The sequence below is a fragment of the Falco rusticolus genome, chromosome 13 (genome assembly GCF_015220075.1).
Source record: "Falco rusticolus isolate bFalRus1 chromosome 13, bFalRus1.pri, whole genome shotgun sequence".
In the NCBI taxonomy this organism is placed as follows: Eukaryota; Metazoa; Chordata; class Aves; order Falconiformes; family Falconidae; genus Falco; species Falco rusticolus.
In genome coordinates this window covers 29251498-29323586 of record NC_051199.1, presented here as the reverse complement: position 1 = coordinate 29323586, position 72089 = coordinate 29251498, and the positions used below count along the sequence as shown (strand labels likewise).

The following is a 72089-nucleotide window of genomic DNA, read 5'->3' as shown; positions in this document are numbered from 1 at the left end:
AGTTTTCTTGGTTTTCCTCACAGAAGCTAAATTCACACATCCTTTCCACAGAACATGTAGACTGATGGCCTTCTTGCTTTACACTGACATTTTCTTTAGAACACACAGTCAGTTACCCAATAACTTCCAAACAAGCCTGCTCTTAACAATCCAGACATGTGGCATCTGCCGCCCAAGTTATATCACCGAGCTTCTAATCTCTCTCTGTTCTGCTGCAACAGCTGCTCATGCTGAGATTTGTCTTCTCAAAACGTTTTTATTCTCCACAATAATCTAAATCCTTGCACCAACTAGAAAATGAAAGTGGCATACAATACAATATGCAAGTTTTTAAGCTGATCACATGAAACCTAGAACATTCCTTGCAAAGAGAAGTGATTGACAGGATGCAATTTAAGACACTAACTTTCACCTTCAGTGCTGCAAGGAGTCAAGGAGACAGCTGTGGGAACATTTATCTTGCCAAACAACATCACTGTGTCCACAACCAGAGGCAACAAGTGGTGAAGTTTCTCAGCTGCAAACTTTTTCACAGCGTACCCTCTACCACTTGCATCAGGTTTACATAATTCTCAGTCTACCAGTGAGCCAATCTGCTAATATTTCCAGCAAAGTGAACAGCCCAGGCACTTACAGGATAGATGGAAAACTAAAGAACTGATCTTAATCCATTTTGTTACTAACTGGCTGGTGTGAAAATTGAAGGGGTGTTCTGTACTAAAGCTGATCATACTTAACACTGATCATGAGACCTATGAGTATACCTTGTAAAGGTGAGTTCCATGAACAATTATAACCACGTTATTTCTGAATCTGTAGAGTTCTAAGGATCACTGAGAAATTAAAGACCTTAAAGTAACATCATTAGCAGTACCACATTTTCTGAACTCGAAGATCACGATATGTGACCAAAAGAAGCAGTTCAGCATTAAACATTGCCTCTGTGAGGCTTCAAATACATGACATGGAGGGAAAATCCACATATATTAGGGAAAAAAAGGAACATAACTTTTTTTAAAAAATACTACCAGCCACCCAAACTGTTTGTTATTAATTTTGCATGCATACTGCTCCAAAGTGCGTGACAAATTTAATTCATTACATCGTATGTCCTGCCACAAAAGTATTTCTCCCTATTACGTATACATAGAAATCACAAATACTATAAATTATATGTAACTTTGGGTAGAAGTTTACTCACAGGGATTTTTGTGCAACGTGCAGATGTCTTCCTTGTGTAAGCATTAACAAAATGGCTAACATGTTAATACAATACAGTAAATGGGGCAGGTGCGCCATTTGCAAAGACTCAAGCACGAAAATCAAGGAAGATTTACTAGAAAAAGAAACAACAAAAGCATGTGAAGAATAGCTCTTCTGGCAAGATTGTTGAGGTGAGATGACAACCAATCATCAAGAAAAGGTAAGAAGGGAAGAAGTTTATTTCTGAAGATGACAACAGTACCCAGTACCACCAGACAAAAGCACACAAATGAAAAAGTTCAAAGCCAGCCTTTCTGAGCACTACACTGAACTGGCAACCAGACAGAACTGCTTACTCACTAACAGACTAGGTCAGGGGTCCTCAAACTTTTTAAGCAGGGGGCCAGCACACGGATGAAGTGGCAGGCAGTCATCTGCGGCTGCTTGGTTTCCCCCCCCAACCCCTGGGGGGGGGGGGGGGGGGGGCACGGGGGGGTTCTGTAAATATGGGGGGCCAGATTGAGGACCCTGGGGGGGCCATATCCGGCCCGCGGGCCATAGTTTAAGGACCCCTAAACTAGGTTGTTGGGTATTTTCTTTTAAAAATCACAGCTCAGGTAGCTGTACACATGCCAGCTGGGCTTCAGCTTTCATAACAGACCCTCCAGTTGCACTCCTGAAACGGCTTGTTGAAGCTAGGCATTCGTTAATATCCCAAGGTCATCTCACAGACAGCGTGTAACTAAAACCACAGTCTCTCTCACACAGGTGAAACTATCTGGATCGATTATGGAATATAAGACTGACACATAGCACTCACGCATACCAAGAGACTATACGTAGTCTGGTCACTACACCACATGAGCCTGATGCATGGTAGCTTAGTATTGGCTAGAGAAAAAACCCCACCTCAATCTGTGGAAATGGCGTCTGCAGTTGTCTGCCTCAGACTTCATAATCTCACCAAGATAAATGCCTGGCTAGTAAGAGTCATATGTTCATGCAGTTGGAATTATGGTCCATGCTATTATGTCACCCATTGTGTTAATAACAGGACATGGATTGAAATGCCTGAACTTCCAGCAATGAAAGCCTGAGTAGTTATAGTGCGAGTCAAATGGCTAAGAACCACTAACCAGAGTTGGTACAGGAGAAACAGTGCAGTTAAGAGGACACAGCTGGAGTATACACACAGCCTTCCAGCTTGGGGGTGGGGGGTGAAGAATGGAAAAAAGAAATGTTCATCTTTAAGTACAAGTATTTCTTCAGCTCCATTTAGCAGTCACCTAGTGTGCAAGCAGCATATATGGGTATTTAGTAGTTAGAAATAACTAAAAATACCAAAACTGCTTCTGTGAGCATTCAGATGGTCTTGTCACTGCTTAAAATAGCTAAGTATGCTACTGACTAGTCAAGAATCAGAAACATCTTCCCTATTACATAGGCACAACAGAAACCAAGTTATATTTTCTCTCAGTGAGCTGTTTCAGACACCCTTGTTTGAGTCTTGCTCAAGATCACCCTTATTTTGCCTCTCAAGCACTGACAAACTCAAACTATTCTGAAGAAAAACATGAGGCAAGTGTTAGAAGCCTGCAGACATTTCTGTTTCAGATTTCAAAGTGTTCAACCTTAAGAGTTTCACTGATAGTATGTGGGAGAGTGGGAACAGAGAATGCTAGCCTTCAAGAAAAGGCTTTATGAGACAAATGCATTAATTTCCACACAGAAACCAGTAGGGATTAGGTCTTCCATTCACTTTGCCAGTAAACTCCCAACTCCTCCATACCCGAGCAAGCCTGCCTTACTGCAGTCCAGGTGAGAGGTGACGTAAGTTGTGGCCGTGACAGGAAGGACAAACCTCATCTCTGACACAACCTCTGACGTGCACCCCAAAGTCCTATCAGTCACAGGCAATCAGATACAAAAACTTTTGTGAACTTTACAACTAGGGATGAAGATGTTACAGTTGTCTGGTTTGTCAGTAGCTACTGACTTGAAATCAACAGTCCTTCAATACAGTCAACAGCCCAATCTCCTCAAAGGAGTTGGCAATTTCTACCATTAAAGCACTGAGTTCCTTCCTGCACTATGAACTACAGTTCCCTAAAGTGACCAGAAAGGAAAGAGCTTTCACTCACTGTACATGCTGCCCAGCTTCCTTAGTCACAAACTTTGTCTGAAACCAATGTACTCTTTGCAGAATAATCATTAGGACATGAACCTACCTCAACAACTGAGCAGAGCAGTTAAGACTGTGAACTAGGGCTCCTGCTTCTAATGACACAAATAGACTGATCCAAATATCACCGACACAAGAGTGGGAGAAGCAGAGGATTAGTAATTGCAACTTAAAACTGCCCTCAGTGTAGGGAGAACACTGGGTGTATGGCAGCCAAAAACTGTAGTCTGGATCTTTCTCCCAGGAACCACAAAACGCCCCAGGAAGATCCATCTAGAAAAAGAGGCTGCTGTGTCTTTTTGTTTGGTTTTCATGTGACAAAAGTCATAGCGGTAATATCAAGTTTGACCATCAGATATTGAGAAAAGGTGGATTACCATGAACAGTGTGCAATACGCAGGACAATTATAAACAAGCTGCTGTGGCATCTTCAATATAAATGCCAAACAAACCAAGTAATAAACACACAAAATGGTAACAGCTGGGAGTGCAAGACTTACTCTGCAACGCCCAAAAGAACATGAGGCACGGAAGGGACAATGAGGTCATACTCCTTACACTAGACTGTACACTGTGAGGGGAGAGGGGGGGAAGTCAGAAAAGGAGCTACATAAAATCTCAGAAAGCCTGAACAAATTAGAAATGCTATTGTGTGGCTGAATGAACACTTAGACAAAAGCTGTCCCAGTAGAGATACTCCACAGAAACTTAAGCACTGGCTCCTCTTACAGCCTTGTAATGTTGGGAGATAATGCAGCCACAAGAATCATTGGAGAACTTAAGTGCTGCCTCAGCACTATCTTTTTGGGTTTTTTAAGAGTTATTGCTTGCACTAAGAACAGTTTCAAATTGTTTGGCACCTCCCCCTGGTTTGATATAATTCAAGTATCTGCAAAAAAACTTTCTGCAACCCTAGACCGAATGTCATCAGCTTTACAAGGTGTAATTTTTTAGATGGAAACTGAATACTACAGAAAAACGTAATACTGCTATGTATCAAAATGAATAAAGCTCCTAATGGAGTTCTCTGAAGAAGAATTCTATATTTGGCCTGTCAAGAGTCACAATGATCTGCAGTTGTCATCTTAAGGGTAAACTGTCTGCCATGTTCCACTGAGAGGTAATCTGAAAATGATGGAAGGGCATCAGAGGAAATTCTGACTTTCTGTAACAGTGTCAAATATATCTCATTTGCTTTAAGATTTCAAATAATTTTTTAAGCCTGACTGATTTTTCTGAAATCTCTGCATTCCATACCAGTAGGCAACATTATCTGCAAACTGTGGGTTTTACTCTGTGACTTCTTCAGGTTTCTGAATTCTGATACTCAACAGATCATTAAGATTTTCACATATTGGCCACATAAAGCCACTGTGACAGTGAGAGTATCAATGCTTCAATGCTCTGATCTTTCACTAAGATTGACATGAAAAAGTTTCAAATCCACTTTAAGGAGCTGCTAAAAAAGTAACAGCCAGAAGATCTCATTATTTGAGGCTTACTTCTTATTATTTACTCTCCTGTCAACATCAATTATATTTAATCCTTGGAGACAATTTGGAACTCATACATTTTTAAACACATACTGCCCCCCAACCTCAATTTGTGACTGCTCGTTTGTGTTCCTACATACATGGGAACCAACACAATATGCTGTAACAAAGGTTACTGAGACCACAGGGAGACAGAAGCATTTTATTTCTTCAGGAGATGTTTGACTGAGTGCTGTGGATGCCTGACAGTTTTCTATTTTCTGTGTGGCTTGAAGCCTGTTATCAGAGCAAGCACAGTCCTGCTCATTCATAAAGGGGATTTGGAATTCTTTGATGGATGCCAATACTGGCTATCATGCCTTGGATTTATTTTCTGTGTGCACTGTCATGCACTAGTATTTTGCTTAATTTCTGTGTAATACAGTATTTCTTTCTTTCCCCCATGGTGTCCTAAAATAACACTTTTTATTACCAATCCCTAACTGTCACTCTGGGCAAAAATGTGTATGGAAAATTATTACGTTGGGAACATGCATTTAAATGGTTGCCAAAAGTGCACAATTTTAAAATAGTAAGAGCAAAAGCAAAGTACTGTGGCTTTTGGCCAGAATAAATTTTCACTCCAAAAACTTATTTAATATACACAATAATTTCCCCAAAGAAATCATGCTGTTCTTGTTTATGGGATGGATCTCTTCTGAGCACTGGCACAAAATTTAAGTTTAACTGACATGAAGCATAATTTAGCTTGAGTTCTCTTGATTAGGCATCCATTGGCAGCTTCTCTTGAACTATGAGGAGTAACAATTAACTTCAGATAGACATGAAATCTAAATTACAGCTGCTAAACTTAAGAACAGCAAAGAGAAGATTTTCTTATAATAAGATGTATTCAAATTACATACATGGCACCTTTAATTTAGGAAAGTGGGCTCATTAGGAATGGGAGAGATGTGGATAGATTATGAAGTTTAGTATTTCTTTATATTCCTCAAACGTGATCATGAGCAACACAAGATTGTACTTTGTTTTCTCTTGAAGTTTACACATAGAAAATCTTAAACAGCTTCTCAACTGTGTATGCATCTCCTCTATAGACACAACTTAACTCATGTTCCACTGGGCCTATTTTCTATCCTAAATCTTCCAGAAATTACTCACTCATCTCCTGGAGAGGAGACCAGGAGCTGTGCTTGAAACTTCAACACAGTAACACCTGATAATACAAGTAGCTTGGCACATGGGCCTATAGCTATGAGAAAATGCCTGGCTTTTTTATTTGCAATCTAGATAGTACAAGTCACAGACATCAGTGAGAGAGACAGATGCCAATACATCAATACACTGATACAAAATTCTTGAAACAAAGCAGTCTGTCTGTTTAAGTGAAACCACTTGCAAAACATCTTTTCATTAGGAAACACTTATTCATTCTTATTCTGAGTGTAATTGCTACCTGACATATTGTTTCCCTAGTTGTTTACTTTCCCGCCCACCTGCCCTAACATGGTTGAGCTCAACCCGAAAGTGCTAAAAAAACTCATGCTGAAACACAGCCTTGCTCGATTTTCCTGTTTTCAAGGTCTTGCTCAACTGATAGAAACTAAACAGAAAGTTTCCTAGACATACTCCCCCCACATAGACTCTGTAAACTCCCCCCAAAAACTTAGATCAAAGCAAATCACATTTAACTGGACAGATGTTATCTTCCAGCATACCCTGATGTAGCTCACCAAACAACCCAACTCTCCCCCTTTTGAGCACACCATCTTTCTCTCTTTTAAGTACGTTCAGATGTACCTGTTTCATCTCAGGAGGCACAGCTGACATTCTCAACTCTCCCAAACCTCCTGCGGCTGCACAGCAGGATTGCTTCTACATTCATCACCAGGATAGCACAGCTGAGAAAACTTCCCTTACTATCATGAACTGGCCTATCTCCCTATCACATTTCTTCTTTGTAGAAGACACCAAGCAGTGAATTACCTTGAAAAGTTATTAGTGTAGCTGTATCAGGACATCATCATTCCACATTTGCTGCTTTATATGCTTGGCTGTGTCCAGCTGCAGCCTTCATTACTACAAAAGCAGTTTCAAAAGTATGCTGTTTTCTTTGCCAAGTATATCAAAAGCACCAAATAGTTGAGTACTGCAGAGGGCGAGATCTGAAGTCACTTTATCTATTAAAAACCTCAATTTATTGATACTGCTAAGGTGGTCTGTATTAAGCATATAGCAAAAAGCAAAGAAAAAGTGTTACTTATCACCCATGTGAGACAGTACTGATATACTGGATGGTATTCAAACATATGTGAGTATAACCTTAGAAGGAGAAAGAATGGAAACTCTCACGTTAGATTTCCAAATCAGCGATTATTTTGCTTTGTTTAGTTTCTTAATGTTCCACCTCTATGATGAGCAACTTCACTCTACTTAGTAACAACAATAAGGGGTTTTGAAAAATATTCTCGTCATCTAGTGGAAGCTGCAATACAGAAATCACAGTTTACATATTTGTTTTAAAATATGTGAAGCAGAACAGCTCTCAGGATTCCCTCCATCTTGCTGAGGGATTACCTGCCAGACTAGAGTAATGCTTTCTCAGGAAGAACCTGACATAAACCTTGTCTGTTTTTTAAACACCACCACAGATTGTTCCCTGAACAAAATGAAATATGCATAAATGAACATCAAGTAAGATGTGTTGAGACAGATCCAAAGCCCAGAATCAAAAGACACGTGGGAGCCACCCTATGAGAGCAGGATCTCCAATGAATGAGCAGGCATGACCACGGGACAGAGAAAGCCACTCTGCTTTTCTGAAGTGGAAGGACCCTGCCTTCCACCCAGCTCAGTGGGAGCTGCAGACACCAGCATCTCTTTAATGTTGAGCAGAACAATAGTGCAGAGCACTAGAGAGAAGGAAAATTTATGTTTATGTGCTCGTCCTGCTCTGTGAGGGTTCTTGAACTGTCTGCTTTTTTGCAGGTAACAGGACAAATCTACTTCATCATCGAACTGCAAGAGAAGACTATGACAGTATTTTAACAGTCATGTCTATAGCATGCAAAAAAAAAAAAATCACTAAACCCCCATCTCATTAATTCATCAAGGGACTTCATGTAAGTAACAGGTAATTTCTCCGTTTGTATTAGTTGACTTGAGACTCAGCTTTTAAGTCTTGGACTTCTGATTGGGGAGCTGCATGGCACATCTCCTGTCCCAAACCACTCTTGCTGCTTAAAAATTTATTAGAATTTTATTCTGCAAGCAAGTTCTTACATTTATGCAACTATGCCAGATATGCTTTGAGTATATGCCTTTAATGGGCTTTATCCCACCCAGACAGGCTTTGAATTAATTATTCAAATTAATGGGTATAGGGTCTGTTTCCCAGTCTTCCTTCTTCTAACATTAAGTGACTTACAATTTTACCACACAAGTATGTCCTTTAACAGTCATATTATTGGGACCGTGCTCCATGTTTCAGAGCATCCGTTTAATCACAGGCATTGCTCTTGGACAGTTTCAAATATCCTCCATTTATATTGAGACAATGACACTTCACTATTCCCTCACATGCAGTCAACTCACATTCAGTCATATCATTTCAGCAGGTCACATGGGAAATGTATTAAACTAAACAAAAATCCCTACTAATAATGGCAGCTGACTGATAAAGAGCCAGTATGTTCCTAGGGCCCTAATTACACCCATTTTCTGGTGCAATAAAGGGGAGGAAAGAATTTATAAGATAGACTAGATTTTTTCCAAAAGAATCTAAGTGATTTATGAATTCAAGTTCTAATGGAAAGCAGGTGGGACTCATACTATAAATGGCTCCAGCTCTAGCAAATAGAAATGTTCATTGAACACATCCTGTCAGGTAACCACAGAAAATTCTTCTTTAGAAAATAAAAAAATCCAGAAACATTGAGGTTTTTTGGCAGAGGATAATTCTAGCATGTAAAATTGCATTATTTTAAATAGCACCAAGAAACAAATAGTAGAAACGTATGCTATGTTAGAAACTTCTACAACATTTCAAACATTCTTTTACTGCTACTTTTTACTGTAAAAAAAGCAAACAGCCCAAGTGAGAATAACTTGGGAAAACACAGTAGTATTGCAGAAATGCTCACAGGCAGAAAGAGAATCAGACAGGTTTTTAGAAGTGTCATGCTGACTATGAAGGAAACATATTGAAACCCACTATGAATAAAATTTTCAAACTTATACATTTTCTTCCAGTGACTTCAAGGATACCTCCTGCCCACTTACTTAAATGTTTGGCAGCTTAGCTTGCCTTTCTGTGTCCAGTGTTCATTATACAGGGCCTTTGCAGAATTTCACAAAAGCTAGAATGGAGAAAGGCTCAAAGATAACAATGACTATTTCCAAAAATGTACAAGCTTCCATTTGCTTCCATTTTCTATCTTACTTTGGCTATCACTCAGGAAGACTATTAGTATTTAAAAGAGAAATGTGCCGGGACCTCCTTTTAACACAGTATTTTTAAGTTATTCCTGAGACATCAGCTGATTAGCCTCAGGGAAGTCACGATTTCACAGCAGGGTATTAATGCATTTTTCCATTAAAGTAGATACACACAAACAAAGCAAGTCACAGCCTAACAAAAAGAATAGTACAATCACATTTCTAACTAAAGCATATACTATGACATTTTCTATGTGATTTTATTCAGCTACAATAAATGCAATAAACATAATCATTAACTTTCTTTTAGCAAAACCTATTCATGGAAAGCCAGTAGTGTCATCTTCTCAGGTGTTTATTTAATCAAGCTGTATCTTCTTACACAAGCAACAGAACTCTTTAATTTTAGGAAATAGTCCAGCAGGGTAAACTTAAAACTTCAGAACTTTTGAAATTTCAGAACTTCTAAATCTTTTCAGCTTCAGCTGTGACTGTGCATGGGACAGACACAGCTCAAAGAAGAGGAACAATAACACTGAACTATACGTGTTCCTGAGTCTTACCAACATAGAGAAATACTAGTTGCACATATCTGTACTTCCCTCTTTATTTTTCTAAGATTTCTGTGTATCTCAGCTCAAACATGAACTTCAGGTGAACTCTTACTTTATTAAAGGCTGATACAGAAGACTAATAATTATTATGCTGGAAAACCTTACTGTGCTTCACCACCACAAGATGAAACAGTCACTTGTCAAAGCCTTTAAAATAACTAAAGCTGTCAACTCCAAATTAATCTTAAGAAAGCAATGAAAATATTAACTGGAGAGCAGCTGATTCAAATTTCTAATCTCCTAAAATGCTGCAAGCAAAAATGGTTAATTTTTAGATCCCAAACAAATCTGGATTATTCCCTCTAATCCCCATTAAATCATTTGGAAGATAATGAAAAACAATTTTGTTTTAATCATTATTAGCAAAAACATCTGAGAAATCTTATCCTTTAATCTCCACATAACTGAAATATTAAGATGACTTGATTAGCAATGATTTCACTACACCTGACAAAAATCATGTGTCTTTCCAGCTTAAATATGATGGCAATAGGGAAGATGTAGCCAATGTCACCATTATTATAGAATGTTTCAATGTCTACCTGAAGGCTAGCAAGGTTTTTCCAGTGAGTACCAGCTAAGAAAACCCAACAAAACCAAAACCCAAAATAGATTACGTTAACACACATTTAAGTCTTGTCTCACACACACTTGAAATCTTAATTTTAGTCTACCTAGTTGATCTTATAAAAGATATAGTACATTTTCACTTACTGTCCCAGCAGAATCAATTATCTTTAACAGTCAGCTTCTTAAGAAACCAGTATCTACATCAGACAAAGTCTAAAAAAACCCCAAACCCACCTATAAGATAAAAGGTAAAATACCTTTTCTTCATCATCACCATCTCATATCAAGATGATTATTCAAGATACCTACTGTTAAGCTATCCAATATATAGAAGGATGTTTCAGTAGTGTTTCAGAGCATATGGTAGATAAAACCTGGGAAAAGGTGGGAATAAATATTTACAAATATTCTCATTCTTGTGAATTTTAGTTTGGCTCCGCCATCTTTATCAGATCAGAATATTATTTACATAGTAAAAGCAAATTCCTATCTGCAAACAAAAACTAATAATCAGGGCAATAATGTACGCTGAGGACAAATAATTTCTGTCTCTTGTGGAAACAAATGTAACTTACAAACATTAGAGCATCAGTCAGTGAAAAAACATGAATAATGTCACATGGCATATCACATGGTTTGAACTGATCTTCCCAAACATAAAGTAGCAGCTGAAAATGATGCATAAGTAAAGAGTATTTACCTAAAAGTGTCAAGAAAAGCTTGAATAAAATAGAAGTTAAAAGACAGCTCACCGTGAAGGAATTATATACTGTAAATGGGAACAGATGAAATCTCACAATGTGAAAAAAGTTTATTTATTTAACATTTCAAATTTAAAAATACACAGGGCAAGGCTAACTCAGTGTAAATACACACCAGGCAAACACACTGCACTAGGTTCTTAAGATGGTCAAGATCAGATGAACGCAGAGATGCTGCAAATTCATTTTTCTTCTCTCACTAAGCTAAACACACCTTACTACAACACACAGCCAAACAAGTTGAGAGATGAACAGGAGAGTCACAACTCAGAGGTACTGTTCTGTAAAACCAGAAGTCTGAACTACATAGTTCAAGTGAAAGATGCATTTTACACTACTGGGTACCAAAAAAAACCCCAAACCAATTAAGCACCAAATAAGTGTACTGCCTATGTTGAAAGATTAACATGGTTCTTACCCCGGTTTTATTACTACTATCAATGCTCTAAGTTCCATTTGGAACAAATTCACAAATGAACTATCCTTCCTTTGCTGCCTGGGGAGGTTGCATAGGACACTCCCAAACAGCAAATGTAGATCTCTACTAGGAGAGCTTTTCAACATTGGTGCTTGGTTGGGCTCACCCACAGAAAGAATGGACTTCTGGTAAAGATACACCATCCCTGTATCAAATGAAAGAAGGGAAGACTAAATAGAGAAAACTATTTTTAAACTGCAGAAAGGTTCAGAATGCCGTAAAACCATACGCACAGAATAAGGAGAAACAAAGTGAAACAAGCTAGCTATACAATTAGAAAGAACTTGTGTTATAAGCACTACTTTGCACCATTTGCTCACATAAATCAACAATAGCTTTGACAAAAATTCTTCTTTGAAGTATGAAACCAAAGAAAAGAATTTTATTAGTTATGAGCATTTCTGAATGTTCTTCAGAGGAAGTCTTGCTGGAGTACAGGCCAAACTAACTATAACAATATTTTAAAACAAGAAAAACTTAAAGGCCTATGAAAACATGTGGAAATTACATAAACACATTCTTGTATTTCATATGAATTTTCACGAAATAAATACTACAATTTCCAATCCTCAGAAATGAAGAATGGATGTCAGAATTTTCACATAAAGAAATTTAAACAAGTGTATTTTCTAGATTTTCACACACGGAAAGAAGCAAGAATTGCCACACACCTAAAGTAAGTTAAGTATTATTATCCCTTATAAAAGTAACTGCCAGATTTTGTTCTTATTAATGTTTAGTTTTCACTATGCACAGGAAGAACCTCTGCTTGGCAAATGCAGATACAGTATCTACCATCATCACCACCATCACTGAAGAAACACAGACCTAAAATAGTTAAGCTGTTTCTCCATGTCTGCACCGTAAGTCTGTGGCAGCCCGCAACATAATGCAAAAGCATCTGCACAACTTGTGTGTGATTGTCTCTACCAGCTCGCAGCGACTCCAGTTACCAACCTCACACTGCAAAGCAGGGGCTGTGGCAGAAGCAGCCTCAAGGCTTCCCCTGAACTCCTTCAACAGTTACAATTGTGTCTCACCGGAGTTACTTGGGCCTTGTCATGGCGCAGTGCTGAGTGCCATGCTTCCATTACCAATGCTCACTAGTTTCTCTCGCTCATGCTACACTGGGCATCCTTCATCATCAGATACAGCACTTTCATTTGCTGTTCATTGTTTGTTCTTGGGCAGGGAAGGAATATATTTAACTGGTCCACAAACCAGAAGTCTATTTTAATTTTTACATGGCATTCCCTGGGGTTATCTCCCTGAGCGAGAGAACAACACCACACTTCTGGAACGGGCTTGGTGCTTCAGCCAGATTCTCTCTTCTCACTTCCGCCTGAGTCACTCTCTGATCCCCCAGGCTTCTCCACAGCTGGGTGTCAGATTATTTTGGCTGGGAGTTGTACTTGCACAGTTGGTACCACCTGCTGTAAATTCTTCAGTCCTTGTTATCTCTGCAGCAGCCCTTGGCCTTTCAAAAGCTAATTCAGTGAAGAAAGAGGAAGGGACAGTTTGTGCTTGATGTTTAAACTGCAAATTTGTTTTCCAGAAACTCTTCTGATTGATAGTTTTGATTGTATTTTAAGAAATCACAGCATGACACAAACTTCTGCTGTTATCATTTAAAGAAGGCCAAACTATGCTGTTGAGCTGGATGATCCATGGTAGAGTGTAACGCCAAAGCCCACAACAGAATTACTTTATCTGCAGGTGACAAAGCTACTCTGACATTGTGTAAATAAGAGAATAAAAGTTTGCTGTACCACTTTATGTAGATAAAAACCAAGCTATTAGGCACAAAGACTCTAGTATTTTTCTGTTTATCCCACTAACTCACAACCGTCAGCATTTTTAGAAACACGTGTTTTTAGTACCGAGGATACCATCAGTCAAGTAATGGAGGAGGTAACAGAAATAATAGTTGTAGTGGCTACAGAAACAGCTGAATTTATATTCCTGTATTTAAAACTCACTGTAGCTTCAAGACTTGAACATTCTAAAGGAATTAATTGATTTAACATCAACAAGTGCCTTTGGATTGCTGCAATCAGGAGATATCTGTATGGATCCAAACTCACCTGAGAAATGCTGATATACATTACAATTAAATGAAAATCTGAATGTAAGCCTAGAGCCAAATTTCACAAGTCAACCCCCCACTGCTAATCCAAAAATAGATCTGAACAGGTCAAACAAAGTTCTACACTCACTTTGCTGTACAGGTAAGTGAACTAATTTTTATTGCTGCGTGGTCTTTTTACAGGGCAGTCATTGAACAAAGAGAAGAAAGCTAATTATGTTTTGGGTATCTTTAACCTGGAAGAAAAAAACTGCAGTTTTGTGCTACTATGAGAAAACTGACCATTTGTTTTTTGCCTTTGCCTTACCCTCCGTCCTGCCCAAGATAAAAGCTTAATCCAAAGCACTGAGACATGGAGTAGGGGGAGGAAAGTATTTTTAGGTTGTATGTATTTTGCCCTTCCTCTCTGGAAAGAAAACAACAACAGAAGTTCATACTTGTTCTCAATTATGGGTAAGAATAAACCAGGACTTCATAAGAAAATAACCTGGCATTTAACAGACACAGTCTGATCTCCCCAAAAGATACAGAAAAATGTAATGCCACAGAGCCTTATAAATGGGTAACAGGTAGGACGGAAGAAAGCAAATACTTCATGATATTTTTTAAACACTATTATGTATTCAAAGATCAAGAAGCAGCAACAGTAATATATACCTACAGTATGATGCACACATAGTGCCTAGTTAATGTGTATTTTAGTATTCATGTCTTACCAAATACGTAAATATACATTCTCACAGAAAAGACACATTACATGGTTTAAGCCAGCCATATGTTACCAAGATGATTTTGAAAGTCGATTTCTGCACCTTAAATTAGAAAATATGCCAAACTTTCTCTGCAAAATAAGCATTATTCTACTTCTCATCTCTCATTTTTATGTGCATTTAGAAACGCCCTAGTTCAAAACCTTTCCCTGCCTGATTCAGTGGTGTCTTTAAAACTTCTTAAGGAATTTAATAGGGCTGGAAACTCTTAGTAGGCTACTAAATCCCCCTATAAATCCGGGCAAATTCCCAGACTGCCCATTCTCACAGGGATACATGGCCTAATTACAAATCCATTAAACACTGTGAGTTCAAGGGTCTGCTTTAACCCTGAAATTATTTGATCCACCTTACACTAATAGCTTCAGTGAAACAGAGAAGAGTAAAAAAGGACAAAGCCAAGAGAAAAATAAAGTGAAATGAGGATCAGAGGGTAGGCAAACTAATAACATGAGAAAAGTAAATGGCAATTGAAAAAGATTGAACAGTAAGAGATAAAGGGGAAGACTTTCAGCTAAGGGGAAAAAAGAATACTGTTTGCATTGTGTAAGCTATCTCTCAGCCAAGCATAAGTAAATTAAGAAAAGATGTTAAGATGGTGATATCATGCCACCTCTCCAGGTAACAAAGGTATGGGACCAGCTTTGTTTCTGCTGTGCAGCAGGGGCCACAGCCCACCACTGCAGGTTAGTAGGCATCACTGTAAAACTCCATCTGGCAGAGGCGTGATGATGCCTTTTAAGCTCAACATAGAGCAGGTATTTGCTTTTATTATACAGGCTTAATTTCATGTATGCTTAGACATCTGCAACTGTGCTTTATGCAAGTCCTCACTGAGACAATCAACAGATTTATTTTCCCATTTTCAGATTCACAAAGAAACTTTGCCCTTTCACATTTTAAGGTAGAAAAACTAAGGTAAACATTTAGGAAAAACTACTTGTTTTCTCTCCCAGATCTGCTAGTCAATGTGACCTAAGGAGGACAATCTGGAACAGGACAACTCTCACTGTGTTCTGACAGTCAAGGGGTTTTCTTCCTCCCCATTTTCTATATAGTACTCACATTATGCAAGCCTTGTACTTTGTAATTCAGGATTACATAAAGACCAAAAAGAGACATTTAAGTCATAGACTTTGTTCAAATTATCTCATTGTCCAGGGACATGGAGCCAGCTAATCTGTGATGCTGAAACAGAACTTTTCTTGTAGACTATTTGCTTATGTCATTTGGATGGTGAAAAGAAAATCTGATCTCGGATGCAAGCAGCAAGAAAAATGTGACTATCAATTTGCCACTGTGCCAGGCAACATGATACTACTTACAGTTTTGGTAAGCTGTGGCTGATTGTTTTCCAGTGACCTACATGTTAATTATGTATATTTTTAATCTGTCATCCTAAATTTAGATATTTCTCTGCTCTCATTTTGAGTACCTTCCAGCCTTGACTGTAACTGCACTCAGCACTCACAGCAAATATGGCCTTTAGTGTTTAGCATGTTTATTAGGCTTGCAGTACATCAATGGCTTTTGTTTTAACAGAACATGACAATAAAAAGAATCACACCCTTCGGCGCAACATAACCTGATTAGTGGCTGTACCAGTCTGACATTTTTCCAACATACTGATAAAACGCATACTTTAGGATCTGTTCTTCAAAGAGTTTTGTCTCTCCTGATAAAGGCCGCCTCATCTATTAACAACCTAATGTGGTCAGCACACAATACAGACGTCCAGTATTTTGGCAGAATGCTATCTTATATATAACTCCCACGCAGCACTGCTATGTCCTACTATTTATAGTTAGTTGATGATTTCTTTTATATTCTGAACAATAATTCAAAGTGTTGTGGGACAGGATGCTTAGATTTGTGTATCTGGTCTCCAAACACATCCAGACAACTATCACACTAGAAGAAGAGTGGACCTTGAAGAGGCAACTCATACAAGAGCTCTTCTGCGTGCAAGTTGGCACACTCAGTTCTGAAAGACCATTTACACTATATGGCACAGGAGTCATCAGCTTCTGTAGCACACTATATTGAAGCACCCACATTAGAAGAGCTCAGGTAAGACTTACACCAGGGGTCCTCAAACTTTTTAAACAGGGGGCCAGCGCGTGGAATAAGTGGCAGGCAGTCATCTGCGGCTGCTTGGTTTCCCCCCCCAACCCCTGGTGGGAGGGGATGGGGGGGGTCTGTAAATACGGGGGGCCGGATTGAGGACCCTGGGGGGCCGTATCCGGCTCGCGGGCTGTAGTTTGAGGACCCCTGACTTACACAGTATCGCTCGCAATCTCTTAACACCGAGTGCAAGGCTAATTATTGCCTGGTCACTTCAGACCACACTCAGAATCTGTTGCTATGAAAAAAAATTAATCCATCTTCCTCAAGTACCACGGGTAAACTTTCTTCGCCCATCAGTGCATTTAGCTATAGCTTTATGCGGTGGTTCTGATGCAAAACAGTTTCAGCCAGTGCCAATCCAGTACCTGGGTAAGTTATTCTGTGACCACAGTTACCACAACAGGGACATTTCTGCAGGCATGTACCTTTGCAAAGTGGTATCAGGGCTTGGAGAGAGGACTTCGGATGGACAGCAATACTTCCTGAACTTCATGCAAGTCATGTCACCTTCCTGACACTATGTTTGAAGCTTTGTCTCACTGTCCAGGGAAAGACAGACACATTTTGCCTAGAGCAAGTTGCCTGTGCCATCTGGAGGCTGTTCCAGATCTGGGGCCAGGTGGCAAGGCATTTGACAAATCAGGTGATAGCACACAGCTGCTGACTCCCATAATCTGTTTCTCCATACCATTCCTGCTTCCTCTCTGATAACTCTCTGAGAGCTCTTTAATGGAATGGATCATCTAAGAGACCCTTTTTTTTCCCCACAGAAGTTCAGCAAAGCACGACTTTTAATCTACACTTCCACCTCTACAAAGAAGCTTTGCTTCAAGGTCTGTATAAGAAAAGGCACACACGTATCGATGGCAGCAGAAGTTTCACTACCACACAAATAAAAATACTGGATATACTTAAAGGAAAACCAACCAACCCAACAAAAAGATCAGTCCTTCACAGCCATTTCTTTGCAATAAAGATGTCATGGCACGAAATCTATGAAAAACAGCAGACAAATTAGTACAAAACGTTCTCAGTTTGTTAATCTCCTTTGAATTTGACTTATAATTTATTTTGTGCTTCAAGATGCCTCTTAGACACTGTGAAAAGGCAGTTTGCAAGTAAACAGTAAAGGCTTCTCCTCTTGATTTTTTCTGCTAGAATGTTTTTCCACTACATGAAAAGGTTTCTTCTTTCATTACTTCTAGAAAAGCTCCTATGGATTCATATGCATTTTGTCCATTCTAAACAAAGAAAAAAATGAAAACCTCAAAACTATTCTCTCAGCAACTGGAGAAATAAGTTACTTTTATTCATCAAGCATGGTTTATATTTGCTTTACTCCAAATATTGCTACTCTTCAGGAAAAGGTCCTTCAAGATGCTTTCACCATTCTTAGTTCTGTAGATAATTTAGATACTCCACTGGACCTTTCCAACCATTCAATGCCCCGTTACAGCAAACAAACAAAAAAAAGACTAAACATTCTGATACTTGACAATGAAAAGAAAGGAAAGGTTACTGTATTGTTGAGAAAATGTGCAATATTAAGTTCATTATCTTATAAAGAAAAGGCAAGACAGAGTAAGACTGCAATTCTGCTACCCTTAGGGCTGACACAGCCCGGAGTAGCTTCAGAACATTTTGTACTCTGTAATGGTCTACCTATCTTTTCAGCTGATAACCAACCCCCTCCTCCCCAGCTGCCATATTCCACATGACGTATTCTGCCATAGTCTCTACTTTCCCTAGAATTCCAATAATCAAAGCGTACCACAAGAATATTTGCTGCAGAACTCTAGGCTACTCTATACTCTCAGACTATGCTATCATCATAACACTAGGACAAGGGGCAGGCTTTTGATTTGCTGCTGCTAGTCCACTCCATATTTTGGGTATTTCTGTTTTTATTTATATCACTACTACATTGTTTCTCCCATCAATTAAAGCACCAGGTAATACCCTTACTAGATGCCATTTTTGTAAACTTTATCATGTACTTCACTAAATAATAGAATGGAATAAGAAAATTGAATGTTTTAAGTGAAAAGTTGCATGAGGCTGCATGTTGTAAATTTAAAGTAGCTAAAGCCTGCTGCTACCATGACCTTCAGAAAACAACTAGCTTCTACCTTAAATTTCTTAACTATTAATACTGAGAATTTAAATTTGCAATGACTGGTTATTGCATTACCACACAATACATATTCTACCCTTGCTTGCATGGCGGAGATGTCAGACACACAAGATAAATCAGGACAAGTACTCTCATGGACACCGAGTCAGTTTTACTCCTTGCATTAGTGTTTATACCAACACTGGTGGCTCTGCAACACACTCACTTTGAGCCTTGGAGGAAACAAAACAGCCCTCTCTTTTGTATTTCAGTAGAAGTAATTATTTCCACAAATCTGCTCAGAATTATGTACCCTCCGTCAACAACTGGCCAGGCCCTTTCATAAGCTCATTACATGGGTTCCAGTCTTAAAGTCCTCTGCACAACTGAGTAAAATTGGTCAAATAACAATTCCTGGACAGCCAAACCTGTAAACTATCAAATGGACCCAAAAACCTGTGCTCCTTTATTTCTTGTTAACTTTAATTATCTTGTAGATACACCAGACATTACAATTCAAACAGCGCAGCAGTCCAACATAATATTAGCTTAATCTCATTATTTAGCAGCATCTAGCTGCCATCATTTAGCCAGGCTAAATACAGAGCAAGCACATGCTTGACAAGTTCCAACTGCAAAATATTCTCCACATCGATGGCCCCCACAATCTCCTTACCTGTGGCTCACTCTGGGTAGTGCTGCTACTCTCTGGTATTTCCCTTACAAAAGTAACTCCAAAACACCCACCACCACCATCCAACCACCTCTGCACGGGCCTGTCCTAGCATATCGCTCCTCTCACCAGCCACAAGGCTCTCTGGCAGTAACAAGCTCCGTATTAAAGGCAAATAGGAAATTACAAACCCCAAGGCCTAAGAACAATAAAGATGATGACAACACTAACAGAACACAAGAAAAGTTTAGGCTTTTGAGATGGCATCAGCAGCTGACTTCTCCGAAAGAGAAATACATACGTTTAAATGTGAACTAGGTTGTCAGGAAAAAACAAATGAAGAACCATTTGCCTGAGTCATGGTAATGGCAGCAATGCCACCACGCCTGCTGAGGCACCACGGCCTCGCCCTCCGGGAGCTCACCCCAGGGGCTCTGGTCCGAGGCCCCGCCAGGCCACTGAGGGATGAGCCGCAGACCCCTCACCGGGGCATGGCCGCTTCTCCAAAGGGGCAGAATTCACCACAGGAGCAACAGCCACCATGTCAGCTGCGGGCCGCCGCTCGCCCACCTCAGCCCGCCCTTCCCGTCCGGCGCGCGCCCCCTGGCGGCTGCCACTCCGCCCCGCGCTTTCCAGAAAGTTCTGGCGCGGCGCGGGCTGAGGCCTCTGGCCTCCCCTCACAGCTGCTGTGGCGCGGCCCGCCTCGTCCTGCGGCCCTGGCGCCGGCAGCTGAGCGGCTGGGACAGGCTGCCCGCCTGCCAGGCAGGCGCTGCTGGGTGAGGGGGCCAGGCCCTGACAGCTACTTGGAAACACGGTGGGCTGTTAACTCCTTCCATTTCGTGTGTCCCTAGTAGTTTCTGCGCCAAGTTGTTGCTGGAGTAAAGGCCTCGCTGTGCTCGTTCTCATTTCATTCTGGAACGCTGTGGGTTTATAGTTAACTGGAAAAGTGTGATTAAGCTTTGCATAGGCATATTTGCACTGTGCAGGAAACCTTGTAATTCACCAGAATCCTGTCTCTGTTTCTGTATTTACATTACTATCGACCTTTATGTTGTTTGTGTACATCACATGCAGTTTTACCTCACTTTGGGTTTTGCCCATTTCTTTCACAAAACCTGCCCACCATTTTCTCCGTAGCTGCCAGCATGGCTGCAGGGCAATTCAGGACCCCAGAAAGCCTGTTAGCCAGTGTTAACTGAAGCATTGTGTGTGGCATTTAGGCAAGCTCCAAAACAGCCGGGGGGGGGGGGGGGGGGGGGGGGGGGGGGGGGGGGGGTTGGGGAAAAGGAAAATGCAGCTTTTCAGCCAAGCATTTTATCAGGCTTGCAAACACCTGCAAATCAGTTACACTATGAAGACTGTTGACTAACAAAAACAAAGCTTTGTAATACAATACAAATAGACCTGAATAATTTAGGCACTGAAGCAAGTATTTTGAGACCTAGGTTGTTTACTTTCCTGAATAAGAAATTACCCAGACTTGGATTCATTATAAACCTACTGAGGAAAAAAACCCACAAATGAGTAAACAGTGTGTTAGATACTATGATCGAAACTCTCTCACAATCCAACCGCACCGAATGTGCACAGGGCCAAGGAGGAAAGGCAGGCGATTTTCCATTTTCTTCTTCTGCCTATGACATAGGGCTTAACAGGGAGAAGACATTGGTAGGATTAAGATGGGCAGTCAAAATCACACAAGCAGGGTTAATGTTGGCAGCTGTTTGTTTCTTGAACGTTGACTTTGCTACCTCGAGAAAGTGAGCTTTCCCAAAAGGAAATGCAAGTATCATCAACATTGTTTCATAGTAATGTACATGACTCCTGATTTCCTAAATGTCATCCAGAGACCATATTGAGAATAAGGTCTTACTGTTGTCAGTTTGGACTAACTGGAGAAAACAGAATGAGTAACTGGCTTTCCTTCACTTGATGAAGAATTTCAGTTGAGCTATTGTGACGCAGTTTAGTTTTTCTGAAGACTGGGCAGTGCATCCATTTTTATATGTTGTTCCAAACTATCTGTGGGCACAGTTTTTGCAGAAGCATACTTCCCAGGCCACTGATTTTTAAGAAACAGTAGTCCTGTCTCCTCTCAAATTAGTATTGAACAGAAACCTTTATTTTTCAAGGATACTGATTTAAGGACAATGTGCTCTTTCATTAACTCCTTTTTCATTATCTGACTCTGTAAATCACATGCCGAGTTTTATTTGGTTCTATAAATTTACCATGTATTTGTTTCAACCTTGTCGTTGTCCATAAGAAGTCCAGAGTATTATTGGTGGTAGTGCCAGATCCCATTACACGCACCCCCGAAGGATGAACCTGCAAACTCTTAATCCTGCTGTCTTTTCTCACTGAAAGTAGTAAGATTACTTGAGTGTAAGACAACTTGAGAAGATTGTAAGGACGGCCTATTTATTCCAATCTCTAAATGCGAGGGTTTCATTATTTTTTTTCAGTTCTGGGCTGAACCTTATGTTGCTGGTTTACTTTTTTGTTTCTTATCTCAGCGTTGTGAAATTACAGTACTAGAAAGATGAAGGTGAATAAGGTGAATAAAAGGACAGCAAATACTTAAGTGTTTGACAGGAATCAGTACAAGCTGTAATCTGCTTTTTGGTTCATGTTGGCATTGGGTGTACACCTTAGCAATCTAGGGCATTTCCAATTAACGAAATGAAGCTATAGGTCTCTTATTATCCCTAAAAATACAGGACATAAAAATGACCAAATACACTATTGATCTCACCTAGGAATGTGTAGAAGTTGTTCATATGTGGAACCTGAGGGTCAGTGAAAGAATGAACTTCATGTGTATAGGACCTACTGAAACCCTCTGTTCAGCTGAGGTGCGCTGGGCTGGGTAGCAGAACAGCACCGCGTCCCCGTCACACCTCCGCGTGGGCTGAGAGCTGTGAGCAGCAGGCAGCAGGACAGCCATCCTGTGGCAGCGGTGGGGCTGTGCTGACCACAGAGCATTCCAGCTATAGCATGGGCCTAATTATAGAATCATTTCGGTTGGAAAAGACCCGGAAGATCATTAAGTCCAACTGTTAACCCAGCACTGCCAAGCCCATCACTAAACCGTGTTTTCCCTAAGTTCCACCTCTACATGTCTGCTAAATACCTCCAGGGATGGTGACTCAATGACTTCCTTGGGCAGCCTGTTCCAACGCTTGACCACCCTTTTGGTGAAGAATTGTTTCCTAATACCCAATCTAAACCTCCCCTGGCACAATTTGAGGCCATTTCGTCTTTTCCTGTTGCTTGTAACTTGGGAAAAGCAACTGACCCCCACCTCACTGTTGTCTCCTGCTACAAACCTTGCTTCTCTGATTGTCCACAGGAGCATTGATAATAGGTCTTTGCTTATTCTTAGGCAGCATATTACACTATTGACTTGATGGGAGCTTTCCCTAAGTAAGGTCCAAACAGGAATCTCAGCATTTGACTCACAGATCACACCTCTTGCAGCCTGTGTATATAAAAATGTCAAACCCCTATTTCCAACCATAAAGTTGTACAAGAGCAGTAGCTCTCACATTGCCTGTTGGGTATGTTAGCCCTCTTCAGACTATTTACAGATTTCCAGTCAGGTTTCTCCCTTTTTCTCTCTCTCTTTGTGTTGAATTAGGCAGTTACACTTTTTTGGTTCACCAACAAATTTTGAAACAAGTCCTTTTTTGCCACTTCAGTCTGTTCACGCACAGGCATCACCCTCTCCTATTCAAGCTTCATTGTAGTTAAGGCTGTACAATAGGCATCTAGTTACAAAACCACATGTATTTTTAACGATTCCTCTATCACCTTGCTTGGTGGGGTTTTCTATTGTTTGCATCAGAGTGTCTTTAAGGTACCAGGTAATGTCACGACTGACCTGCAGGAACAGATGGCTTATTCCCGTAACCAGAATGGAACTCTGGAAGAATCAATGTAGGAAAGGTTGAAAGTGAGATATTTCTATTAATGTGAACACTGATTCTGGAAAGGATATAATCAGCATTTTCCCTGCTCCTGCCTGTAAGAGAATGAAGTATTTTTGTTCTCTAGACTTTTTGAAATGTTTTTCTTGCCTATTTTTGGTACTTCTATTGCCTTTTCTCTTTGGGGAATAAACCCCTATTTGTTCTTGTTCCTTCTTCAGATGCTTATTTTGTAGAAGTGCCTCATTTTTACAGCTAATGCTCTGTTAATACCTTATCAGCCTCCCCTCTTCATTGCATCTGCTCTGCAGATCATTTGCTGTGCAGTTTCATAAAGAAGTCAGTATTCAGTTTCCACTTTTCTTAGAGAAGGAGGAAGGTTGCCCCTCTCAAGCAGCAGACATTTTAGCATGTGTAGCTGGTCATAAAAGATTTCAGAAATTTCAGCTGCCATTTCTGCCTCAGAGGTAATAAAGGTGCTTTTAGGAAGGCAGCAAAAGTGAGTGTGATACCTGGTTTGAGAGAGAGGAATGACAGCAACTCATATTGTTTCTTCTGATGTTTGCCAATTTGTTAGTAAAAATGAAACTTGGGAAGAAGGAAAGAAATATCTTTTGATGTTTGGTTGGCTGGGAAGTCTTATGACAGAGCTTGGAGCTGCCTCTCCGTGCAAGAAGTCACAGCTGTCTCCCTCCTGAGAAGAAATCACTCAGTGAATGAGGATACAGGATCTTGCAGAGTGTATGTGACTGCATTAATTTGACAAAGGCAATGAGTCTGCATGGAAACAGGCACCAAGCGTTGCAGACATGCAGCCGCTAACCTGCCCTGTGCATCATCTCTTTCCTTCTCTTGAACTGACGGGAAAGAAATGAAAAGCCAGAGAAAGGAGGCAGGTGCAGGCTGCTGCTCAGCTGTCGCTTTGCGTGCGGCCTCGGTGCCTTCCACCGCCCTGCGCAGCAGCGCGGCAGGCAGGGGTGGCCTCCCGAGCCCGCGGTCCCGGCCGGGAATGGAGCAGCTACCCCGGACACTGCGCTGCTTCGCACCGCCTGTCTCCCGGGCGGCGCCTCCTTCTCCCTCCTCTACCTAAGCGCTCGGGGAGACTTCGCGAGGTGAAGAGCGTGGTTTGTGGCTGTCGGGGTGGGGGGGCTTGTTTGTTTCCTGCCCCATCGCATTTTTATGATCGCAAGGAGGAAGGAGCCTTCAGGTCACCCGGAGAACTGCTCGTCCGGCAGCCCGCAAACAAGGGCTCCTTTGATTGCCAGCAGCTTCGCTCTGCGGCGGCAGCGGCCGGCAGCCGGCGCGGGGAGCGCGGAGCGCCCTGGGCTTTGATGTCCCGGCGATGCCGGCGCCCCGCGCCCCTGCTGCTGCCCGCGGGCGGGCCGGGCGCTGAGCCCCGCCGGCGGCCGCCCGGCGTCCCCCCAGCCTAAGCCTGCGCGCCGCCTTCCCCCGGGACCCGCGGGCGCTGCCCCGCCGGCTCGGGGCGCCCCGCGCCGCCTCCGCCCGGCGCTGCTCGGGGATGCGTTTGGCGGCCCCGGGGCCGGACCCCTCCGAGCGCCAGCCGGTGAGTACGGGGAGCGGGGCTGGGGGAGCGGGGCGGGCGCGGCGGCGGGACGGGCGGGCGGACGGGTCCCCGCGCGGCTCCATGCCCCGGCCGTCCGGCGGGGATTCCCACCGCCCCCAGGTTAGAACCCTCCCCAGCGTGCGCGCTCGGGGCGCCGGGCGCTCGGGTCCCGGGGCGGCGTGCGGTCGCGGCCGGGCTGCGGCTCGGGCCGGGCTCCGGACGCGGGGCGCGTCTCTTCGGGCAGCGCCCCGAGCCCCGGGACGCCGAGGCGTCCCGGGCGGGGCTGAACCGGCGTGCGCTCCTCAGCTGCGGCGGGAGCCGAGCGCCCGGCCGGCTGCAGCCCGCGGCGGCCCCGGCCCGGCGGCCCCTCCCCGCCCGGGGCGGCCCCGGCCCGCCGGGCCCGCGGCGCCACCCAGCGGAGCGGGAGCCCGCGCCCGGGGCTGCCGGCGGGCGGCAGCGGGGAGAGGGGCAGCCCGGGGACGGGGCGGGCTGGCGCCGTTGGCCGTGGCGCTGCCGAGCCGGCCCTGCCGCTGGCCTCCTGCTTCTGCCGTGCCGGGGGTAGCTCATCCGCACAGTAGGCGCCACACAAGTTATTCAGCAAAGGGAAGCGTGCCTGTGGCGTGCTGCGTTTTCTGTAGGGACTGCGCTGAGCACCGAGCAAGCCGCAAGTCCGCTTTAACGTACACATCCCAAGAAGATAAGCTAATGCAGTAACTCTCTCTACCACCTAGACCAGGATGGGTCAACATAGTATCAGCTCTCTGCTGTATCTCAGCTTTAGCAGGCGTAGCGGGGACCACAGAAACCAGAAGAGAAATGCATAATACCTAGGCTTCTGTCTGCTTAAATTATTCTTACAGTTTTGCTGTGCTTGCGCTTAGCACATAAGGCAGCTTTTACCTGGTGTTCTTTAATGCAGAGGGGATAAGTTTTAAATAACTGAAGTAAAAATTTGTCAGTGGGATGCCTTTAAATGTGAGGAACAATCCTGCAGGAACAGAAAGATTAGCTCACTTGGAAAAACTTAGCTGACTGTAAGGAACATATTTGTAAGGAACATGAAAGGTGCAGCATTTTTTGCTGCTCTAATAAACTGTTTTCAGTGCTCTAAAACCACCATCAGAGTCAGAAGATAAGCATCATTTCTTATATTAGGCTTCACACATTCAGAGGATTCTGGGGACCAGTCAGCATTTAGTCAATATAAGTAACATCTTTCGCTGTTTAGTATGACTGAAAGTCATAGTAAGGAAGAAGGATATAATGGTTACTTTGCTTTTTTATTACCTATAAATTCATAGCTCACAGTTAATGCAGAGCAAATTTCTCTATGTAGCTCTTTTGCATGGTTCTGTGGGATTTCAGTCCTGTGTCTCAGAAACCACTTGCTAATTTGACCAAAAACCCACTCTTCAGAGAAAAATAGCAACTTGTGAGTAACATGAAAACTGTTGTAATGATCCCTGTAAGTCTGGAAAGGCAGGGGCTGGGCAGACCTTGCAGGATTCCAGCCTCCTGAGCCACAGAAGGCATGTGATTCTGGCACTGCCAGTCGCTTCATGCATTTTGATGTCCAGGGAGTAGTGACAAAAAGGGAGATGAGACACAAATAAAATCTTCTCTCATTCGTCTAGAGAAACAGTGTTATCGAGACAGCGTCTAGGGATCCACTGAGAGTTATTGTGTAAACTCGTGGAACACAAAATCTCTGTTTACTGAAGTCTGTTAATACTGATTTATTTGACATCTTTATTAATAAGCATACACGCTTTAGTGGCATGTTTTTGCAGTTGGCAGAGCTAGCATTCTAGGTGAGGTGGACATCAAAGAGAGGAAGAAATTATTGGAAACTAAGGAATGTGAATCAGGCAGAAACAGAAGTTCCAGATGGAAAGCAAAGACTGGTTGTCTGAAAGATTGTAGCAGCTTGAGGAGACACAGATGAATACAAACCAGCAATACAGCTAAACCAGTTTAATTAAAGTTCAAGTTTTTTACTTGAATGGATGCAGAAACTAAGAAGGGTTCCCTTACTGCTGCTACACCGACTTCCAGAGAGTAGGGGGGGAAAGGGTGTAATGAGTACTAAAGGACTTGAATGCCCTGAGCTGCACCACTGCTTGACCTCCTTGTGAGTAGTCTGGTGAATGTAGGTGTTTACATTATTTATCCCAGTGGAATTCTCGTATTCTTCCCCATTGAATGGAAAGGGTGTGTACTCTCATCTGTCAACGCAAAGATCCCCAGGAAATGTTGTAAATAGAAACTGTTGAGTTTTCATTGTGAAATACTGAGAAATACATTGCTGTATGTATAGGAATTCAAATCTCTGTCAGCAGAGGAAAATAGGGCCCTAAGTAAGTGGGAGAAGATGAAGAGACAGCAAAGGACTGAGTACTGCAAAAGGTGGCCAGGTTGCCTCTACAGAGTAACAGAAATACAATCTTAAAATCACATCCACGTTGCGTGAGTGAGTGTGAGTCCATTCACACTCCCACCAGTTTTGCATATATGTGTATAGATGCTCCTAGTTTACAGTGTTCTAACTCAAAAGAGAGGCTCGGTCACACTTCTATAAAAAATTACTCTGAAGACTCACTATCTTCAGTGTGAATTTGATAGGCTCCCAGCAGAGCCTGAATTATTTTCTTTTTCCCTAGAGTCACCTGTAAAGCTGTAGTCAAGAGTTACTTGCATAATATTTTAAGGAATGACAGTGAAGCACAATGGCATATTTTGACCTTTGTCATTAGATAAGTAATTGGCAGATAAAGTTAATATTTATTCAAGCAGGGAGACTTGCATTTTGCCCTCTTATGAACTCCTGTACCATCGTACAAGATTAAACCACACGCGTACGTTTTTAAAACAGGGTTTGGTTTCTCGGCTTTCCTTTTCTGTTTGGTGGGCTCTTCATGTGAAGGAAAGTAACTTTTCTCTGTAAATGACAAGTGGTGAATGGTTCATACTTGTGTGTGTGTGTGCGCAGACGTGTGAGAGGGGGAAAGAATTTTTAACTTCATGACTGACATTCTAGTAGTGTTATAAATTATTTGAAAACTCACCTAGAAAACATCTTTGTTGCTGTGCAGTTGAGGAGCCAGTTTCAAGACCTATGACTTGGTGTAAGTCCTCCAATGAATTTTCCCTTTTACTTTTCAGACGCTGGGTTATGGGCAAGTCGGAAAGCCAGATGGATATAACTGAAATGAATACTCCAAAACCAAAGAAGAAACTGCGATGGAGTGCCCTGGAAATAGGGCTAGCTGTTGTAGTGACTCTGCTAGCCATTGTAGCAATCACAGTGATAGTTCTTTATGCAACATATGATGGTGAGTACACGTTAACTGTCTTTCAGTGTACAAATACATAGGGATATGGAAGTATTTTAAGAAATTATGAAAAAAAATTGTAATAAATGGAATCTAGATGTTAGTAAAAAAAAAGAAGTTACATTATATTAAAATGTTGTATTAGAAAAGACTGTGTTGCATGGTGTATATAGCAATGCTTACATAAACCATTATAAAAATAAAATGCAGTCAGATCAGAATTATTTGCCTGATAATAGAAAATTGTACCTTACCCAGTGTGTAAAATTAGATGATGAATAACTGCCACATCATAAGCATATTTCGTATGTATGTCACTAGACAGCCTGACACAATTTATGAAATGTAAAGCTGCATCCACACTTAATTCTTGCTGGACACTGACACAAAACTGCTTATTTCCAACAAGGACTCTATACGTTCATTTGTTCATACAAACTTGTGGTAAACACAAAACAACTGCTTTTTCTAACTTAGCAATACCTCTGTTTGCAATTAATGCTTCAGTAAGCAAAAATGTCTACGAAATACAACCCTGCCGAAGAAAACCAAACTGCAGTGTTTCCTCCATATTCCTATATATGTATGAAACCCCTATTTTCTGCTTTTACAGGCTCTTGCAGCAAAGCCTCTTTGAGTGTAGTCATACTAAGAGGTTTTGTGATTCAGCAGCCATACCAAAATATTTGAAAATAAATACTCTGATAATTTTTGGAAAAAATAATACAGAGAAACTAGAATTTCCATTTGGGGTCAAACGAGAATGTTTCCATATATTGGAAATGAAATGTTTTGTTTCATTTTAAAGTACTTAATTTTGTTTAAACTTTTTTTATTATAGTCTAGTTCAGTTATGGAATGGAAAAATGCCATCCTGAAATGAAAAGCTAAAAAATGTTTTATTTCTAAGTCTCAAAAGGAAACATTTTGATGTTCCTGCAGCTTTTGTTTTGTTTGGAAGACTTCAGAGTGAATGTCTCAGCATTTTTGTGTAATTCCTCCAAAATCTTCTTGCCATTGTAAGGTATTGCTAAATTTAAACTGACTTTGCAACTGTCCTCACTCAGTCCATGTGCTATTTTTCTCTAAGTTTCTTCTTTGTTACAAAAATAATATTTTGACCACCTCTGATTGACAGGACATTTTCCTCTGATGACTACAAAAATTCCATATGATGAGTGACTAGCACTGAATGACCCTAAAAGGATGAAGATCATGGTATTTTTAGAGTCTGATCTTATAAATATTCACTTACTGAGTGTAAGATGTCCATTCATCTTTATCTTACTGTACACTGCAATTAAATGCAATTCTGAAGTGACTGTCAATAAAAATAATATTTACAGTAGGCTTTATTGTATTGACATTCAGTAAAGAATTATGATTTTACTCTCTTTTAGATGGGGTTTGCAAAACATCAGACTGTATAAAATCAGGTAAGAATGAAAATATATACCTTCTAAATTAATTTATGTATTTTTAAACATAATTACCACCATGTAATGTCCCCATCTAACTGCAGACATGTACGGCACATTAAGGCTTGGGATCTGCTACCCCGAATAATTTTCTTAGCATAGTTCTACAAATGTAAAATCTTGTTATGTCAGATCTTACAAAGTGATCAGGGTCTGGCTAGTTTAAGACTTAAGACTCTCCAAAGAATGCCTCCAGCTTCAGAAAATGCTTTAAGTCAATCAGAAGATGGCTCTTCCCCACACCCATCTCCAAGTCAGAACTCAAGCCGAGGCTATGTCTCTAAAGAAGGTGCATTAAAAGAAAGTCTTGATCGTTGGTAGCTGCCATGTTACTGTTTGAGAAGATGCAATATTAATCTTCATGTTAAAAAAAAATCAGAATTTTATAGTCTGACAAGCTAAATTCATCCTTTAATAGCAACTGTATAAACATTCTTAATTTACATCCTGAACTCTACTAGAAGGCTACTAAAATGCATCAGAGAAATACTGAATTCCATATTATATATACTCTTCTAGGAAGTGGTAGTTTATCCATGCTTTCCCTTTCTCGCCTATAGTTCCTTCTTTCTGTTTTCTCCTCCAGATCAATTAATGCTGGTTTCCCTTTTTTTCCCGATTTACTTCTACATGTCCCTGTTCTTTTTATAACACTACCTCCGCCTCATTAATACAGACTTATCCTAGGCTTGGAAGCAGCCTCTCTCTCTCACGTATGTGCCAACATACATTTCAAAGCGACTCTATGCCAGCTCTGCCCTGTTTTCTCCTTTCATGCCATCTTCCATGGTCAAACAGTTGACAGTTCTTCATGCCCTTGCAGCAGTCTTCTCCACGTCAGGAGGAGAGGCCTACATTGCCAATGTGTAACCACCTTGTCATATCTGTATACCCCCTGTAACAGGGCTCTTTTGATTATGTGTTTTTCTGGGAGGCTTCTGAGGGTGTGACCCCTGAAGTCACTCTCTTGGTGTTCCTTTCTGGCAGGCATTCCTCTTTTGCTTTTTCCACCCCTGTAGAATAACTGGGCCACACAGTTCATGAAGGCTGTGGCCAAGCCACAGAAGGTGGCAAGAAACCTAAAACACAAGCTCAGAACATGGGTCGTTTCCCAGCACCTACACTGTGACCTCTCAGCTTACCAAGCAAACATCTTGCTTTTTGTTCAGCCTTGGTAACCTCCCATCGAACAGCATCATAAACATTTTAATAGCTGTTATCTTCATATAAGGTGGAACTCGTAACTTCTATGTAGATTCTGTACATCATGACTGGCCCCTCTGGAAGTTAAAAGACAGCCCTAGGAGAAGCAAGACACCCAGTATGTCAGTAGGAGACACAGAAAAGGTGGTGAGGAATCAAAAATGATTTGACAATCAACATACAAGAAAAATGTATATGCTTGCAAGCAAAGTGTATGCAATTTAAGTACAGTTGTTAAGGATTGTGAGGTATACAGCACCCATGGAGAGGTTCCAAAAGTTTTTGATTCATAGTCCCCATTTAGACTTGCATACATGCCAGAAACAGTGGAGAAAGGTCAGTTTATTGGTTTTCTTACTGCCATGGGACTACTTGTTTTAGGGCTCATCTTAGACAGTAGCCAAGGTGGCTAGGGTAGTTGCTCCCACACTTTAGTCCTGCTGGAGCCATCCACTGGTGAAGCCCCAAGGCAGTCTGTTTTCTCAATAACTGCACATTGTCATCAGCACAGCCTAGGTATCTTACAGGAGTTATTTCACATGGTCATCACTGTCTTTTAGTTACACTTCCAAGGTGTTTTTCTGCCACCATGAAAGCTCATGCTGTGGTTTGTAAAAATGATCTAATTACTCATCTTACTTGATTTTTATTTTTTTTTAATCTCTGAGGATGCTCATTTTCAGCTAAATAAGCATCCCTTTTTAAAAGAAGTTCAGATAGACCCTGTAATGGCAAATGAACTCAAAAAGAAAAGCAGTAGAAGGTTTGGAGAAATGAGGCATAATGTAAACTGAAGATCTAGCAAGAAGTGGCTAAATGAATTAAGCAGAATAGTTTCACTTTTTTATGCTTCTGGTAGAACATTTAACAGGACACAAATACTTAAGGGAATAATTAAACATTCTTACTGAATGTTATATTCTCAATACAGAAGTAAAATTGTGAAAGGATTACAGTAAAGACATTAATGGGAAAACAGCAGGCTTACAAAATTACATAACAGGGTGAAGAAGGAGTATTTAAAAAAATATAGATTGTCTCGGTTCAACAGAGAAAATCACAAAATATAAAATGAGAAAAAAGGGTAAACAGACTAAAAGGTGCCCAAATTAGAAAGGTACAGTGTGGTTCCAATGTCATAATCTCTTTTCACTTTTTATTAAATACAACTTTATTTTATTCACACATTTCTTTCATTTATTCACTATCATCTGCTCCATGTTCTACAAATTGCCTATTTCAAACATTAAAAGAATACATCCTAAAGAAATTGTGAGAATTCAGTCCCAAAACATGTAAAATGCCAGGGCAATGCTATAAATGTATTCTATGAAAATGTTTTCTACTGGCAGGAAAATGAGTTCTGTATCACAGAGCTTTTCTGTAAGCCACATTCTGCTGCCCCTATATAGGACATGGAAACTGACCCACTGCAGACAGGGGAACTGCTCTTGTGAGTAACTGCTACTACATGTGCAAGAACTGCACACTCCAGCCCGGAAGACATACAATTTACAACCAGGCAAAAAGTAGCTTTTGTATTTTAGCAGGTGTTAATACTTGGTATTTACATACCATACTGTAAGAGTCCTGGGAGGCAACCAGTGCAGCCCATTAAGTTATAGTGTTTGTAATTAAGTTTTAGCTGTGGGGCTGTACTTCAAATAAGATCTAAACAGATGCAAAAGCAATTATGTCAAACTGCAACACTTACTTCTGACCATATTATCTGTAGCATTAGTATGTGTTTCTGCATAGCAAGGGTCAGTTACCAGCAGCAGCTAAAAATGTGCATGGTCTGTTACAACTGCTGTCTCCATGAAGCCCTGCCATGCAGGAAGCAGTTAGGGTCAGGGAGCTCCGCCCCCCCCCAGAAGTGTGGATGTGCTAGCCCTTACAGAACTGTCAGTTCCACACACTGCATCTGTCTGTAAGTGATTTAGAATGGGTAGCTCAAAGCAAAGTTGGGAAGGAAATGGCCAGTTTGGATTTAAAACTGTTATTTACTAACTGAGGCAGGATTTCCATGTCCCACTGTGGTATAATGCATTTAAGGTAGAAATTGCTATAGAAGTGTTGAGCCTTCTCCACACTTAAATGGCCATTAAATGAAATGAAGTCAGAATATGAAAAGGGGAAGCAAGTGTTGGTAAGGACATAATCACCCAGAAGACTTGTTTGATTAGGGGGTCGCTAGAGTGAGTTCTTGGCTCCGGAAGCAGAACACACTGAATCAGGACCACAGAATGGTTAGCTGGAATTTGCTTCTCAGGGCTCCAAGAGCTTTAAAAATAGTTCAAAGAGTTTGTCAGATTTGTATAATTTAGTAAAAAATAATATTTAAAAAATGTAAAGTGCTTAAATCAGAGAAATAAACTGTATTATTGCTGTTTAACAGTAATCTTGCTGGGATTAACCTACAAGTTTAATATTGCTTCAAATCAGAATTTCATAAAAGTTCCCTTTTTAATTTGGCTGCTTCTTCCAGACCATGTAGGATAACACATAGGAAAAGTTAGGCAGATAGATAAAGACAGAAAGCAAGAACTCTTAACTTTGGAAAATTTATTGTGATCTTTCAAGAAATATAATTAGGAGTAGACTTTAAGTGAAACGGTAATGCCTTACACAGGAACTCACCAATACTATGACAGTTTTTTTGCAGTTAATTTCAAAATTTTGCCATAGGTACAAGCCACTGAAAAAGAATAAAGTGAAGATGCTGACAGGATTTATAGTATGTTTAATAGAAAAGCTTCAAATAAATGACCAGAAGAAAAAACGTAATGAAAATTCGATGTGGGTAAAATAACAGTAACTGCATAATAATGTTATCAAGGTTTGTGAAATCCATTGCAGTGTAGCACATAAAGTTACCATGTAATTTGTATATTTGAGCAGTTTTTTGAATAAGCTGGCATACTCTCTGCTGATTTTCCCGAGCTCAGACAGCACAGGCTGATGAGAATGGGGAATTTTGATCTCTCTCATATAATTTTCACCTAGGTAAGCATATTGTGATTCTCCTATATCCTCCCCAGGTCACTGATTGTTATGTCAGCTTATATTACTTTATTTGTAAGCTATTAAAACAAAAACTGGTAATCAGAAGTACTACAATAAAATTAATCATTAAAAGTAATTGAGGTAAGGCTGTTCTTCAGTGACAGTTAGGAAATGGAATAAACAAGTGAGAACAGGAACAAACCCAAACACTGGTTCATCAAAGCAATACTGAGGACTAATAAAAAGTGTACCATGTATTATCTGTATTCGTATATGTACAAATTAACCTGTATTAGAATTAAAATAAAAAATATCCATCAGTCTCACACTTCTTATTTCCACAGCAAAAATGTCTCGGGATGTACAGCCATGAACTTAATATAAAACTTCCAGCACAAGTATCAATTTATTAATAACTTAGAGCATAACTTGGGATTCTGTGCAGCCTAATTAGTCCCACTGACTTTGACAGGGCAATTCATGTGTCATTATGCTTCTAGGCTTGGTTGATAACAAAATCACATTTCATATCCATGGTATCAGCCAAATAAGGAATGGTTATCCTGGGGTTCAGATGCAAATTACAACCTTGAGGAGAGTATTCTTCAGGAAAATACTTAATACCTGTATTTTGCATGAAGCCCTAAGTGAAAACTACAGTTTCTGTGACTGAGCTCTTTCTGTTTGCAGTATCTGAACTTCTAGTTTTGGTAAAACTTGATGAGCTAATATTGGCTAGCCTGGACTTTACAGCAGAAAAGTTATGATAGATGATTATTTTTGTGTGACAGTAGCAGGCAAGGAAGATTAAACAGATGCTAGCAACAAACAGACTAGCAACCTGGTTCCATAGTTAAAGCAAGATTTGATATTACATAGACTGGTAATAATTTCTCAAATTTATGGAAGATGTGGATTTTTGTTGGGTTTTGTTGTTTGGGTTTTGGTTTTTTTTGCAAAAGTGACAAGACAGTGGATGAGGGCCATCTTTTCTTGGTGTCAGAAGATTTCTCTGTGAAACTTGCCTGCCAACCCATTCCAGCATTTTTTCTTATTTCTGTATGTGCCCGTTGCCAGTTGTCCAAGTTTACTGGCAGGGGGGACATTCCTTGCTGTAATAGACCGGACAGTAGGACTGGATGATTGACTTTCTCAAGAACGGGTACAAAGCAAATGCCAAACTTGGTAAAAGCATGACTGAATTTCCCAATCTCTGGCTGTTGGCATGATGCTGTATCCTCTCAAATTGAAGTCAGTCTGCAATTGACTTAAGAAGGAAAAGAATTGGGTGCTAGGTATTGTACCTATTTCTGCAGTGATTTTTATGCTACTTAAGCAGTCCAAAATTGAAATCGCATGTGTTCATGGCCTTTTCCATCTGCCAAGCACTGGAACATCGTAAAACCATCAGATGTTGGCCTAAAATGTAACACTCATAAGCCAACTGAAGATCTCAAGAAAAACGGGGAGAGGCAAATCAACATAAATACTATACTCCGTCTATCCACTTCTCATTTCCACCAGCAAAAGAGACATGGAAAATATTGAAAATAGTGGAGAAATAACTGTAAATATTTGACTTACCCACATGGGAGGAATGAACACTTGAAATCACAAGCCTCACCATTTACTAAAAATAATGTCTGAAAGGATATTCATTATTCCGGGGAATTCAGAGGTATCGCTAGTCCTTGCTTGATTCCTAGCATCTCTCCTTTCTATGAGAGACTTTGTGCTAGCATGCTAGTGGTAAAAGCAGTCTAGGTGGAAGAGGAATACAAAAAAGAAAAAACACAGAAGGTTGGTAAACACCAGTTGGGAAACTGTCATGAAGTAGTAAGATTTCACTAGTGAATCCCATGTCACGATCAGTCAGTGACCGGTTAGTCTTTGACAAGCCACTTCAGGAAGGTCAATAAGGATAGCAAGAGGCAGTAGCAATTCCAGAAGAAAATCAGTGTAGATTCAGGAAAGCATTAATAGGAGAACTTCCCTGACTCAAACTTAAATGGTACAACAAAATCATTCTTTCATTGAAATAGATTGGATTCAGCTGACCCTACATCATACTTAATTACTTAAATTACATTACAGTGGATACTTAACCTTTCATGTGCTTGTACTTTTAATTTCTTTTTTTTACCACATTTCAATACAAAGAAGTGTAAGTCAGTAAATGAAACATCTTAGTTTTTATTTAAAACTGAGCAACCACTCACAGGGAGTAGGAACATTAGTCTGTTTACCCATCAGTAAATAAGCAACAGAGAAATAGATGTTATGGGCAGCAAAGGCACAGTAATTCGTTGTTCACTTGCTAGTAATTTTGTTTGGTCTAGAACATGCAAGTAGGCTTAAGCCTATTCTAAGATAAAGGAAATAGATTTATTACTTCCCTCTTCAGAGAAAACAAGTGTATGCATTTATTTCCTCTAAAGACTTGACCTTGATTTGTCTCGTATTACAGCAGCCCGAATCCTTGAGAACATGGACACCACTGCAGAACCTTGTAATGATTTCTACCAATATGCCTGTGGAGGATGGCTTAAGAGGAACGTCATTCCAGAAACCAGCTCCCGTTATAGTAACTTTGACATTTTAAGAGATGAACTAGAAGTTGTTTTAAAAGGTCAGTGGGGTTTATGTTTGTAGACTATATAAAGTTTCTTCTTATACCCTAATAAGATATGGTTGTCTAGCAAAGCTTAAAACGCTACCAAATATTTCAGTTTCTTTGTGTTAGGTTCAGGACAAATCTACCACAAGCTGTTTGCTTGGAGAATGCTGTGGAAGTTATGCTGTTGTGTCTGACACCGGAGTGGAGCTGACTAGTCCTGACCTTTCTGGTATCTGGACTCTGTGTGCTCATCTGCACATTATAACAACTGAAATCCATATCATTACAGTAGCAGCCAAGCTAGGTGAAGAAGAAGGTCTGCCTGTGTCCAGGTCAGCTGAAACGCTGGAAGTTGCTCTCTGGCAGCACTATGTCCTGCATATCTGTATTCCAAAGAGCAGGCAAGCAATTTTCTAACTAGTCAATCGTAAACTTAGAAATACTCCTTTTCCCACGAAATGGAATAGTGTCAAATTGTCCATATTCCCCTTTTTCATATGGAAATAACAGAATCAGAGAAGTCATTTTATACTCATGAAACATTCTCCAAATCACTCTCTCCAGCCTGAATATCTGTTTTTTCACTTTGCGCATCTTCTGATTTTGCCAATTTTGTAGTTTATGGGTGCCATGGTGTTCCTTAGACTTCAGTTTCTGTGGAGCAAAGCAATTGTAGAGTAGTAACTGGAGTAGCTGTAAAGTAGTGGCAAGAGTTGGCTGCCCCATAAGGAAAGGTGAACCAGGAGCTCAAGGTGACTCGAGGCAGGCAGGGACAGAGGCCTCACAGACAAGGGCATCAGTCCTATGGGACCCAAACCAGAAGAGCAGAGCAGGTCCAGTAGCAGGGACCAGGTTCAGCCAACAATGCCACGATCACCAGGCAAGTCCATAGTCAGTTAAGCAGTGGGTCTGCAGGCAAGTCAGCCTGGCAAGGTCAGGCTCAGCAAGGGAAAAGGCCAGGTCCAGCGTACCTGCAAGAGCATGGGCAAGGACCATGGGCAAGGGCCTGACCGGGACTGCTGCTCCGGAGCCAGCAAGCATAGAGTGCACAAGTGGAGGCACCAGATGAGGTTTCTCATGGCTCTTTCTTACAGTGCAGCTGTTTTCACAGAAGTATGAACCACGGTCACACAGCTGCACTGTACCAACGCAGACCTTGAATGCAAACAGCTAAACTCCTGGCTGCAGTGACGAGGCTGCAGATTAGGATTACAGGAAACGATGGTTACAGGCTGCTCAGTACATTTAGAGCTTGCTGGTACACCTAGGGCCCTGACAGCAATTCTCTTTGTACACAATTTGGTCACCTAAAAACTGTCCCTGAAAAGTCAGAGCATTTGTATTTCACCAGGGGTCATCCACAGAGTATCTACTGGACGACTTTATGTCCAACATATCAGCACAGACTGGTGTAATTCCAAGCCGTATAAACTCCAGAGCTTTTTCCCCTCAGCTTTTGAAAGGCAAAGCTTCCCTGGAATTTGAGATGGATGGCGAGTACTTATCGCCCACCCTCTGCTCCTCAGGATGCTATCCACTATGGTTCCTTCAATGTCTTTCCAATAAAGATCAGATATTAAGATATATTTGCTATCTGTGTGTTTCAGATGTCCTTGCCACACCAAGAAGTAATGATATCATAGCAGTGCAGAAGGCAAAAACTCTGTATAGATCATGCATAAATGAAAGTAAGTCTCCTGAATTTATTGCATATGGGATATATATCATCCAGAGAACCCCACCTTCACAGTCAGCTATACCTATATTCTCCTAGATTCTGTGCATAATTTTTTCAGAAATCCTTTGTGAAAACTAAAATGTATCTATTCTATAGAGTCAAATAAGAATGTCAATAGTAAAATTAGTATTGTATCTCCTGTTTTACCAGCTTTGGTATTTTAGGTGAGATTATTATATTACTCTTCAGTTACCAGTTTGCTGCAGAAATTTAAACTCAAATCCCTTCAGTTAATTGTGAGTTAACTTCTTTTGTAGAAATTATCAGGCATGAGGTGAAAAACAACAGGCATACCAGCCTTCTAGGACAGGGAGATAATTTATTTCAAGAATTTGAGCTAGATGCTGCCACCAGAGTGAGAAGCAGTAAAATAGTTAGCAGCGCTTCCTAAATCACATGTTTTTATAGTTTCTATAATGTTATTAATAATTCTCAAAACTAGTATTTCAAGCTATCTGCAGAGTGAAAATACAATAGTTCTTCAGTGTCAAGGATGCAAGGATTTGTATATGCTGTTTGCAGTCATGACTGAAACGTTTTTGAAATTAAATGTTAAAGCACAATCATACATCAGAGCATAGTCCTATTGTGGTGATGGTGAAAACATTCTTCTCAGCATCATTATTCTGAACTCATTATAATAGTATAATATTTGTGTTTTAAAATCTCATGGTAACTCACTTTATTTTTTTTCCAAAAGCTACCATTGATAGCAGAGGTGGAGGGCCTTTAATTAGTTTGTTACCAAATGTATCTGACTGGCCTGTAGCAACAACTAACTGGGATTCTTCCTATGGTAAGATAATCTGTGTTTATTTCCTTTTCAGTTAAAATGTCTATATTATTGTACTTTTCATTGCTCACCAAAAATAGAGGCTGAGTATACCTTTCATTTGCTTAGGTACTACTTGGACAGCTGAGACAGCTATTGCACAGCTGAACTCCAGATATGGAAAAAAGGTCCTTATTAATTTTTTTGTTGGCACAGATGATAAAAATTCCACAGCACATATCATTCATGTAAGTCTCCCTGGGTGGCATCGCCTTGTTGATCATAAAAGTGCAACAGAATAACTAGAAGCACAGACACAAATGTTAACCAGGAGAAACATTAGTGATGTGAAATTTACCAGAGTAAGTTGTAGATTAATTTGTGAATCTATGTAGTTTTCAAACGTAAATTGTCAGTTTCACAGTTAGTTCTCAAAGTTTGGATATTTATTCTGTGCACTCATATCCTGTTATTCTCAGTGAGATGAGACAATGGAGATGTATATAGACATACAGACACAATTTATGTGTACGCTGGACAGAAGACAGACATGATCTACTTATATATGCATGCAAGCAAATAAGTAAACAGTATTTCCTTACCATGTACTGCAGGCAGAAAGCTCTGCCACTGATAACCTGGGCCATGCTCCCAGTGGCAGAAAGCCCACAAAAGGGGTTGTGTTTTACAAGGTAGTCAGATTCCTTAGGTACTAATGGGAACTGCAGTCAGCTGGCAGATATGAAAGTGGCTGAGGACGTTTGGATAAGGAGTATGTTGAGAGTGCCCTGCTTGTAAATGTAAGATGATCTCTGAAAATGGAAAATCCAGAGGAAGACAGTATTACCTATGGTGAATCTTCACCAGCTACTCATGAGATGCAACAGTTGCAAGTCTAATCTTTCTTGTCGGTGGGTAGATAGATCCTTGACTACTTTGCATGTATGAATTTCAAAGGTGCAGTAAATACCTTGCTTATCCATAGACTGTTTTTCTCCTTTAAATCCACTGTTTTCACACTGGTTATGTGTAGCATGCTTTGTTGAGCAACAGGAAAAAAAAAAGACTGGAAAGAAGGACAAAAAGTATAAGGGGAGTGAAAAGAATTAAAAGTGGGCAACAGTATGAGAGAGACACTCCCCTTTGGCCAGAAGATAATTTGGCAAGCGTGAAGCATCTGTGACCTGTAATTGACAAAAGAATAGTACAATGCTATGCCATTTTGTCCTTAAGCACTTTTTTAATTTTTATTTGAATTCATAGATTGATCAGCCTGGGCTTGGCCTGCCTTCTCGTGACTACTATGACTGCACTGGTGCATACAAAGAGGTAAGACAATGCTGACAGATCAATGACTACCTTTTAGAAGTTTTAGCCATATATTTTCAAGGCAGACATATTCTCAAGAGGCGGGGATAGGCAAAGAGCGGGAACAGTCCTTCCCCAAAGAGATTCCAACACTGTGCCTGGGAAACATCAATGGGAGAATTGGGGAAACTGGAATAGAAAGGTAATGACGACAAGTATTTAAGCAAGGTTGATCTGCAGGTGAGACTAGCATGTGTAACAGACGAGAAAGAAGTTCTAATGGGGGTAAGTGTGCAAGAAGGCAAGAGAGCTGAAAGATATATGAAGATGATACAGGGAAATGAGATTAAGGGCAAGTAGAAATAAGTTAGCTAAGAATGGGAGGGAGTGTAACGAGTGTCCTGAAGATGAGGTGTTACAATATTGTGCCATCAATGTTAGTGACCTAGTTTAATCTTCCTAGCAGCACTAGGAGCCATAGGTTTTTTGTCTAGGCTCCAGGTGCCAGTATGTACCAATCGTCTCTGCACTGGGTGAAAAGACTGCACATTCCTCTGGCATCACTACACCCTGGACATCCCAACCTGTCTTTCTTCCTGTGTCCCCCTCCCTTCTCTTCCATTCCTCTCGTAATCACTGAACATATGTGGAAGAAAAGGAGTTGCTTTCCCACACAATTTCTGTATGATTATGCAAGTCAGAAGAGGAACAGCTACTTAACTTTTTAGGACCTCTTGGAAGGAAATAAACATGAAACAATTTAGCTTCGTTACACAGCTTCTGCCAGGCTTCTTAGCTGAATCAAGAAGTACTCATAACTGTCAGAGTTGTACTAAGATAGAATATAAGCGCTTATGGCTCACCCTTGTGTCACTACTAAAAGGATGCCGTTTCTGAACTATGATCGACTGGCGTCAGTTAGCAAGTGCTGCAGGTGTCGGTGGAGTCCAGGTGGACTAGTCATATCCCTAATAGGCTTAGAAAGAAAAAAAGAAACATTCGGGACCAAAGACAGTTTTCTGAATGAAAGATCTGGAAAGATCACTGTCCCCTAAGTCAACTGCTGAATGAAAATGCAGCAGCTGAAGTATGTGATACCACAGAAATTGTTTCAGATACCTAAAATCTTATGTGGTCTTCTTTAATTCATGTTTAGTTATTAGTCATATGCATTTTCATTAAGTTGTTAGCACTGATGCTGAGTATCCCTCCTTGCTAATCTTGGATGTGCTTTAAGTCCTTGAGAGCTGAAGTATGTGTATTTGCTGAAGTCATATAGATGAAATTGCTATCACAGTAATGCTTAATTAGCCAGTTTTCTTCTGTGTAATTAAATGCAGAAGCAATGAAAACATTTTGGGTTTGTAGGTATTTTGCTTACAGTTACTACTCTAGTACTGATGACATTTAATTACAGATCATATGCTAGTAAAGACAGTCATTACCATATTAACTGTTCGGTTACATTATTATCATGTGTTTCGGCCTTTAGGAGCTGGCTCATGTATCAGAATTTGCTCCTTTCCTTGTATTACATTGACTGCAGCACTGAAAGGCAATTCCCCTTCTAATCTCTGACCTACCTTAAAGTATTGTACTACTTCCCACTGCTGAAAGTAGAGGGGGAAGTATTTTAAAAAAAACCAGAGATTTATCACTGAAAGGCAGATTCATAATACTCTTACAAGCGTGAATACTTTGAGCAAGAGCTGTTCTTCCTTTCAATCCCTGCACTCCGATAGCAGCCTTTTCCTGGCTCTGTTTCCTGCCGTGTCACTCTACTCTTTGAGCTGTACCTAACAGCCAAGATACCTGCCTCCTGCCCTTCAACCTCCGCCTTTGTCAGGACTTAAGTGGAATCTGTGAACAAGATAGTTTTAAAATCTTTTTTTCTCTTGTAAGATATGTGACTCCTCTGCTTATATAGGAGTTATTCTGATGTTGAAGTTCCCACTGAAAGATCCGAGAGTATTTATACAGTCCATCTGAAATTAGCTGACTGACTTTGCTACCTGACCATAAAATGATCTGCACTTTAGGCCAAAATTAAAGTCCATTGATTGGTACCTGAAGAGCTCTGTTGACTTACTGGTTTGGGGTAATGTCTGTATTGAATTTTTATAAATTGTATTTAGATATTTTAAAATGGTATTTGCAGGCTTGGTATGTGCTCCCTTTCGTGATTTGTAGTAGTCAGTGGTTTCATTGGCTTTTCTCTTTCTGGTAAAATAATCTATTTGAATTAAAAATAATGGGGAGAATTCAGTCCTTCAAGATGCTGTGAGCCACCTGTCTTTTTGAAGTCTGCTGTCAGTACCTTTCATGAGCTGCTCAGGGTCTTCCAGGGCACGCAGCCTGTTCTAGCGCAGCGTTGTTGGTAGGGAGGGGAGTCTGACAAGAGGTGGATGGCAAGGAAGGTAGTTATCAGAATGGCTGTATCAATGTAGCATTCATTAAAGGGGTTCATCCTACTGCCTTAGGAGCTGAACTCATCAACATATTTCTGTCAATGAAGTTGATTACATGCACGCTATTAGTTCTAGATTTTATCACTGTTTCAGTAGATGACACTATTGTGCATAAAATAGATTATTAGATAGTTAATCTAATATTATGTATTTTTATGTGCGTTTTAAAAGTGTATTGAAAAGACCATTTCTGTTGATAGAAAAATGAGTGTGGTTTATCAAAGAGGAATTAGAATAATATTCAGTTCCATAAAATATAATGAGATCTGTAGATATTTGACAGTGGAACATTTAAGAGAATATACTTCCATATTTACATTCTTATCCTTCGTGGATTCTTTTATGTTAAATTTAATATGTGTACTATATTGTCTATAGTATATCTAGCTATACTAAGTTTAGATACAGCAACATGATTTCTAAATGTTCCAAGAGGCAACTGAGGAGGTACACTGCTTCTGGGAGTAATTTTCCCACAATGTTAATTCAACACAGTCCATCAGCATTTCTCTCGGTTTTATGTTTCTGGGAACATTGCTTTTTGGAAGTGGTATTTTTGGAAGCTGTAATTAAAGTGAGCTAGAAAAAACACGGGTGATGGTTTAAATGTGGATTACAAATGTCTCATTTTAAGTAATGAAAACACAGTGCGGTAGTTGAGAGTGTTTAGCTTTGAACAGTGCTACAAATTATACAGCAATTTTCCATGAGGGAATTTTCAAAGTTAATTTCTATTTATGATATAACAGTATTTCAGAACAAATTACTATTAAACTGTGTCAGAAAAGTATTAAGAACTGTAGTTCATAAAAATGAAGGTGAAATCTTAGTAATTAAAGTATGTGATAATTCCAGTTTTGTCTTTAAAATGTTTGTGTTGTTTCCTGCAGGCATGTTCTGCCTATGTTGATTTCATGATTTCTGTAGCTAAACTAATCCTACAAGAAAGAAATATTTCTTTCAATGAGAATGAGATTGCTGCACAGATGAGAAGAGTTATGGACCTGGAGAAAGAGATTGCCAATGTAAGAAAAACATTTTAAAGTTATCCTTTAAATAACTAATCTTTTTCTTAATACCTAAGAAAGCTAACTGTAAACTGAGTTAAGTTACTTGCTAGTGTTATTAGCTGACCCAAAGGCTGACCCAAAATATATGGGGTGTGGAACACCTAAGAGGAACACATAATAAGACAGACATGCCTTCTAACAAACAAGGGCAAATATTTCAGTTAGCTAGCTGTTTCACAAATAGCAAAATGTTTTATCTTAGGCTGTTCACAGAAGCTCTTCAAGACAAGAAAGAGCAAGAGAGACAGACTTGGTTTCTGCTAAGTCTGTTTCAGAAAATGAGTTTTGGGAGATGCTTTTGGGCCTCTTCTCACTTTGTCCTGCTTTCCCCGTGGGCTGCTGGGTTATCAGGGCAGTAGATTCCCAACCCTTGGCCTGCCATGCAGCAGCACAAAGTAATGTTTGTCCTGCACAAGCTGCTCCACAATGCTGATTGTTCCAAATGCATTTTTAATCAAACACTGTTCTCCATTAAAGTATGGCTTGGAGAAATAGCTAGAATTTGAACTTGCATGGAGAAAAACAAATGGAATTGTTTTGTCAAGCATTCATAAGCAAAAGCATGGTTTGTAATTGCTAAATGTTTCAGAAGGACCCAAAGCTGAGGAGGACTGTAAAACAAGCTAAATACAAATTTTTTAGCTTCAGCTATTTTTCAAGTTACACTGATAGTAAAGGCACGTGTTTGGCAAAGAAAGACCTTTCCCCCCATTTGTATAAACTAAAACCATCTGATTTTGATTTTCTTCACGTTTTCCTGAGAAACACACCTCTGGGCTTAGATCAGACATGGAAAATTATTACAAGAGAAGAAATTCACTGAAGACTTAAGGGGGAGTACAAAAAGAAACCACAACTGAAATGTCTCTACAGCAGTTGCTGCTGGTAGAGAGTACAGCTTGTAGTGGGTAAGCTGCTACTGCCTCAGTTTTTAACCTCTTTGAAAACTTAGCACCAGCCTGAATGTTACTGGAAGCAAGCTGCCTTTGTGCTCTTGGGAATTTGTTAAAGAAATCACAGAAAAAAAGTACTGAATGCACAACAGAGTAGGACAAAGGAAGCGTAAATCTTTTTAAAAAAAATGATAGATAAAATCAGACTTGGCATGACCATTTTCCAAAACAGTTATGGGTAAAATCTACTATTCTCATTCCTGAGCAAGACATTTAAGAGTACTCGAGGCAGTAGTGATGTAGGTTCTCCCATGTATTACTCTATAATCAATCACAAGATCACTTTTTCTGTAGTCGTTACTGTACCTGCATATGTCTCTGCCATTTAAAAAAAAGGAAGTTAAAAGGGGGTGGAGTATGGGGGGAATGAGTGCTGATGCTGTCACACAAGGTACTTCTGCATGAGAACAAAGGTATGAAAGAGGATACAAGAATGCACTTCAGAAACCTACGGTAGCGTGCTAGCAAGCGACACACGAGTGTTTGAGGAAAAGAACACAGAGATACCCAAGAGAGTATTCAGAGACCAAGGGAGCATTTACCATTATGTGCTGGTTTTGTCTCCTCTCAGTGTATGTTGTCCATACCCTACCCTAATTCCAGAGACCTCCCTCTGACATCTGCTGTGGAGAGGCTCCAGTGATTCACTTGCCTCATAAAGCACTGCCACGGACACTTTCATTATCTGCAAGAAATGGCCCTAATACAGCTGTGCCATTAAGGTGTTAATGTATGCACATTTTTAACACACTGGTGCAAAACCACATTGCCTAGATCAATTCTAAGGCTGAGTTATGAGTTATAACTCCCTTTCTATACAGTGGTTCCAGAAGGAACGTATCGGATAGCACATGCATCCTAATCAGAATGCTCACACAGCATTCCTGCCACAGCACACTGGTTGCCTTATACTCAAGAAGCACATCTCCTTTATTCCTTTCTCCCAAGATTTTGCACCTTGCATCATCCCAAGAATATCATCAGCATGTTCTTGTGTTGAGTGTTACCTACTGTTAACAGAGATTACTCAGCACTTTGAGTGGTATGGGGCTATGTTCCGGTCAGTGTTCCCGCACAGCCTAAGATTTTAATTTCTCACACAAAACAAATCCAAAAAGTAAAGGTCCATTTCACTATCAGAAAATTAGTATGTTTAATCTGTCCTTTTATATACTTTTTAATCTATAAAATGCTGTCCATATTTACACATAAGGTACTTTACAGTTAATCCAAGCTTACAGTAATGTATTAAGACAGCAATACCCATTTTCTTTCTTTTTACTTCCACTTGCCAAAATTCCTGTGAACTGACTCAATGTACTTAGTAATTTTCTCATGATTAACTTTAATAGGCAACAACAAAATCAGAAGACAGAAATGATCCACTTTTGTTGTACAATAAAATGACCTTGGCACAACTCCAGAACAACTTCTCATTGGAAATCAATCATAAGGTGAGTGATCAACAAGCTGTTATTTTAACCTCTAATTTATGACTGATGAGATTAAACAATGAAGCCTGACTTCTTTTTTTAAAAAAGACATCTCTTTCTGGAGCCGAGATACATTTAAAATTGAACAGGATACTTTGTGTGCACACTAGCTTACCTAAACATCTGATGACATCAAAGCATATTTAAAAGTTGTGCTTCTGTACCCTATTTCTCCTAACTTGAGGGCAGATCTCGCCCTCTGCTTCAACATAAAGAGATGGAAAAGGACAAAGGGGAAAAAAATAATCACGAGTTTGACTTACCCTCATGGATTCAGGATGATAAATCTTGCAAAACTTGCACATACATAACCCTTGCTGGAACTCAAGAGAATATCCTTTGCAGAGTACAAGCAAGTTCCCTTCCTATAATGACCATACCAGTTCCAGAGAGCCCAGGACAAGAGTTAAGACTGCAGCCACCAACTGATTAAAATGTCGCAGTGTGGCTATTCAGGCTCTCTCTGTCTATCCAGAGCTGCAGATTCAGAGAAAAAAGTCCTGTTTTTCCAACATTTCCTCCCTAAGATGGGCTCCCAAAGCAAAGAGAAAGGAGCCCAGGAAGTCATGGCCATGAACCAGGAAAATTCTCCCCCTGCCTCCCACTGTAGCTCTCCCAGGACGTTTCACCTCTGCCTTTTCTCTTGCCCTGAGCCATGTGCTGTTTGTGCAGTATAACCTTTAATTCATGGCACCACAATGTCTGCCTAAAGAACAGCCAAAGATTTGATAACAACATCTTGCTAGGCACAGATGGTTTTTATCATAAATGACTTCAGTTCAGCACCCTGCACAACAGGCAAGCAGGGTAACTCACGTGTTCCGTGGAGAGCACTTGGTCTGACTGGCAGGAGTGCATCATCGTGTCTTTGGAGGCCAGCTTAAGGTACTGTGAAATACCGTTAGTCCTACCACAGTTTCATAATCACTGCTATTTTTATTGACTTCAAATTATATGACAGTTCACTTCTGCCTAGCTTAATTTGTTTCATAATTTACCTTCCTCCCACAGGTCTTGGTTGAACAGTTACCGTTACCATCATAATGTCAGAAACTAACTGCTCTTGTCACAGAATGGTATTGCCCTGGTTATTTTTAGTTCCTGGGGAGTGCTGCAGATCAGCAATAATCATCTGCTCTAAATTTATCCAAAAATGCTCAAAAGACACATGATGGGAGTTGGTAGCGTTGTTGTAATGGTCTAAGGATAGAACAGCAATTAGTCCCAAGATTAGCTCAAAGTTTGCTGCTTCTCTTTCAAACCTGAAGTGATTCTATTCCTAAAAGCTTATCTGCTTTCCTCAGCTACATTCGTTCATCTGATGAAAGATGCTACCTCTTCCAATAGAACTTTCCTCTCAAAAGATATAGACTCGGAAAAATCACCAATATTTTTCAAAGTAATAGGCACAATAAAAATTTTGAAAACTAGCAAAAAAAAAAAAAAAAAAAGATGAAAAGTACAAAGCTTATTTGCTTTTCTTAAATGTAACACCTTCCTTTTCCTTACGAAAGTGAGTATCTACCCAGTGTGGTAGAAACACTGTGTAGCTCTAGAACTTTGATGACAATTTTCAGCTTCTGCTCTGAATCATCTTCTCAGCTGAATGGTGGTGACAGAGGCCATGGATTAGGAAGGCTTGGGCCAACTGGAGAATCGGAAGCAGTGTATATAGTTAGCTGCAACACCAGTACCACTTATTAAAGAGGTGAATGGAGAGACTGGCGGAATATATAGCGCTTTACAATCTACTGTATTGCGAGCTGAAGGGTCTGTCTCAGCTGGTACCAGATAGAGGAAGACAACTTCATACTGGTGAAAATATTTTTCATGACATCAGCTGCAGGTGTGAACTTCCTGGGTAGGGGAATGCAGAGGTTATAACCTCCTGTGAATACTGCTCTGTTGCTTTGGGTTATGGGATGGAGGAACAGCGACGTGGCTGCACAGTCTGGTGTCTCTGCCCACTTCCAGCCTTGCTGCATGGCTCAGATCCCAGCGCTGTGCAGCTGAGCAGTGACTGCAGTCCACGTTCTCTTGGTAAGCAAGGGGGATGCCTGCATTCTCCAGGCAGGCCTTTAACCCATCTACTGTCCAAGGCACACAATATCGCTAACCAAAGACTTATCACAGGGAAATTATTTTTCATATCAGCAAACAAGTAAGAATTTCCAGTTGAGAGTGCCCACACAGTAAAATAACGTTCTGGTCAGACTAGATGGACACTACAGAATGAAAACTTAACAGAAAGTAATTTTCATAGGCACTGGGTCATGAAAGTTATGTGGGCCTCTTGCAAAGGTGAATACCAGCATAAAGAAAATGGGGGTTTAGGACCACAGAGGCAGAAAAAGAACAAGAAGTCTAAACTGTGGCTGGGATTTGTCTGTTGCAGCATGCTGCAGACTGGCCTGATATCAAACCAGTTGCTTCTCCAGTATCTAGTACTGTGGCATGTAGAGGAAAATTCATCATAGATCATGGATTTAGTCTGTCTGGTTTACAGCCTATTAATATGTATCTTTTTATGGACGTCATTGTACTTCAGAACGAGTCCTTCCCATGTGCTTCAGAACGGATGGTCAAGTATACCATGAAGCTACAGAGACATACTGTAATTTGGGCTGTTAGTCCTGCTTTAAAAGTTCTTGGCCAAATACAGCAAAAAGGCAACTGAAAATTTTCCTTAAAACACCATTTCCGCTTTTCCAGGCTAAAAGGAAAGGGTTGTAACATTTTTAATGTGTTAGTTTGAAATGAAAAGAATGTCTTGAACCTTTCTGCTAAATACCACCCTATTTTACTAGGATTTTGGAGCACAGAGGATATAAATTATCTCAGATCAGTTAGTATTATTATGATGGCTCCATTTACAAGTAGTGCAGCTGTTAGGAAAACTAAAGGCAGAACGTTTGTGTTATGCAAACATAGTTAAACTGGAAAAAAACAAGCTAAATGCTGTTTCTTTATGATTTAACAATATACTAATGCATATTGATTTTACAGGTATTCAACTGGTCAAAATTCATAAATGATATAATGTCAACTGTACAAATTAATGTTGAGAACACTGAACATGTCATTGTTTATGACCCAGAATACCTTATCAAGCTGAAGTCTGTTCTTAGTAAATACACTCCCAGGTAGGTATGTTAGGTACTGTTGTACTTTGTGGTTTATTTCCAGTAAACTTAAACAGCCTAAGACCATTACCAACTTTTGTTGCTTTGTTCAACAGAGACCTTCAAAATTACATGATCTGGCGATTCGTAATGGATCTTGTCAACAGCCTAAGTCGTAACTACAAGGATACAAGGAATGCTTTTCGTAAGGTGCAGAAATTAATCTCTCTTTAAGTTGTAAAGATGATTTTGTGAACCACAAAAGATAACAGCTGTAGTATATAAAAATGTAATGTATTTTGAAATTTGCACACAAAGCTAGATGTGTTCACTGAAGCTGCTGCTGAAGCGGACACAATTTATATGATATATGCTTGATAGTGGATTGGAAAAGCACTGTTCTGGTACTTGGTCTCCATGTTTTTCTGAATCTAAATTAATCCCTATTTTGATAACAGGACAGTCCCATTTATTTGCAAATTATTTCAGTTCTGATTGGCTTGTTGCAAACTCTTCAGCATCCAAAGTAACACATTCAAAGTCAAACATTATGGGCCCAATGTTGCTTTTCAGTCATTTGATCCTGCAGATTTTTTAGGGCTTTTAAGGAAAAGCTAAGCAATTTCACAAGTAGACTGGAGATGGAAGAGTCCTCTGTATTTCCACAGTAGAAGTTGCTACTTTATAAGTTTGCTGAGCTCCAACAAAAACGGTTAAGGCCGTTTTGTTACATCTGTTAATGACATAAATACTTTAACATGCATATGCAGCTTTTTTAAAGGAGATTCTGCTTGTTACAGAAAAAGATAATAATTACTGCAGGAAGTCAACAAATGTTCAGTTTGGTCAGTTTTACACATCTGAACAGGGCAGTCTTACTCATTGATTATTTGGCCTGTTCCCCTACTCTTTAAAGTATGAAACTATTTTAATATAAAGCTTCATATTTGCTTATTCTGCATCATCAAGGTATATGTTTTGTACTCTATAAATGAAAGACATCTCCCACTACATCTTAGGACTTCACTGAGGAAGGGTCATTTAGAAAAATGTCAGAGTCTGAAGGAATAACAGAAAAAGCTTTTACCATAATCTGAGTATAAAAACCATGCAATTTTCTACTACTGAATTAATAATATATGATATAGTATAGGTGCAGCTTCTTACACTAAATGCAGTGAAAATAAACTAGCATTTGTCTTGTTAACTTTACTTTCAAATATCAAGATTAGGACAGTTATGGCATTACATGACTCTCCCATACGATGGTTTTTCTGGGTGTGTGGCTAGTTGGTCCCTTATTAATTCAAACCTCCATTTGTTTTAAATACAGCATGCTTAAAATGTGCTACAGAAAGTGCCAGTCCTAGCACAAAGATCACTGGATCTGCAACCACTTCCTTAAGAAATCAGCAAAAAGATCTCAGCAGATCACTAGACTGGGCATGTAGATGTGCCTGTATGTGTCACTGAGGGGCTGTGCTGTCACTCAAAATGCACATCTGCCAGTCAGTCACCATTCTCCTCCACTGTACGTGGGCCCACATGTCACTGTCTTACCCAGTGTTTATGTTTCACAGGCACTTTATGGCACAACATCAGAAACTGCTGTTTGGCGTCGCTGTGCAAACTATGTCAATGGCAACATGGAGAATGCAGTGGGACGGCTATACGTAGAGGAAGCATTTGCTGGAGACAGCAAACATGTGGTAAAGCTTTTAGCAAACTTAGCCTGTGTGCTGTCTGAGCATCACTTGTCCCTTACCGTGCAGTTCTTTACACAGCTTTGATTACACTTTATGTGAACCTTCTTTATATAGCAAGTCACTTTCTAAAAAACCTAATCTGCAGATTTGCTTCTCAACCCGTGTACTGCTAAGGAGTAACAAGAACGTATGTGCTAGGGAAGTCGTGCCTTTGCACCTAAGTACTTCTGCATTAACTGCCTTGAGCTGGCCCGCTTTCCAGGCAGATGACCACAGTGTGAAATAACATGCAAAATATGAAGATGACATGTGCACACTTGGAGGGAGAGAGGCATCTGCCTGCTCCACTCTCCTACGAGCCAGCCTTGAGCCCAAAGCACCACTGGCCCGCGAGTGATGGACTGTGTGCGAGCTACTACGCACACGCAAAGGACACCACTTACTGAAATGAATAGTCACTGTTTGTTCTTTGAGACTGACACTAGTTCACATGCTGCCAACGTGGGGCGTAGGGACAATTGGTTATGTCTGTTTGTCTTCAGTCACACAGAAAATTGGCGAAAATTAACCTGAAGTCAAGCCTTAGTTGACTCCTATCAGTCCTGCTGTAGTCCGGGCTTAAGGTCCACCATTTTTTGTGGTTGACATATACACAGTAATTTGATCCAACATCCAACAGATGGATATCTGATATATTTTTTATAACCTGAATAACTGAATTGCATTGCCTTGTGAGCTCACGCCCGTTCCTTTTCCACCCACAAGTCAGGCTAAGCATGCTATTTAACCTGAGCTCCAGGTTTTGAGTGTGGCCTGTAAACAGCATACACTCAATCAGCTAGTGCAGGAAAAACAAGGCTATAATAATCAAATTACAACTTTGGAAAAATAACTGGATCATTTCATGTGGATTTGTAACATTCTGATGTTTTTTCCAAGGTTGAGGAAATGATTGCAGATATACGTGATGTTTTTATAAAAACCTTATATGAACTTACTTGGATGGATGCAGAAACCAAAAAGAAAGCAGAAAAAAAAGTAAGTTAAATCTTAAATCTATCTTAACTCTAACATCTATCACTGTTTTATATGTACAAAACCACATCTATTTCTGTTTATATAGGCACAGACTCTTAACAGACTTCCTGTATCAGATCCAGTTTACATGGGAAGGGGCCTCTGTGGAGATAAGCACACAAAACAGGAGTAATTTGTGTACAAGATTAGGACTTCCCAGGCAAATCGCTGATTAAGGGGCTAGATAGTGAATATCTACAAGGAAGTAATACTGAAAATGAGAGGGAATGATTTATGGTGATTTGATCAGCTATTAGGAGCAATAGGGCAAAACCAGAAAGTCAAACAGCAGGCTGGACATCATCAGTGAGTTCTCTTTTAAGGGGAGATTGTAGCTTCAGACAGTTCTTGTAAGTCTGGAGTAAATAACAGAAATCAATTGTAGAGAGCCCTGAACTGGGAGGGAAGCAACTGAAAGAACTATTTATTACGTCTCTTTTGCTACTCCAGTGTAGATGGGGGAGCTAGTTAAGAAATATGGGTACAGACCCAACCTGAGCCAAACTGCACAAATCTCTGGAAATTTTTAAATGTGTTTTCCATTAAAAAATATCAAGTTATTCATTTTATTTTTATTTTAGGTGCTGTAAAATATGTCATATATTTCAGGATTTCTACTATTTGTTTAAACCAGCCTTTCAACTCAAAAGCACAAAGTATGTTTGGCTGTCTTGTGCACATTTCTGTAACTTTACTTACAAAGGAAGGAACAGAATATACTTTCTAGAATTTTCTGTTGTTACAAGAAGCCATAAACTTTACAGTGCTTTCAATGAATAAAAAGATGCAAACAAAACCTATATATAATTAACATCCTGGGATTTATGCAGTTGCTTCCAACATTTATTATATGCTTCCATGCATTTGTTATATAATTTATAGTCACTTTTAAAATATGACTGTATTTGCTGTGGATATCAAATTATCTTGTCCCTAGGCAACAGCAATCAGAGAGAGGATTGGTTATCCAGATGAGATCGTGACTGACGACAATAAGCTCAACAGTGAGTACCAGGAGGTAAGTACCCACAATATGCAGTATAATTAGAAAAGGGTCTTAAGAGAAAAAATCTTCAATTTGTCCTCACAGTGAAGCTGAACCATAGGCATCCACACAGAATAACTCAGTCTTCTGCTCAGTTGCACAGGTGTAAATAAGGATGTATTAAAAGCCAGTGTAGTACAGCTGATCCCGTACAGATGGTGGTAAGTATTTCATGGTGTTTCAAAGGAATGTATAAATTCTAGAGGAGTTGTGTTATAATAAAACATGGAGCCAATGGTGCTCAGTCCAGTATTTCTAAATGTGCTGCCACAGATGGGCATAACACTGGTTGAAGCGGATGCAAGTATATAACTTAGTAACTGTGCCCATTTATCCACGGATTGGAATTAGCCTCTGAGGTATGACATCGGATGACCCATATAATTTAAATCGTCTAAGCTTTTTCACTGCAAAATGTGACCTCAGTATTCTTTTACCTTGTGGGTTCATTTGTAACAGTAACTCCACTAATGTATTTAGTATACATGTATGTTCAGGCAGAGTATGTCTTAGAAGTCAAAGTTTCAATTTTGAAAAATACAGACATAGAACCAAAGTATGCTTTTCAAAACACCATTTGAGCCTTATTCATGTGTTCTTTCTAAAGTGGAATTGCAGCTTACCAAGCTGGTAGCTACTCATTTCAAGCAGGCAGCTCCCGGAGGTTAGGCTCAAAACCACAAATGCTGAACTCCACGCAAAATACATATATATATGAAGAGGGAATAAAGATCTCTTGAAAATATTATACAGCCACTAACATATATTGAGCTACAATATCAGCTCTGTGATGTGGCAGAGCACTGCAAACCAAGTTCTAATTGTAGATCAAAAAATACTTTAAAATGCGTTGCTTAGTTCATCATGCTTAAGACTAGATTTTCCAGATCCATGTATCTTTTATTGCAAACCAACACCACTACTAAGTACTTTTCCCTCTTTCTTTTTAGTTGAACTACAAAGAAGAAGAATACTTCGAAAATATTATTCAAAATCTAGTATTTACCCAGAAGAAGAGGTTGAAAAAGCTTAGAGAAAAGGTGGACAAAGAGGAGTAAGTATTTAAAAGGCTGTGAAATTTCCATATCTCCATTCTTGGAGATACTCAGATCTTGAATAGAAAAGCCTCTAAGCAACCTGATCAAGTTAGCTTTACGTGGGGCCATATGACTTCTAAAGGTCCTTTTTACCTAAATTATTCTGTGACTCTATGTTTTGATTTTTGATTACATTATCATTTGCATAGTCCTGTTCCAGACTTCTTTTTTAAGGGGGAAAAAAATTATCAAAGCCTGCAACTTTTCAGACTCACTCTAGTCAGACATCTTGCTTCTTCAAACTCTCACTTTTTCAGAAGGTAAAGGATCTACTTCACACCTCTGGAATGACCGCTATGAATTTTCCAAATACTGTGTCATAGCTTTTCAGAACTATAGTCATTATTGTGGATAAATAGTTCCAACAGTTGCTTTTGCTGTTCTGTATTTGCGTATCATTAACTGAAAGTTTATGTTCCACCTAACAGCCACCTCACTTCTGCTCTATTTTAACTTAAAGCTGTGTTTGGCCTTGGCTTGTTCAGTTGCTTCAGCTTGATTTAACACATCTCCTATTTTGTCCTTATAAGTGTATATTTGTTAGGTGTAACTACCGTAAGTTTAATCACATTCAAAGATTACCACAATTGTGGTAGTCTTTGAATGCAAAGTATTAAGCACAATTGATTATGCTCTGATAGTTCTAATTTATTCTGCAAATTAATTTTCACTTAGACAAGCAATAGCCACTGTTAGAATACTTGGCGTTGCCTATGACTGGCATATGCAATACAGTTATCAAATAGATCATTTATCACAGAAATTAATTTCACTCAGAGAGCACACAGCCAGGAAATACAACTTCAGCTGTATAAGGCCCAGCTATTTGATTTTGTAGAACCGGTCTCATTTTCTCTGACATCTTTTCTGAAACACTATTAAATGTGTACAATAATGGCCCACATCAAAACACTAGCCCTGCTTGTGATGCTAGGAAATTCATTAGGTGATCATTGATGAAAGCCAGTAAAATTGTAAAAAAATTGGAAAAAGATTTAAAACTCATTATATTTCCCGTTAGTTCTCATTATGTCCAGATGGACCCAAAAGTAACAGTGAAATCCTTCATCTAGGCAAGTAGGTATTATTTAAATTAAACCATAGGACTGTGAATCAAGCCACGCCTCTGCCACAAGAGCTCATGGTGATCTATGTACCTTCATTCCTCAAGAAATTGTATTAAGGAAAAAATGGTAATAGTCTCAAATCTGATACTCATAATGTACTGGTATTTGAGACAGCTGGATATATGACAATGACAGGTGACACAGAAATCCTTTTAAGTAAGCACTCTTAAAAAAGTTCCATTATCCCCAAATGTTTAGATACCATTATAACGTCAAGGTCTGTGTTTCAGTCTCTTTATATGGGAAATTTTGCCTGTATAGTGCTGCAGTGTGAGCAGAAATAGAAACAAAAACTAAGTATCATTGTTAATCAGTTTGAATAATGAAGGGAAAGGACTACTGAAGTGATTAAGGCATTAGAGTGTCTGACATACAATGAAAGGCTGAGCGCATGTTGAACTTGACAATGTCCAGAAGTTATCTTCCAACCTCAATTACTCTGTCATTCTGTTATTCAATTTCTAGGTTTGTTCCAGTAATCATTAACTCTGCCATTAAGAACTGAAATTCTAACTTCTGTTCTTCTGTTGTTGCTAGGTGGATAAGTGGAGCTGCTGTGGTCAATGCCTTTTATTCAGCAAGTAGAAATCAGATAGGTAAGGTTTACAGATATAATTGCCAAATTATTTTTATATATATGTATGTATGTATTTTTAAAATCAAGAAGTGAAACAATCATAATATTATGGGGGTTGAGAAGGGCCTCAAAAGGCAGCAAAGGGCAGCAAAATCAGCAGGTTTTTTTGTAGTGAATTGTTCATGTTTTGAATTGCCTTTGTGCAGAACAAGGGCAGACGCTTGGGATTCAGCCATGAAAACAGCAGCAGTGTGGAGTGGCTAGAAGTTTAATAAACACAAGTAAATTTAGTGGCCCCACCAAATTTGTTTTTTTAAGGGGAGGTAAAACGGTACCACCTTTACCTGAAGGAAATACTAATACAAAGTCCCGGAGCTTCCTGCTAGGTACAAATGGCTTCCATTCCTTATAGCCCCTTCATGATCCCTTTGTCCACACTTGTTTAGTATGGCTTTGGGAAGGATGTTGAATTTCATCCTGCTGGTTAATGAATACACCAGTTCATTGACTGAACTGCTCAGAATTCTGTAATGTTTTGCACAATAGGCCAGAATCAGAGCACCTCATACTTGTTCTCAGGAAGCAGTACACTTTGCACTCCCTAAGAGTAATCCCAGAGAGTGAGGCTGGTCTAAAACAAATGTCATATTACCAACGCAAGTGTTCTGCATTCGATGATGAAATACCAGTGCAGAACCCAGCTTACTCTCAGTTTCTGTCTCCTCATTTCCAGCACTTTCCCATACACAGCTGTAAGATCCAGTGCTCAGAAAAGACTCCAGCAATCAGCTTCACATAAGCTGTGCTAAGCAAACTTAGCCCATGCTGCATGGGACTGTTTGTCACTGTTCCAGAGCTGCTTCAAGTTCCAAGTAGACAGAAATCCTACATGGCTCTGTCACCACCTTCTGTAAAAATAATCAGGACAATTGGAACAAAGCATCTGAGGCTCAAGGAAACCAGCATTTCTCAAAAGACAAAGTCTGCTCAGAAAACCTCTCACCAGCTATCTCATCTATAGCACTTCAAGATCTGATTACGAACCCATAGCATGTAGGGGCTCCATACTAGCATTACCTTCAAGTAGTCCCATTTAAATTGCAAGCCTTAACTGTTAGCTATCTTAAATGCAAAGTCCTAATATATATTCTTTTACATATGGCTTAAGAAAAGTTTAAGGAATTTTGAGGCATGCTTAATTGCTGTTCTTAAGATTTAAAGTGTGCCAGATCACTTCCAAGATCACTGTCTGATGTGTCATTTAGTTCTGCTGCTTTTGTTGGAAAAATGAAAATGGAAGCCTGGTAGATTAAACCAAGGAAAAAAGTGAAATTTAAAAAGTCAGAGAAGAGTTCAGTACAATTAAATAGTTTTTGTAAAGCTTTTGAGTATAAACATTTCTAATTTGAGCCTGCCTCAAACCATCCATGATTATAAATAACTTAAAATAGAAGAGAAAGCATTAAAATGCATATAAAGAAAATTTTAAAATATCTGTTAAGCTAAAGGTTAGAACCACATGGAAGCACTGAGGTTTCTCATCCTGTGAACCATACCAGCTCTCTTTACAGCGGCGCAGTCTTTCAAGAATCACAAACCATTTTACAGTGTTACATCTCACAAGATTTCTGTCATACCCATTCTGAAAATATTGTTATTATCCACATTTCATAAATGTCAGTGTCCTTCCTAAGCCATTAGTGAGGCACTATGATCCACATATAACTCCTGAAAACAAGTCTCTAAAAAACAAAAAAAACCTTGTCCTGCAGGGCTCTGCACGGAAATGAAACAATATCATTTCCTGTTTATTTATGAAGGCTTCCAAAGAAAATATTTGGTGGAGACATTATTTTCATTGCCAGGGATGTAATTACCATTTCTTTTCAATCTTCAGTAATGCCTTGCAATATAGTCCCACTTCTTTTATCAAACAAACCATTAAATCAAGGTGAAAAACGTCAGGTACCCTCTTCCACTGGGCTCTTGTAATACTAGTGTCAAAAATAATGTCACTGATCTGCACGACTGGCACCACCAGCAGGACTTCGGTAGCACCAGAGGTAATCTGAAGCTTTGCTTTGGGACCAAGTATCAGACTTCATTATGTGGCAAAAAGCACTCCCTGCTGTTCAGTCTGCAAGCACAGCTGCACTAAGCCAAATGGATGCAGGTTTTTTCCAGTTTTTACAGGGTATGTTTAATACAGCATACTAACATTTTCAGTCAGTGCTTTCTGTACCAAAAATATAGCACCCCTGATGACATGTCTTGATTCTGTGCGTGCAGGTTTAAAGGAATAGCATCAGGTTTGTAATGGAAGAAAACAAACTAAGCCAAACTTTCCAAAAGGATTTTTCCTTTTTAATTATTTCTGTCCCCACTGAAGAATTGAAAAAGACAAAAAAAAAGTCCTGCAGCCCTAGATTTTCAGATTTTACTGAGTCAGGTGATCTGTTAAAAGCAGAATTCCGTAAATATGATCCTGACTTCTCCTGCTAGTCACCTATGTTTTTGCAATAGCTTGCAATTTCAGAATCACAAGAGTACTGTTCTTGGGGATAGTGGGAACTGCAGCATTGTTAGCCTCAGCATCCTGCAGGCAAGAATGAGGCGGCATGGAGAAAACTCCTTGTATTGGTGCAGTCACAAACAGGACAAGAGAATGCAGCCCACTGCAAATGGAGCTGTTTGCATAGGAATTCAGCAGCTACAATACTCACCTATTTTTAGGTTTCACATCCTAGTCAAAACTTCGGTGATTTTTGCCAAGGTTCGTGAACTTTCCCAGTTAACCCAAACCATTCTGGCTTTGCAGTGGGTTCTAAAGGTAAAACATGAAATAAGCACTGTGAAATCCAAGATGGCTTCAGAGAGACAAAACTCTGTTGACTTAACCGACCAACACTGCTTGGGTAAGGATGGCAAGACAGTGCAGGCAGTTTGGCAGGTGGTAATGCTAAGTGAACATTCAGCTCATTACTGAACGTTTAGCACAAAAATCCGCTCCAAAGGCTTTGTTTAAAATAGCTTTGTTCACCAATTCATAGAAAAGGAATCATGATTTGGAAAACTGAAACTGGTGACTGGCAGTTAATATGAGCCATAAATTATTACCTCATCCTTTAGCTATGGCATGCCACAGGATAATTAAAGCAGTCTGATCTTTCAAGTGATGTCTGAATTAGCTTAGTATTATACTTAAAAAAAAAAAAAAAAGAAAAAAAAAAGAGTTCTGTGCATGATATGTAGGAAATTTAGAGCTCTGATACTACATTTTAATATGGTCTGATCTTCACTGTTCCATCAGCAGCATTGATCCTAAGAAAGCTGCTCAACCTCAAAAAAATCAGCTGAGCTGCTGCTAGCAAGGTGGCCCACCATATGTGCCTTTAGATCCCAGCTGCCTCTGACCCACAGGCAGGTATGCAAGACAGAACTGACCTGTGCCTCTGGCCCGTGGGGGGTACTGTGCAATAGTCAGTCTGGCAAAGGCATTGCTGTTCTCAAACACATTCAAGAAGAAAAGCAGCATGTTTTCCTCTGTCCAGGGCTGCACAGACTCTGAGGGAATACTTTAGACCTTTTCCTGCCTTGAATATTCACGAAGCTGAAAGTGCATTCTGCCCTTCAGATCCCAAAGGATTTGCACTTCCCTTTTCTTTACTTCTCTACTTGAAATGTATCCCACTGTAGGAGGAACGCCTGCCCACTTCAGACCTGTATTTTGCAACGGAAATGGTGGAATAAGTTGTTTTCAGAAAGGTGGAGTTAAATAAAATCTATGGATTCTGACATTTTACTCTAAAAATGGAAGTAACAGTGTTAATTAAACTGAACTGAAAGTCGTGGGGAACTGTGTCCCTCAGGGAGGGAAGGTCATCCTACAGTTCTAAGCAAAAGACGAGCTGAGCTCCAAGCGACTTACAGTTGTAACACTCTAGGCCATTGACTGATGTGCGTCATTTTTGAGCAAAGATCTTGCAAGCAGTGATCTCCAAAAAGAATAGTGGTCTGATGCTGTGCACTCCACATATTACTCTGTTCTGCCAGTCATCAAAATAGCCCATCACGCAGTATGGCATTTACACTCTTGTCTTTGCTGTCAATACTTTCTCATAGAAACATTGAAACATTTCAATATTTAATTCCATGCCAAACTAAGTGTAACAGAATTACTGTGACAGCAGGCAGCAGTTTGGACAGGACAGCAGAAATAGGAGTTTTTCTAACCTGTTTTATTATTTTTCAATTTTCCTATGGTTCTTTCTCCTCCTGAAAGAAACTGCTAGAACTGTGCTTGATTTATTCTGTTCTCTTTTTCTGTTGTGTGAAAACTGTCATCCTATTAGTCTTTTTTGTTCAAGTTTTGTAGAGTTTCATACATCTCATTCACAGTGAGAACTGATACTTTCTATTGCTGCAACAGGCTGAAGTACAGGGAAAAGGCCTGCATGAAATACAAAACGTAACTGAATATTTTATAAATTTTTAAAAATCTTCATATATATATTCATATAAAAAGATCACAATTGCAACATGATTTCTTTTTTACTAATTTGTTTCTTAAAAGCCTACAAAATTAATCACAGAAGTGGGTGAAAATATCCACTTTGTTCTAGTTCTTTCATGGCCAGCTTGGCCTATTTTTATTAATTCTACTGGGAGTTACTGATATTTTCAGTGGAATAAATTCCTTTCTCTGAGACTGGTTTGTGGGGGGGGCAATAATCGAATAACTTACTCTGCTAGGGGAACACCCTCTCATTTCCATGATGTTGTGAGGTTTATTCAATAATGGTACTGATGTTTATTTAACAGTGACACAGGAGTCTGAGAATGCTAGGTGCTGTAGATTAGAAAAGTAAACTGCATTTCCACAAAGTGAAATAGTAATGAAGACAAAGTAAAAGCTGATCGTGATTTTGCAAATGTCTGAAGAGGGGGGTGGTCCTGCTGATCTGTTTCTACCATCCTACAGCCATTACCATGTGTCAGTTCACTTACTGTTGCTGGTAGGTCTGAGAGAACAGCATGACTTTAGTTGAAGCCCATAAAAATGGTCTGTTCACACTGGATTCACGTAGAATAATGAGGCAGGGACTTAATTGTATTGTGGTTTTATTTGCAGTCTTCCCCGCCGGCATTCTGCAGCCCCCTTTCTTCAGTGCATCCCAGCCCAAATCTCTGAATTACGGTGGCATAGGCATGGTCATCGGTCATGAAATCACACATGGTTTTGATGACAATGGTAAGGCACTGAATTTCTAGTTATAAAACTTGCAATGCACAGAGCGTATTATGTGCTTTAGTGCTTAATCATTCCAGGAAGCAGATAAAATGAAGTTTCCATATACAAGACCAGATCTGGATTTCTGAGGCTTTACAGCGTTCTTCCCCATGAGGACTCCCAAAAGCGTGATCTAGAGGATCCCACACACTCCTGTAGCTGCTAGGCTGCAGCAGCAGCCCTGAACATGGGCCTGTGGCACACAACGGGTTTTAATAATACTCCCTGTTCACTTGCTTTTCCCAAAGGCTACATCAAAACCCATCACAAACTACACAACTGTGAACAGGGTGTGTCACTAGGCGGGCACAGGCATGAACCCCAGGGTCTAGCTACCAGACCTGCTGCCCAGCCACGTCGTTCATATCTAGACCCGCACTATGATCAATCCAGCATTCACTGACAGGTCACAACCACACCAGGCTTCCTAGAAGAGCCTTATTCCCATCTTCTGATTCTGAATTTGTTTGGTTTTCTTCTCCACTGAAATAGGGCCCTCTTAGAAAAGAAAAGCAAAAAAAAAAAAAAAGCATCATCTGCATGACTGCCTCATTACAGCAGGTTTTTTGCATGAGCAACTATACTTACTTGCTACCCTTCTTACTGCATCAAAACCCTCTTTTCCTGTGTACATAACTCTGTTATTATTACAGGCAGAAATTTTAATGAGAACGGAGACCTTGTAGACTGGTGGACTGAAGAATCGGCCCGCAGTTTTAAGGAGCTATCCCAGTGTATGGTGTACCAGTATGGAAACTTTTCATGGGACCTAGCAGGTGGACAGCATGTATGTCATATTTATTCATAACTACCAATGTTATTTTTAATGGGGAAGCACAAAACCTTATGTCCTATTTACATAAATGCTGTCTTGGCTTATGGCCAACACTGTTACCACTACACCAAATAAAAAACCCCAAAAGAAATTTTTAAAGACAGCAGTAAACATACACTGACTGTTCTGAAAAAGGCAGAATTTATGTTCTGAGTGAGTGGCAGTCTTGGAAGTCTTTGCCCTAGAAGCCTTTTTGGGCCCTCAAAGGCTCTTTTTTAATTCCACAAAGGAACAGGGAAAAAAAAAAAAATATCAGAAGTTTGTACCTCATTTCCCCAAACCTGACGGGCAAATAATACATATCCCTATGCAAACAAATCCTGCCTGCTCCTGTTCTTCACTCAAAAGTTTCTTGCTCTTTCCGCCAGAGAAACATCTGGACTACAGAGTGAAAAGGTCTGAGAAGAATTAGGGCACAGCAGGAGAGGAAAAGATGACAGGCAGATTTAGGAGAGGCAGGCAATCTACATGTGACTGCATTTGCAGCATTCTGCACAGTTACAGCTCTTGGGCATTCAGTGTCGTTCATGTCTGTGCCTGGAAGCCCTAATTCCATGAGAACAGTTAGCAGGATCAGGTCTGTTCTGTGTCCCAGTGACATCAGTATGCCATTAACTCACAGAAACAGGTGGCAGTGATGTATAATTACATACACTGAACAGTAGACCAGTCCTTTTCCTGTTAAAATGCAAGCTGCAAAACTGCCCCTGGAAGGAGACAGACAGCCCTGGAGAGGAAACACAGCACTTCACAGCTTGTCCTTTCGGGGGTGTCAAGGTGCTCTGCCAATGCACTGCACCGTCTGTAGCACGCAAGCCAGCTTTAATCATCTAGGGACCGCTTCATTATCTACACAGTGCTCCCGCCCTGCTGCACTGCACTGTGGAAGACCACTTACTTTTAACATCCACCTTGTTTATTTTGGACCTCACTGGATAACCACGTGTGGCATTGAAATGCGCCACCACCTGCTTTTCTGTAAGGAACAAAATTTCTCTCTTGGATGGGACCTCCTACAGTTAAATGGGTAAATGAGAAGACACAAGAAGATATTTCTCCAACTACTACTGTCTGCTTTTTTAGAGCCTGACAATACATACCATCATATAGAATAGGGAAAAGATAAAACTTCCAGCCCTGAGGTTTTCCTAATCTATGTGTTAAACTGGTGGGACCCACAGAGAGGCCAGTAAAAACAGCGAAGAATACTTCAACATATTCTTCTGCCTTTTTTTCCACACATTACGGCATTCAAGGTTTTGCAGCTTTGAATATCATAGCCCAGTATCTTAGGCTAAAGGTTGAAAATACAATTTTTTAAAGATAAAATTACAGATTCTCCATTACCAGAGCTTCAGCATCTTTAGTGGTACTTCACTGACTTATGAACAGTATATCAGCTAAATAGGTATCTTTCACGTATCCTGCCACCAAAGACTACCTAACTTGCTGAACACACGGAGAAATATTTTGTAACAGATTTGCTGATGCCTGTTAACTGATTATTTCAACTATTTGGAGTCTGGATTTTAACTTCTGGAGACTGTACAGATTTTACTTCCTCTAACTGGAAATGCAGTAAGAAACTGAGGGTTAAAGACATGGAGAAAATAGGAAGATTGCATGAACAATGACTAAGCATCAAAAAATCTAAGTAAGAGAGATACAAGAGCTTAGAAAGTTGCCTGTAGGGGAAAGAAGAGGATTAGGAAAAGCAATAGTATCCACATGGATTTTGAGACAAGGGAGACAAAAACTTTTCGCAGATGTTAACATAATCTCCTGCTAAAACTTCAGATTTTAAGGGAATTCTTGCTTGTAAAAAGTGAAAAACACACAAAACTTGACATTGCAGGTCCTGGATAAGCTCTTCTTTTCAGAAAACTATACTTTTCCTTTCTATTTTACAGCTGAGTGGAATCAACACACTAGGAGAAAACATTGCTGATAATGGGGGTGTTAGACAAGCATATAAGGTAAGAAGTATCCATTTTTCTGTTTTAGCTGAAACCATCATAGATTAAAAAAATACATTTCAGAGCCTCTGAAGAAGAAACATTATTGTTGTGTTAGGTACAGGACCATACATACTGCATCATCGAGGCACAGTTTAAAACTATTGGCCAGCTGTTGTATTGCTTTTATCCTGTTAATTATTGCAGGATACATATTACCTGATCCTAGTACACTCTTTCTCAGCTGACCTCTTTCTATTTTTTTTTATTTATTTTTTCCTTTTGTTAATAAGGAACACGTAGACTGAAAACATGTAATGAATCAGACTTGGACCATCACCCAACTAAACTGATGATACTGAGCAGCTGTCTGCCTCTGGCAGTCTCTCTTCACCAGCTTTTTTTATGCCAGGAGGGAGGGACAGAATGACTTTCTTCTGACCCATAAACAGTCTCTGCCTACATGAAACACTATTCACTGTTCAAAATACCATCTTGTACTACTGACTTGGGTCCCCTGTACAGGTATCCAAAGATGTCAGTGACATCTGGACTCCTTGTGCTAAGCCTTCCATGGGAGCTGTACGCTCTCTGGCTTTCCTTTCATTCTCTCCCTGAAGTCAACACTTAAATCCTTAGACTGGCCAACTTTGAGACTGAAACTGAAAGCAGCAGAGGTCTTCTCTTGGTGACTGCAGGTTGGGAGGTGAGAAGCCAGTCAGCTTCTCTATGATTTTTTCTGGTTACTTGCAGATCTGATGGTCACAGGCCTTAATAACACAATCCTCCCTCTCTTCCCCTAAACACCTGGTTCTGTGGCAAAACATACACACTTGACAACTGGAGTGCTGTCACTCCCCAGCAGAGTGCCCACTGGCATGCATGGGCCAACTCACACCTCTCAAAGTTACCATCACAGCTTCCACAAAGACAGCCATCGGCAGCACATACTTCACTAGAAATATACGTTTGAGGGCAAATACAATTATTTATGAGAGTCTGAAGAATGATTTGGAAGCCAAAAAAAGGCATCAGTATGGCATATTAGATTAGTCTGATCTTCAATTACTAGAACATTTGTGTATTTAAAAAAAAACACAGTACAAACCCAGGAAAGGGGATAGTCTTTCTGAAAGGAATGGGAGTAGCCAGAGAAAAACAGGTCAGAAGTTCTACAAAAAATAATTCAGTATTCATAGTTATGATGACACCATGTAAATAGTAAAAAGAGGTCTGAAAGGAATCTTGAGAGGTCATCCAGTCCACCCCCCATCTTCTAGCAGGTAGAATCAACCATTTCTGTATCATTCAGACATACCGTAAGCGAAGTTCTGTTACCTCCTTGCTGCAGTGCGAGTGTCATCATGTCTCTGCTTTCAACAGTGGAAACGGAGAGCAATCTGCTCCTTCCTTTTCTGCGACCTTTTACATATTTGAAGACTGTTACTTGAAGGCCCAGACTTCTCTTCTTTAGACTAAACAAACCCAATTCTTTCAATCTTTCCTCATAGGTCATGTTTGCTAGACCTCTGCTCATTCTTGCTGCTTTCTTCTGGACTCCCTCCAGTTGATCCACGTCTTTGTTGAAGTGCAGTGCCCAAAACTGGACAGAGCGCTCCAACTGAGACCTGGCCAGTGCCAAGTAGAGTAGAAGGATTACTTCATGTATCTTATATAAGACACTCCTGTTTATACATCCCAGTATGACACTTCCCTTTTTTGCAGTACTGCGGCACTGCTGGCTCTTGTTCAGCTTGTTATTCACTAAAACTTTCAGAGCCTTTTCAGTAGAACCGTTAACTACTCATCCCTCAACTTGCACTTGTGCAGCTGATTGGCTTTACTCAAGTGGTAGCTTGGCACTGACTTTAGTCAGAACATTTCTCCAATTTGCCAGCATCCTTCTATCAGTAATGGCATACTAACACCACATTGTTTGACACATGGTCCTCATAAGAAACATGAAAGCAGCTGGTTTTACTATGGAAAGGTTTTAAAAGTCATCTGCATTTCGCTTAGTAAAAAAAAAGAACAAAACCACAATAAAAAAAAAGGTACCTTTCATTATGCAAAATTAGATAATTGATAAAATTCATGTTTTCTCCCTGCAGAATCACTTTTGTGCTACTAAAATTGGATCCTGGAACTCTGCATTGTATACAGGGAAAGCATATCTTACCCTAAGTGCAATATTTTAAACTCTAACCCAACAGTTGGCAAAAAAACCATGAAAAACATGATAAACGTATGAGGGCAAAGCACACTGTAAACAGGACAGTGCATACATATGTTCTGTAGAATCAGAGAGAATGATTTTTTGACACAGCTTAAGCTTTTTACCCCACACCTTCTCTAATGGGAAGAAGGGGGGAAAGAGGGACAGATGAACAAATGGGGGAGGTAACAAATCTTCTGATCACATCTTCTTTGTCTTGGAGCTCATTTGGGCCTCCTTGAGCAGAGGCAGGCTGGGCTGCCCTGAGCAGTCGCTTAGCCCAGGGATCCACACACAGGGAATCCCCAAATCATGCGAGACACCTCAGCTACGCTCATTTTGGGACTGTGCCTTAGAAAGCAGCGCAGCAGTATGGTCTGTATGGACCTTCAAGCCCTGATCCACAGAACCTGCAGGAGACAGAGCTTCTGTGGGTGAATCTTTATACAGAGAGCTCTGAAATCTGAGAGTTTGGAGGCTGGTTTAGCACAGAGCTTGCTGATGCCTCACTACACCTACCCTTCGGAGAATCTCACAGTCATTTCCATTACAGAACATATTCTATTTTTTAACACAGAACCACTTTCCTTTCTGCTGTCATTAATTAACCCTCTGAAAGGATTTGCTAGGTAAATATGTAACAGTCCAATAGAATTTAATTACAATAAAGCTTGCTGAAGAATAGTACTAACTCTCCATAGTTACTATATTTCAGAACACAACTGTCCTCTGCATTCTTAATTTCTTCCCCTGTAAATCATAGTTATGCAAAAGTCTTGTTGAGCATACCCATCTTACTGAAGTTATTCCATTAGCCTTGTCTTCTTTTTGCTACAATAAACTGCCTTCTTTAAGCCTATTTCTCTTACCATTTATTCCAATATAATTCAGGCAGCTTCACTAAACCTGGTATAAAACAGTACTGTAAGGCCCATTGCATGAGAAAACTGTCTTCAGTCAGTCAGGCCACTGGTATCACAGTGCTAAGAAATGGCCCTGTTGTCTTCTGCTTAAAGGTGGCATGTGGGTATGGGCAGCCAAGGTAGTACATTATTAATTGCGTTGAAGAATCCATGTTCCTCCTCATTGCATTTTGATTGGTGGGGCTGGAAGCTGTAACATTTCTACTCATTCGTTCTACAGGCCTATGAAAACTTTGTGAAAAAGCATGGGAAAGAAAAACTTCTTCCTGGTCTTGAAATGAACCATAAACAGCTGTTTTTTCTGAACTTCGCACAGGTATTCTATATGCTTCTTGACTGAAGGCTTTGAAAATCACTTGAAGTTGCCGTTTAACAGTAAGTCAGAGTAGGCTGCCTTTCACAGTTCTGCTAAGAGCTGGCAGAGTTGCTAAGCTGAGCAGTGTTCACTACAAAGTAGGGAAGATAAAGTCGTCTTTGGTAATTTTTATCTTCCCTAAATGAATTAATCCATGAGTAAGTCTGGTAGACAGTTTCTTGTGCCCAAGTGCCTTTGTCTGAGGACAACAGGTTACTTTTTTTTTTTTTAACAAAATATATCTTTTTTCTCTATGCTCTAATGTGAAATTTATTCTTATGACATATTTCGTATGAAATGACAACAGGTTTCTTCCTGGATAATCTCATGGCTGACAAATGCTCTTCTTTGTTACGTGTAGGTATGGTGTGGAACATACAGACCAGAATATGCTGTGAACTCCATCAAAACTGACGTGCACAGCCCAGGCAAATTCAGGTCAGCATGTGTAATAATCTTCAGTGCAGTTCCTAGGTGCAACACAGCTTTTAGATAAAGAATTTAAAGAACTCTACACAAAAGGCTACGTTGCACTGACCAGGATAGATCTAGGCACATACACATATATAGGCACAGCGCATTGAAGATGGTTAAGAGAGAGAAAGATGGACTGTCCCTCCAGACCTCCCAGCCCTGGCATAGCCCTTGCTGACAGAAACAGGCACAGTCCTTCCCAGGAAGCTCCACAGGCTTTAAGATTGTGGGGAGTTGTCCTCTCCCTTGAGATGATACAACTTAATTCTCTCCACATTATTGAGAAGCTTTGAACAACCATCATCACAGGGCACAAACCCATCGCCTGGCTGTTATCAAACCTGCACAACTCTTACAGCTGATCCCAGCGACTGCATCCAGAAGCCAGTGCTCTTCCAGGAGTCCCCCGGCTCCCGCAATAGCTCCTGATAGGGTTCTCACAAAGACCAGAGGCTATGGATGGACTTCCATCCTCCACTAAAGTCACAGGTAAAACGTCCAGTTAACCTGTGGAGTGCAAGGATTTTACTCTTCCAAGCATGGAGCAGAATTCCATCTTCTTTTAAATGGTAATAGTGACATGAGAGAGAAATCACTTTCTGCCAGTAGCCTTTGCTGTCATTAGAATGAGGAATGCCTTTGTCATCTAGAGCTAGAAAGACGTTCTGTTCAGCAGAGCAGACAGGCCCGTCTTTGCTGTGATGTTAACAGCGTTACTGGTAACGCCTGTAGCCCAGAACCGGGGCTCCCACACGCTCACTGTTTTTGGTCTAATAAATGTTTGGTCAAATGCCACGAGATCAAGTAGGAACGTAGACATCACAACATCTGTTAGCTTTGAAAGGCTGTGTCATCTCCAGGATTCACGTACACAATAGCTGATTTCTCTCCTGATACAATTCAGTACATTAATTCCACTACCTTTGTTTCAATGGCTTTTCACCAAAGATTTATTTTGTTTATCCCACATTCTCAAATATTTAGTGACAGCAGTGACTGTTCCTTCAATTGCTACTTGACTGGCATTTCACAGTGGGTGGTTTCTGTATGATCTGCAGATCCCTCCCAGGGGCAGTTCATGCTTCAAGTCGCACAATCGGCCAAATTTGCTAATGAAGCTCTGCAGCGGTTCTTCAGAACTGTGCCTTCTCCTTGCATATCTAATTTGCATGAGTCACAAGTCCTTTGAAATTCACTAGCTCAGCATCTTTGTGTAGTTGCATGCGTATATATCTTGGATATATTACATCTCATGTTGTGCTGTTTTTACATTGGTCTGAAAAGCTATAAGCTTTATGTGGAATTACACATGTACTGAGAAACCATATTAATATGTTTAGAATGTGAAGTAATTTTCAGGATGAGCCGCCCCCCCCCCCCCCCCAACAGCTCTAAAATAGAAAGTGTTTCAGTACATGAGACATACCCACAAAGTTACTGCCTAATGATATACTATTCAAATGTCACAATGTCCCCCAATGTGCCTTGGGTTTTTATAATTATTATTATTTGGGGTGGAGAGTGTTTGTTTTAACACCTGCTACACTGACGGGAGGCTATTTCTCCTTATAGGTAGGACAGGCAGGTCTCCATAAAAACTATTAATTGTGTAGTACAATTTTAGTTCACGGGCTACCAACTCTTGAGTACTAGACAGGTGGAAACTTTTGCCTGCTAGAAAAATAAGAAGTTAACAGAAAGATGCCTTGGATCAGGTGATTGTCAAAGGCAGGCGAAGGAGTGTCTGTATCTGAGTGTTAACATGCAAAATTAGAACACAGCAAGTACAGTAACAGATACAGGTCAAGCCCTGCTTATGGACCACATCTCTGCAAGTCCTGGAGGTGTTAGTAAATGAAGCAGGATTCTTATCCCACTGCTGTTTTATCTGTTTGTTAACAACTAATGTAAGTAGAGTTTTATTACAGAGCAAAAAGTATTTTGGGTGTATCTGACAAAATCCCATTTTGGGAGTTCTAGTCCTTAAGAGCAATGAAGCACTGCTAGATCACTTAAATCCATGACTTCCTTTGTAATCATTTTTCTGTGCTATCTCCTGTTTGGCTGGTGGCTCCTGAGACTGGTTAGAAAGTACTCTCACTTTTGATGTTGTAGAGACAGTCAAATTGTTGCAGATGTCAGCTGCTGAGCTTCAGCTCAACTTCTGTGGGCACTTTCTGGGTCTGTTGAATCTAATGGCTGAGATTATTCACAGTATAATCACAAATTACTCAGAGAAACAGTTCTTCAAATAATTCCTGGCCCACAATCAACATGCATCAGTATCTATATTTGACATCTGAAGCTGAAATTGTTTTCCTGCATAGGTACGTGCATGCTGTATTTCTGTTCTTGAAGAAATGAGCAACTCTTAGCAGATATATTCACAGATGTTCACAATTACCCATATAAAAGCTGGTTTAGCTGGAACATCCTCATATTCACTTGAAAGCTGTTCTTTGTGTGAGTGTTTTTTTCAGGAAACTCATTCACTGGAACATTTGTGGAAAATGCCCAGAGAAGCAGTGTGATCTCAGTTAAAATTTGACTGGTGTAAAAATGTAAACGAATATTCACTGAAAAGTTACACAACAGCCCTCTACTTCAGGTCCTTGTTTTCCCTTTACCAAGAAACTTGTCAGCAAAACATAGCTGAAAAAATTCTTAGTGAAAACTAACAACAAGCAATAAACCTGTCCCTAGTGAAATAAATGGAAGTATTGTGAGAGCCAGTAAGGAAGAAGGGACAGGTCCTTTATCCTGGGGGGGTTGTGACAGGGACCATGGAAACTCAGAAGAGAGAATACAGCCACTGCTGGAGGTGAAGTGGAAGCAATAGCCAGAGTTCAGAAATACAGGTGTTTCCCACACTATTTTGAAGTGATGCAAAAAAGAAGTTAAGAAACACGAGTCAAATTGTTTGTTTTGAACAAAGGCAAGCAACAATGACAAGATGATGTTTTGTTTTAAAGGGTCATAGGATCATTGCAAAACTCTCCGGAGTTCTCTGAAGCCTTTTCATGCACCAAGACAAACTACATGGATCCTGCTAAGAAGTGCCAAGTTTGGTGATGGAGCTGTAAACCTTGCATCTCAAGAAGCTTTCCAGAAAAAAAGAGAAATTTTGAAGTAATTTTGAGAAGGGGAGGAAGGAGGAAAACTGAGGGGAATATGCCAGAGTAGTCACTGTAATTCTTAGTAAACAGGCAAAAACATACAAACAAAAAGATCACACATCAAAACATGCAATGAAGGATGAACGCCCATGCAGCAGTGAGCTGCCCTAGCTGATCAGCTGCTTTTCCTGTCACTGAACCCTGTAGAACCTAAATCATTTGACGATGTACAGTAACACATCCCTTGTAATTAATCCTGTTTCCCAATGGCTTTTTGGATTTATTTTTAAATGTCAAAGCATAACACATTATTGCCCACTGGGCGGCGAATGCATATTTCTGATCAAGTGGAGGAATGAAATGCTAAGTGACCCACAGTTTTAGACATCATAACATGATAATGAGACAACAGTTTATTCCTTAAGTGTCAGACTTTGTACCCTCAGCTGTTATGATAAATCTGTTCTACCAAATGTTTTCATTTTTACTTGAAACCATTTATACAAGAGGAGTCCAAAGACCTGCTGTAATTAAGTAACTTCTCACTAATTATTCCATGTGTGTTACCTGAAGTCACTATTTACAACAGTTTATTTACTGCTTTCCAGCCAAACTGAAACTGTAGGTAATTTATTAATTTTTGAACATATAATCTGTAAGATTGTGATCAAAGACCCTTTCACAGTTTTCTAAGCTTTTTCCTGCTTTCTCTGAAGTTGGTCTTTTTTAAAGTTTCT

At 40.1% G+C, this 72089-nt stretch overlaps 1 protein-coding gene across 1 annotated transcript; it reads left to right on the top strand.

Annotated features, from left to right (window-relative positions):
- Window positions 1–24397: 24397 nt before the first annotated feature.
- On the top strand, window positions 24398–71513 carry MME (membrane metalloendopeptidase). The gene is made up of 23 exons (XM_037407608.1): window positions 24398–25000; window positions 28163–28332; window positions 29733–29768; window positions 36487–36648; window positions 38244–38324; window positions 39075–39170; window positions 39276–39394; window positions 40410–40475; window positions 43813–43947; window positions 46298–46399; window positions 49445–49581; window positions 49677–49770; window positions 51141–51269; window positions 52206–52304; window positions 53281–53361; window positions 54339–54442; window positions 56150–56208; window positions 61321–61440; window positions 62133–62266; window positions 64225–64290; window positions 67628–67723; window positions 68124–68200; window positions 71209–71513. The coding sequence occupies exons 2-23, from the start codon at window positions 28173–28175 to the stop codon at window positions 71306–71308; spliced, it is 2253 nt and encodes a 750-aa protein (XP_037263505.1). The 5' UTR covers window positions 24398–25000; window positions 28163–28172; the 3' UTR covers window positions 71309–71513.
- The last annotated feature ends 576 nt before the right edge of the window (window positions 71514–72089 follow it).

Excerpts from the sequence above, each read along its gene's own strand:
- MME (XM_037407608.1), top strand. The coding sequence starts at position 28,173 with ATGGGCAAGTCGGAAAGCCAGATGGATATAACTGAAATGAATACTCCA. Across the intron at positions 38,325-39,074 it reads TAGATCATGCATAAATGAAA|CTACCATTGATAGCAGAGGT; the intron begins GTAAGTCTCCTG and ends TTTTTCCAAAAG. Across the intron at positions 39,171-39,275 it reads TAACTGGGATTCTTCCTATG|GTACTACTTGGACAGCTGAG; the intron begins GTAAGATAATCT and ends TCATTTGCTTAG.